Below are 71,818 nucleotides of genomic sequence, written 5' to 3'. Positions count from 1 at the left end.
TACTTTCATTCAACAATTTTACTTTTTTTTCATAACGTTTTCTCACGTTGTTTATTCAGTTACTTCCCTTAAACACCGGTGAGCTTATCGGAAATCAGCCACAAGGAAAATGTATCAGTGAAGGAATACATAAAGAAGAAAACATAAAGAAAAAAAAAATAAATGCAGATAAATACAACACTTGAGGCACTGAGACACCTGAAGTAAGAAGAGAATGTACTGAGAGACAGAAAAACAGAAACCACCAAGTAGACATTTCTCAGGGTGGAAAACTAACCTGCACAAGTAACTGAGGATAATGAAGTGACACACAAAAAGTGAATCTGTAGTAGTAACAGGTGAAGGCAAATGTACTGGTTTTAAAATGGGCCATATAATAGGAGATGCCACAGTTTCTTCCTACAACTTGCAGCATCCAGGTCCAATGAGACCAGAATTAACAACCGCATGATGAAATATGAGGTTTTCTCTACATTGTGTATACGTCAAAAGTGTCTTTTTTCATTTCAAAATGGTATTTAATTAAATATATTAATTAAAAAAAAAACAGTTCCTCCTTCTAAAGGTTCAGTTAATCGCTTGGTAAAACAGATTAAAAAAAATCCATCCTAATAAAAATGAAACAACGTCTCGTAACATATTCAGAATTTATTAAATTAGGTGACATTTCTAGTCAGTAATTTATAAATGTTATTCTTTATTTCATAACGTCCTATTCATTTATACAACATTGGTGAATTCAGTATTCAATACAATCAGGTCCAACTATTTCAAGTGAGTCAGACGGTGTAAATTGTGTTTTGCTCTCACATCCAACGTCCTCCTCCTCATGTGACAGCTTTGTTAATTTTTTTTTATTATTTTTTTTTAGTTGAAATACTTTAACAGAAATGAAGTAAAACATGCAGACGAATACCGAGCTGACAATAAAATAAAAAAAAAAAAATTTCTGGAAATTTGACCTGAGGCATTGAGACACCTGAAATAAGACGAGGATGTACTAACGGACACGTAGTGAGCCAGTAGTCTCTGTGTGGGCACATTTCCCATTTCCGAAGAAGGTACTGGCTCAGATGAAGGTCAAGAAAATCCAGATGTTTCTGAGGAAGAACATCCCCATCCTTAATACCTATAGACAGGAGTATAGGACAGTAACTAGGCTTTGCCAGGACTGGCTGCTAAAGTCATCACTGCATTTAATGTACTAGTAATATAAGTCAGCACTACAGATAGGTAAGCCGATCCTCAATCTGTGTCTAAAGGCAACTGCATTGACGAGAAAGGATTGGGCTCAGAGTTCTCTTTCTCTCGTTCTCTCTCTCTCAAGACCGCAGGCCGACGACGGTGTCTAACCACTTCTCGTACGCCAGGGCGAAGCGTCTCTGCTCGGGGTTACAGCAGCTGTCCAGAACACCGCTCACAAAGCTGTGCTCGGAGGAAAGGGTGGGGGGGCTGGGCAGCGGGGCGCCTCTTTTCAGGCGCTTGCTGTCTTGCGGGTCTGGTAGGGCCACCCCGTCCACCTCCATAGATTCTCTAGCGTGTCTCTGTCCGTTCAAACTCTCCCCCCAGCCCGCGCAGCTCTGAGGGCCGACGTCTGGGACGCTCGGGTTAGTGTCGTGCGGGCCGACCGACTCGCTTTCCCTCCTGCTGCTACAGTGATGCTGGTGCTCCCTCCTCCACTGGTTCCACAAGTAGAAGACGGACCGCCTGGGGGAGGGGGGGAGGAAACATAAATGTGTAGGTCGACACATCATAGTAATTGTTTGAACCGATTCTCTGCATTTAATGCATTTAAATGAGTCAAAATAAGTAGTAGTGAGCGGCTGCAAAAATGCTAAACAGAGCGGCTTCAATATTTATACACTGTATATTTACATTTACAGCACATTATCTCTTCTATTATGCTTCTGTTTATGAGATTCACCACGTGTTTTAAAGCTATTTTGAAGAAAAGCTTTACAAATCACTGCAGAATAAAAGCTTTGATGGCCTCCTCGGTCTCACCTGTGACACCATAGCGCTTCATGTCCGGGGAACGACTGAATCAGGTCCGAGCACAGATCCATCTCCCGGTGGAAGAGCTGCAGGACTGTGGTGAAGCTGAGCTGCCTCTCCTCCTCGAGCCCCGCCTCCGTTCCCGACAGCTCCCCGTTAGTCTGAGTGCAGATGTACTGGTGGGAATTGTTGCTGGGGGGCCAGTGCTGGGACGAACAAGTAGTGTTGGTGGTGGAAGCTGGAGTCTGGCAGAGCTCAGCGACCAGCTCCTTGAGCAGGAACTGGCGGTAGTGGAAGCCGCTGTGGTCGGACACGTGCATGGACACCCATAGGTGCATAGATGACAGCTCGTCATGGAAAACCTGCAGGAAACACAGTAGCACAGATGTTTATGGTCTCTCCTCGAGCAGAATTGAAATGAAACCTTCTTGAAACCTTACCTTGACGTTGCCCTTCGCCATGTGCTGCAACACCCAGATGCGGTGGGACCAGGCGTTGTAATTGCTAGGATAGCGACAGGCAGCGTCAGAGCACACCTTGATCTCCTGGTGGAGCGTCCTGGCCAGATGGTCGCAGAGCTCCTGACTCCTCTCTGCAGCAGCCGGCTCTGCTTCACTCTGCTGCTGCTGCTGCTGCATGTTTTTATTGTGGCCAACAGCAAAGAACGGGTGCAGAATCTGCTGCAGCACCCAGCGTCTGCAGGGACACATTGACCGCTGAGTTAGGAAACTTTATTCACTACTCGGTGAATTCACAACTATGCCAACTATGGTCATTTGCTTCTTTTTATGTGCGTCAATGTTAAGTCCTCAAAAGTCCTTATATTTACAAATGTTTCCAATTCTGAAGATTGAACTGTCACCTTGTGATTAGATAGATGATAATATAGATATAAAGCGTGAACAGGGCCAGCTTGCTCTCTCTCCTTTACTCAGTGCGTTTACATACACAGCTTAATCGAGCTATGCTTGAAATTCGACTTTCTGAACGCGGTCCTTGTCCCAGTTTACATGCGATGGAGAAAATCGAGTAACTGATTATCATGTGGCTTTTAAGCGGGTTAATACGGTCACCTTTCTGGTTGACCTATTGCGTCATATAAGAAACAACTGGAGTCGTTCATGCGGTAGACCAGCATTTCACACAATAACCAGATAGTTCAGCTTTTTTAATCTCGTACGTGTGTGTTATGTGCAAACTAGTTATGGTGCAGATAAGACGCACACTATCCCTCAGATGGTTCTTCTACCGACCCTGTTTACCTTATTCTTCCTTATCGCTACCTTATCGCTTTCCATTTGCATTATCTGGGCGCGTTTTAATTGGATAAGGAGAACTCAGATTTTAGTTGGAGTAACATGTTTACATGCATTTAAATTGTCCAGCTAAAGTCAGATTAAGGCAATAATTAGTTTTTGTCACGGGTATGTAAACATACTGTCATACACTAATTAGGAGTTGCTGGCTGCTGTGTTTATGTGTAATAAACAACACTTAGATGTAATTGGTTGTTATTGCACAGTATTATCTGAAGCCATCTTCTCCTGACAAGCAACTTTCCACTGCCTCTGTTAGACTGGTTTTTAGCCATCAAGATGCCGTAGTTTTATTTATAACAAGACACATAATAGTCGATGAACAGTCAAATTAACATTGTTGACATGTTTAAACTGTTACCATTAATGCTAACTGTGAGTAAAGTTGGTAGTGTCGACTTTAGAGGGTTTAGTTCACTTACATGTGATAGTTGTCTTTTTTTTTTTACAACTAGGCTGGATTCATGTGATTCATATCCCATAACTAAACACCACCTGTCACCTGTTGTTTTGGTCCCTGAACAAGCTGTACTTGTTGAAGAGAGAAATCTCACCGGTGTATCCATGTTTCTGGACTTTTGGGGAATTTGGTGAGGGCCAGTTTGCCCAGGTAGAGATCCTTCTCTGGGTTAAGAACTCCACACTGCAGCAACTCCTTCCTGCAACAACAATGAGTCATGCATTACAGTCACTGTAGGATAAAATAAAGGATTATCCACCTATCCATTCATCCATCCATCCTGTACCTGACATTCCATGCAGTGGTGAAGTCTGGGTTGAGCAGCAACAAGGTGCCAGTGATGTCCACTAAAGCTGGGGGACACAGAAACATATTTTTTTGTTAAAATCAGGGGAGTAACACAGTAATATAACATTATTACTCAGCCTCTTGCAGATAATATAATTGATTGGAAGTACCAGACCTATGACACATTTCTGACCTCAAAGTCAATAATCAGTTGCTGACTCAGTTAACCAACAGAAGTAATAGGAGGGTTAACAATGTTTAATTATTCAACACATGAAAAAAAGAAAAGAAAGGTGTCAGGCATTGTCAGCAGTCAGCGTGAAAAAGAAGAGTAATTATCATGAAAAAAAGCAATATATCACCAGATTCAATTGATTAAAGTTAAACACAAAAAATAAACTAAAATACCATGAATCAGTTCATTCTTGGGTCCATGTGGACATTTGTGCCAGATGTTATAAAATTCCTTGAATGAGTCCAGTTTGTGCTCAATTTGAGGAAGGAATTCCCTAAAAGTCTTCCTGAGATATCATGCTCACAAAAAAGGGGGTGAATGGATGGACAAACAATCATTCTATCAAAACTTTTGTTAACATCCACAGAGAGTGACTGACCTTCTCTGTCCAGCCAGAGTTTGCGCTGGCGGTAGAGCAGCAGCTTGTTGTGGACATATGGCAGCAGAAATTTGACACACCAGCTTTCAACGCCCAACTTGTTCTCCACCAACACGATGGGACTCCGGTTGTAACGAGCCTCTGGACACGGAATCACACCAATCTCATCACTGAGGGAGCAGACAGAAAGAAGTACAGAATGTGAGTTTTATTCTTTGCTTATCGTCACACTTTGTGACGTGGGTATATTAAACTCTCTCCTCCAACAGCACTAAACAATAATTACACCTCCACCTTGGAGGTAGATCTCAGTGTTCACGTGCTAAATTTGAAGACAATTTCTGAGGGAGTGGTGCGTTTTTTTCCACCTTTGACATCATCGCATCTGCTTAATTCAATTCAGTTCAATTATAGCTTACAATTCTTTCAATTGTTAAAACCAGACATTTGCAATAATACAAAGAAATTAGGAAAAAGGAATAATTACAAATCCTTTTTGAATAAATAACAGACATATCATCAAATATTTCAATATGGCTGTGCTCTTCCCTCATTGGTTGGTCCATACGCTCTTGTCTGACGACTGGTTGTACAATCATCAGTATATTAATGAGAGAACATTTTTACATCAATAGCCTTCCAGGATTAGTCCTTTGTTTTTGGAAGCAGTAGCTTGCATCTTCTGACTTATTTAATGTTTACATAGGCCATATCTCATATAGGATGCTGCGGGGTCGGCCCTGATCGTATCAACATGAAATAATTTGGTGAAAATTATTTTATATGCTGCAGATCTTCTTATCTTTATATATAATTAATGCTGCTGAAAGCTACTGCACACTGATGTCAAACTGTGCAAGGAGGCACGCTGTGACTAAATTATTAATGTTAAAGTGTATTTACACGTTACGAGCAACCATGTAGGTTTTTCTCTAAAGGAAATTATATTATTATTGTGCATGAAGCCTGAGCCAGAGCTATGGTTTCCGTAGAGGACGGTGAAGATTCAGAAGCAGAAGAAAGATAGCTGCTTGATGCTGCTGCAGAATCCTCTGACTTTTAACTGCACATTTAAGGAACAAACCAGTACATCAGTCAAAACCGTCCAAACACAGAGTTTCCATCCATAGCCCTCTAATAACTGAAGTGTTTTGTAAACTCGAGCTGAGTGTTTCAAATATGGCTTTGACGTTCGGTAACGGAAGATGGGACGTGATCCAGGAATTTTTTTTAAACGATGTGAAAAGTTTCCTGGAGATGACGCCAACTCGAAAAATATTCCAGAGAGGGTTACGGAGTTTATGGTGTTGGAGGACTAGAACATTTCTCCATCTGTTGGAGCTTCTGGGGCCAAGACACCAGCTACCATCTCCTCCCTGCTTTAACTTTGTCAGCCTTATTTTTAGGAATAAATGTGGTCACATGGTGCACATGAGATGAGAAAAGCCTGTTTATTTACAAGAAAACTTGATCTCTACTTTTAAAATCCCTCCATAACATAGTTAAGTAGAGTGGTGCTCTGCCAGTCATTATTTACATAATCTCTTACAAATACAGATGATGGTAGAAACCACAAAAAACATCCAATTTAATATTAAAGGTCCCATATTATGCAAAATTCACTTCACAAGTGAAGGTTTTCTTACAGTAATAGCCTGTGTATGAGGCCCCAGAAGTAAAAAGAAATTCTACCACTTCCCCCACTCGCTTGCTCCACTTTTTAACAGGCACCTTTTCCCTTCTTGACGTCATGTGGGGAAATAACCACTCCCTCCGGTAGTGGATGCTGCCTCCGACCCGCCCCCGGGATAGATGAGCCCACCCTCTAAAATAACGGAGCGGGCCTCATTTTTTCTCCTCGCAATCCCTCGCAAGTCATAAACACACATGGGCGGCTGTTGCTCTGTTATCGGCTGCATCATTTAACACAGAAGTCTATGTTTACTCCTTCCATCTGAAGAACCAGTGGATTGATTTTATTTTTGCTGGAAAAGTACCAACAAAATTTCCCAAAATTTTGCGTGTGTGCACCCAGCATTTAATGGAGGACCGCTCTCTAAACGTGGGTCCATACAAAGCAGGCTTTGCTAAACAGCTTAAGAACATATATATATATATGTATATATAAACCATACAATTTCTTAGTTTTTAAATTAATTTAAAAACTAAGAAATTGTATGGTTCATTCAAACTGTAATGATTTCCCTTACAGTCAGCGGAAGTTAGCATTAGCTACATTAGCTGTAGCAGCACATAGGGAAAAAAAACTAAGCAACATATTCCAACACACAGTATCTTTAAACATTCAGAAAAGTCCTGCTGCAGCCACAGAGTCTGAACTTCTTCAGGAACAACACTGTCTCTACCAGCCATAGTCATAAATCCACCGTAAACATCAGTGCATGGTAACACCAGCGAAAGCCGCATCCTTTCCCCAAGAGAGGCGTGGATAGACATAGCTTATCAGCATTTAAAGGTACAGCCTGTTCTTTTAAAGCCCAATGCTGAATTTGGAGTAATACACTTGGAAAACAACAACGTCCGACCTCTGACACCGATTTGAAATTGCTGAAAAAAATGCTGCTTATTTTATACCAAGGCGTTCCAGCATTATCAATATTAAGTGGACTCCTAACATTAACCCTTATTCCTTCCTCAAACCTTCTGGACACCTTTGTAGCAAAAATGCACAATGAAACAGCCATAAAAACCTCATACATCAATATTTATTTCTTCGATTTAATCGTTTTCAGGATTATAACCCTCTAAATGCCAGTCTAATGATTCGAAATATTCATTTATTTTGCCAAAACTGAATTATTTTCCATATGTCAAAGATTAGCAAGCAGTATTAGCAGTATTTTTTATGTGGTATCGGATTTAAAATTGTTCACCCTCAGGACACCTTCATGGCTAAAAATGCATGCATCCTAAAAACAGACATAAAGTCCTCATACATGAACATTTAATATTTATTTCATATTAAGGTGCCCAGACAAAATGTGCAAAATGCATCACAAGAGTATAAATGGCATGTGAGAGGAGAGTTCCTGCAGAAATTCATGCCACAGCCAAAATAACAAACAAATGAAAGAAAAAAAATAAATGCCCGAGGAGGAAATAAAGGTTAAGAGCAGGCAGATTTTGAAACTGATACGGGACTGAATAAATAGCGCCTTATGGTGATAAACACTAACTGCATTCATAAACGAGGACCATAACTCCACCTATATTTGGAGTTGGGTAGCAGACCACTCAAAAACAATTTACATGGGAACAGTTAAAGGCACAAATAGCTGCCTCAAACTTTTATTTATTTATTTATTTTATCTCTGGTAAAAAAGAGTGGAACAAACAATCGGCTGAGACATGATAAAGTGTAAATGTATCCAACAACATGCGTTTCAATATGGTTGATTTTGCGTTTATGCAGTTCAGACTGACTCATAATAAGGAGAAATAGTAGCTACTAAAACTGAACAAAGACAAATACCAATTTGTCAGAAAATTAACTGGACGTAGCAACCAAACGTTGTTGACCAATGCAAGGATGTGTCAGGGTTGACAGCTGCCCTTAGTTACCGCTTCGAAACGACTGGGAGAAACCTACACCAAATTACAAACTGCGTACCACGTTTAGGTTATTTAAAGGGGAATTACTGGCCCCACGCGTGTAAGAAGGACACCAATTCACCTCGATATCTACCAAAAACAAACAGCTAAATTGGCTCGCTAAGCTGCAAACTTTCTCCCCGGACCGCTCTAATTCCAGGTAATAGCCCAAGCCCGGCAGCAGAAATGGATCGGACTGTCGCTTGGATAGAGTGTCCAGTGGATGTGAGGGACGTCTGCGGGAGTCCGTGTCGTGTCTCCACGGTCAACTCTACTTACATGTTTGGGTTCCTTTTAAATGCGTTGGTGATATCTTTGACAACTCTCTGGACTAAGACGTCCACCTCCTCCTCCGACATTTTCACACACCGACTGACGTCACACGGGCGATGAACTATTTCCGGGTAAGGTATCAATATTACGGAAGCCCGGATAGACCAGTAGAGCACAGGTGTCAAAAAACTGTATTCCTAGGATTCACACAATTATAGTGAGAGTTGTGGACATAAGACAACATTGAGATCAAGAACTATAAGGAAATTGCACCTATTTTTCTGAAGAAACGTCTAGTTGTTCAAAAAATGTTTTGGAACAGTGCAGTTCATTAAATGTAAACGCTTTAATGATGCTTGCACTAATACAAACAGAAACATTTGGTGCAGTCATTATTTTTAGGTTAACACGCTGTTGTGTTACTGGTGTGGCCCACTTGAGGTTACACTGGGCTGAACGTGGTTCCTGCAGTGGAGAAATAGTGTCATTCACACAGTCAGTGTGGTCTCATTGAAAGCATCATTATACCAGCAGTGATGATAACATCTTTATTACTAATACTATGATTACTATGACTGTTACTATTACTATTATTAATTTACCACAGACATGGGGTCATTTCTGTTTTGATCCCCTGCACTGCTGAGATCAAAAAGTGTCTCACTGATGCTGTGACTATGCCACACTTGGGGATTTATCAGATCATGGGAAAACTTTATGGTCTGGGGTATTTTAAATATGAACAGGCATAATGCAATAACAAAAATATTATATAATGTCATATAAACACGACTATATGAATAAAGTGAATGAAGGAGATAAAGTGCAGACAGGGTGAGTGTAAGCAGGAGTTACAGTTATTGATAATAATCAATATTTACATGTTATTTCTGAGATAGTGTGGACAATAAATAATAATGCATAAATAACAACAGGAGACAGTTGCAATAAATATATATATTTCATCATCATGGATTAAATTCATGACTAAATTGCTGTGTTTATTTTGCATTTCTGAACAACCACCTCAATTTTTGTCGTCGTCATAATTCAGTAATGAATCAAAAAATAATGAAGAAAAAAAATACAACCTCCAGTAACCTTGGGCTCAACTGAAAACCTTTGAGATGGTTAGCACAAAAACTGGTTCAGTTTAGCGCAAGTGAGACCTAAACTTGCTTAATGACACCAACTCTGCATGTTTCTGTGCATTGAGACAACCAACAGGTGGCAGCATACACTACACAAGCAACCAGATAACAATAAGTGTGTCAGAGAGCAAAGATTCCCCCCTGCAGAAACAGGATGTGTCCAGACATGGAGGTTTATGCAGTCATGTGATCCCCCCTCTTCTCCTCGCCTCTTATGTAATCCACATCTCAGCCATGTGGCCCCCTCCGTTAACACTGACATGAACATTATGCTTTCAATCATTTATTCACAGCCATTAACTGCCTCTGGCAACAGATGTATAAAATGACATAATGACTTTAGGGGATGGTGCACAGGGATCCATGAGAACTGAAAGCCAGCAGAATTACGTGGTGGATTCTCCAGCCTACACACATGCCTTTGTTCAAGAGGCCTGCAGTTCACAGAAGCAGCTGTCACACCACTTCCTCAGTGGCAGTATCTAGTGAAAAAATACATTGTTTGTCTTTTCCACAGCAGATCATTTAAATATATAGAAGTGTCAAGAGATTAAATATACCCACACTGAGGAAGCAGCATGCCTTACAGAGCGATAAGGCTTTATGGGCAAGAGAAGTAGCAAAAGACAGATCTGAGTTTGCATTAGTATTTTTAACAGGATAATAAAATGGATCGGAATAACATTTGAGCGTAGCCTGTGGTGTCCTCGCAATGCATTCTTTCCAGCCTGTTTTATGGTCTTCTTCTTCCTCCACCAAAGTCTGTCGCTCATCCTGCCCAGTCATTGATGAGCATTTTCTCGGTGCTGCTTATGGAGGCCTAATGTTACCAAAAATAAAAAATCTATCTCATTCTAACAAAGCATTGGCCAGTTTGGATCAAGCAATATAAAAAATGCAATTTTGACTTATTAAGTCAATGGAAATGGAAGGCAGTTTTTTCTTTATTTATAAAGCTCAAGTTCTCAGGGGCCTGAGGGTCTCTTTTGATCCTGGTGTTACACAGTCCTGATAAATTTCTTATATGTTGTTCTTGGAATCTGCTGGAGTCACTGTCCAAGTTTTATTTGAATTACGCTCTCCGTCAGCTCGCTATCACTTTCTGTGTAACCATCCATTCGACACGTGCTAAAAAAAACAGGCTAGGAAGCTCTTGGAGTTCAGCAGTGTTTTTTCTAGAGCCTGCTAGTCCATAATTGGTCAATTCGTGCTGTAATTATATTCTCAAGAAAGCAGGGCACACACAGATGCAAGGCAGAATGAATAAAGTGAGTAAATTTAATTAAATTAACGATAACAACATACAATGCAGTCACCAGTGAGGATAAGCCAAACAGAGCCCAAACTAAGTTAATCAAACAAAAAACAGCCACAATTGAAAACAGGAATCACAAAAATAAATAATGAAATTCAAAAGGTCAAACAACGAAAGAGGAAACAAAAAGATGCATAGTGATCCAGGAACAAACAGATAAACTGAGTGACTGGCTGCTGGGAAAACAAGAGATGGAGGAAAGTAATCAAAACGCATGAAGATGAGGTAACTAGACAAGTGTGACGCTAATAGAATGGCGCAGGGACAAGAATCACATCAGCTTAAAACCAGACATAAACACAAACTGAATAAATGATAAGTTCTAAAACTCTTTCCCTTCTTCCTCGGGTTTCTACTGCCTGTTGCATTCAGCGAGCATTTGACCAGTGGGGGCCATCTTCCTCGTGTACTCATGGATGTTTGTTGTTTCATGTTGGATAGTAACTGTGATGCTCCCAAGTGTGCTGTCTCCTTCCTTCCATTTAGTGTGCAGCCTCAGCCCCCCACACTGAGCTTCAAAACTGGTCTTAAAAGAGGAACTTGTGGGTGATGTCATTGGTGGTGAGACTAAATTATGTGATGTAAAGCAATATTTTTAAAGGGGAAACATGGGTTGAAAGAGGAGTGAAGGCAGTCATCTGTGTCAAATTGGGAACTCCCCATCCAAACTGTTGAGGTGCACTGAGATATAATCTGCCATCAGTCTACAACACAATCTTAACGTCTGTCCCAAAGAAGTTTCACTCCCAATGACGTCTGGAGGATGTGATTAACAAGGTGTTGCTACAGCACCATTCACTGGAGAGAAAGGATATGGACAAACTGCCTTTAGAACTGAAGCAACTACTTCAGTGACACATCTTCAAGAAACTTTACATCCATTTGCCTGTCTGTTGCGTTTTCAGACATACCATGACCTGGTATAATAATAATAATTTTGACTAAACAGGAATATTTGTATTTTTCATCATGTGTAATTTCATCGTAATTTTTCTCTCCCCCTGCCATCATTGAGTTTCTATACATTGTCCATAAAAAAAGTATTTCTTTTGTAAATACACATTAGGGATTTTGTCAGTTTGGTCAATCAATAATATTGATTGACCAGGATTTTGTATTTTTTCTGTCATCCGCAATTACATTCATTCATTTTCTTCTCTTATCTTGCCATCATTGGGTTTCGTTACCTTTTCCATTTTTAAAAGTAGTATTTCTCTTGTAAATACACATTAAGGGAAAATAACAGATCAGATCAGATTTTGTCACCGTCATCGTTTGATTTCCATACTTTGTCAATTTTTAAAAAATAATGTAATTGTGAATATGTTATACTATTAGGTTAACGATTTCTATTATTTATCATGTGAAATTTCATTCATTTATTTTCTTCTCTCATCCTACCACCATTGGGTTTCCATACATTCTCCGCTTTTTTTAAAAAAAAAAATACTATTTACTTTGTACATGCATTATGCTATTAGGCTATTGATTTGTATTATTTTTCTATCATGCGCAATTTAATTCCTTTATTTTCTTATCTCGTCCTGCCATCATTGGGTTTCCATACAATCTCCATTTTTTTAAAAAAAATATAGCATTTATTTTGTACGTACATTATGCTATTAGGCTAACGATTTGTATTATTTTTCTATCATGCGTAATTTCATTCATTTATTCTGTTATCTCTTTTCTTATTCTACCTTTTTTTAAAAATAGCATTTATTTTGTACGTACATCATGCTATTAGGCTAACGATTTGTATTATATTTCTATCATGCGTAATTTCATTCATTTATTTTCTTATCTCGTCCTGCCATCGTTGGGCTTCCATACATTCTCCGTTTACACCAATCGTAACAATGAGAGTGGGCGGGGCCACGTCAGGTTAGGTTGTCACTTCTTCCATCGGGTAAATAACAAACCAGCAGCCACACTCATTCTGAAGCCCTGTCATCTGTGGAAGTCGCGACAAGTTTACCGACAGCAAACCTCAACATAAAAACGACACCGGCAGAACAGGAGGCGCGGGCGACTTCCCTTCAGGGTTTCTGACATGCTGCGGACGCCCACTCGAGTCTTCCCCGCTTCTGACTTTGTTAGCCCACCTGCACCTAGACGGGTATCTGGTCTGGTAGAGGAGGAGAAGGAGGAGGAGGAGGAGGAACCGCTGTGGCTGCTAACTAGCCGCTAAAGTGAAGCAAAGGCTACTCTGGGAGGACCGTCGCTTTGGATATATATTCCCGAGAGTGAGTCATTGCCACCCGCAGACGTGTTTGTCGACGACGGTGCTCATTTGTTGTGCTTCTCCCTCTATTTTTTTTTATTATTATTTTTTTTTTCATTGTTGCTGAGTCCATGCATGCTAACAACGGCTGCAGCCAGCTAGCGTGATGTGTCACGGTAGCTAACGCGAACACATTTTATTTTTTTATTTTTGTTTGTTTTGTTTTTTTTTTGTTGTTGTTGTTGTTCTACGCGAGTGGATGCTACGAGATTTGGGACGCCGACGTGGTGGAATCATATCGCCACGATGCCTGGATGTTAACTTTAATGTCGTTCACACGACGGCGAGTAGTCCCTCCAGAAGAACCGGACGCGGAGCATGCAGGAGAAGAAAAGGGTTCAGATAAGTAGATAGGAGACTTTGGACGCGAGCGACTACACTTCAAACTGTGTGTGTGTGTGTGGGTTAATTCACCACCGATTAGGGATTGCATTTTTTGGTTGGTGTGACAGAGAAAAGACAAAGTTAAAAGATGAAGAAGTTTTCCAGGATGCCCAAGTCCGAGAGCGGTGGGCTCGGAGGGGTGTCCGGGTCCAGCTCTGGAGTCAGCAGCTACTTGGGGAAAGTGTTTGCAGTGGGCCGATATCAAGTCACCGTGGAGGAGCTAATAGCAGAGGGTATGTACACTACATATGCATTAAGATTTGTTTTTTTGTCCTTTTTTTTTTTTTCCCCGAGACACACCCAACATCTCTTGTATGAAGAAAATCTCTCACCCGGACAACTCTAAAAACACACTCCTCCTGCTTTGTTCCCTTTACGAGTTACTAATTGGTTTACACATCACAGTAAAAGCCCAGTTTTTCCCCGAAACATCTGCTCCAGTTCCCAAGAAATCACACACAGCGTGATTGCGTAGTACAATCTAGCCATTTTAAACCCACTCTGTTGATGTTTTGAGGTTTTCGAGTATTACAAAATATTTTTGCTCTTTTACAGCTGTTGAAAATGATAAGTTAGTTTCTCCAAAGACTGAGACACTGCTTTTAGAAAATAGAATAGAAAATACTTTTTTTTATTCATCCCCGGGGGAGAAGGCGAGTGTCCAGTAGCTTGTACGCAAACATACACAGACATCAACATAACATAACAGCAAAATCAACACAAAGCACAGACCAAATAAACAAGTGAAGTTATAAAAAAGAAAGAAAAGGAAATCATAGAATCAATATATAACCCCAAAATATATTCTAAACTTTCAACTCATCTTTGGCTGATGTAACATGTGAACACACTTGTGATGTTCTTTCTTTCTTAAAATGGAAAGTAAATCATTTTCAGAGAGTTCTTCCTACTTTTGTTGCAGAAGTTTGCAGAAATGTGTGTCACTTTTAGGGTGTTTTGCTTTCACTTTTCTGTCCAGTTCATCACAAACCAGCTACATTGTGTTAAAGTCAAAAGTCTTGGTGGATTAGACACATTTAAATTTAGGGATTGCTTGATATTGGATGCAAAATAATAATGTTTACTTATAAATAGCACTAGGCTGAGTTTAATATAACACATTTAGTAGATAGGGGCTCCCTACTTAATCTCTCCATCAGTTTTGGGGTCGTTTCCATCTTGTTTTTGTCCTGAGGTAGTTCTGGTATTGCTTGTACTTAAGTTTTGGGTCATTATCTTGCTGTAGGATGAAGCCCTGACCAACTATACCAGAGGATACTGCGTGTTATTCTAAAACTTTTGACCTGTAGTGTATATAAGAATGTATTAATGTGCATGTCTGTGCACATTAACAACAAACAAAAAAATGGGAAAGAAATAGGTCTATGCAAAAGCCAGAGTGAGAAATAAAAGTGCAGGAAACGTAAAACATACCAGTGCAAAAAAAAGGTGTCTGAGTAGTGTTGGTTTCACGCTATGTACGAGTAACCGTGCATTTTTTAAAAGGTAACATTTAAAACAGTGGCGTTGTACAGTCTGATGGTTGAGGGGGACAAAGGACGTCCTGAATTTTATGTCAACTTGTGCTACTTGAATTAAGACGCACAACGACAGGGCTTCCTGGATGGCGACATGAAGGAAGGACCCGGGCTCGTTGAAAACTTTCCTCTTGGCTTAGCTAAGCTTTGCGTTCAGAGATGTTGAAATATCTCTTTTGCACAGTCTGACAGTCAGAAAATGAGGAAGTGTGGAAACAAAGATGTTTTGCAAACAAGCACGTGGTGCAGTGCTTATCACTTTTTTTTTTTTATTATTGGAAACATACACTCACTTGCCAGTTCGTCTGAACTTAATGTAGATGATGTTGTTAAGTATGTGTTTCAAAACCTGAGGCAGCTGTAGATTCAACTGAGGTTTTGATGTAGAGGGTGGGTTTGTGCTACTTTTGAATTTTATTGTGACCTTGACTAAATAACCCTTTGAGTTTAATTCAGTCCAGTGTAACTTTGTTTTGGTGAGTGTGTATTTGATGTACATATCTGCCTCAGCTAACCCAGCCAATTAAGACGACTAAATTGAGGTTTGTGTAGCAGGAGGTTTAAAATTTTCTCCCGTGAGCAATGATAGTTCTGGACAAAATCTCTTAATGTGGTGATCAGCTACGCCCAGTTCATTTTAAATGGAAAATCACATAAAACAAATTTGACAGACATTAACATATTTTGGCTGCTAGTTAATATCATTACCAAACTCATGATCAGTCTTTGTAAGCCACCGTAAACAACAAAATACTTTAGACGTGACAAGCACGTCTCTTCGAGTAATACTACACTGTAAACATGCTTGGTATAAACCTCTCCCCCCTTCACTCTTCCCCAAATGACAAAACAAAACAAACCCTTCCTGCAAGCAGTCATGAGTCTGTGTCATCATGTAATCATGTGGTTATGGCTGGCTGTGCTACCAGAAGCACAAGGTTACACTGTGACCTGTGCTTGTCAATCTGTTCCAAGGTGAGAGCTGCGCAGTTAATCAAACGACACGTCACTTCACTTGCAGTGTCTGTTGCATGTAAAAAGAAAGGAAATGCTGTAGGAAGTCTGAAAGCAGAGTGACATTTGATTTAACGTGGAAGGAGCGGTGTAACTTAACTGACGACATTGTGGAAGTAAATCTTTAGGTCTTAAATCTGTGTCAGGTTTTAGGGTTAACAGTCATTTCAGGGCTTATTGAAATGAACGAATCGTTTTACGCGTAAAAAAGAAAGACGTGTGATCCGCACGCTTCGAAAAAGGTTAAAGGATAGAGGTCAAACCTTATTTAGAGAAGAATAACTGCAGCAAGTTAAGTTTACCCCACATTTGTCCTCTAATGGGTAGAGAAGTACGGTATTTCAGTTTCAGTGTGTGCTTGAGCAGAAATAAAACGTGTGGCATTTGAAAATACCAAAGCACTCTAATAAAATAACCACAGCTAAGAGCTCATTTGTTTCCACCCTCCTGCTTCTCCACTTGCATTTGGGACGTGAATCAACTCTTAAGACATGGAATGAATGTTTTTTATATATATATATATATAAATATTGCACTTGACAGTGTCATGGGTGCATAGGGACCTGAACACGCGTACTGCCTCTAACCACCAACCAGTGGCTGCTGCATTTTGCATTGCTTTGAAGGTTTGTGGTTTGACGTCCCCCTGGCATTTCACCAGTGCTGGTATCTCTCTACTCACAGATTTACTAGGCTGGTAGAAATCAAAGTTAACATTTGAGGTTATGTTTACCTGGCATGGATACATGCTTGCTTCTTTAGAGCTTCTTTTTGAACAATGGTGCACGTTCACCAAGAACCATTGCAGGAATACACATTGCAGCTTTTTTGTTGCAGTGTGTTTAAAGTGAAAATGAAACTCAAATCAATTGATGAGTTTGCCATAAATTTAGTTTTTTTTTTGTGTGTGTGTGTGTGTGCAATTTGAGGCTTGTACAGTCATTATTGTAGGACTACTGCCCTCCTCAGAAAGTGTTCTCAAGGTCTGACGAGGCCAAACCACAGTGTAAACCAATGCTCATATTGATGTATTTCTTCACATATTTTTATTCTTGCCAGATAAGAGATATTTATTTTTCAGAAAAGACTTCTGGATAGGTTCAAAAGTCGTCTGATCAAATCTGTGTACTAGGGTCCGACCGATATGGATTTTTTTGGGGGCCGATACTAGGGTATAAAAAATTCTGATAACCGATATATCGGCCAGTTAATTTTTTTTTATGTATTTATTTTTTTTACATTTTTCACTTGTTACAAAGATATAAGTTGAAGGGAGATATTTACAAATACTTTCATTATCACTTGTGTAGAATAACCGACGTCATAAGTTAAAAAAAAAAACACAGTCTGTGCGCTCCTGAAAATAAATATAGCCCATAACGGGTTTTGCATAGCAGTGACTCGTTATGCTAATTTTCTCTGGGCTTATCTAGTCTGAGTGAGCGTAATATTACTTTGAGGTAATGTAACATTACAGTTCTGTTTATTGTGCCATAACTCACTCAGTTAAAGTGATTAGCAATTTTATTTTTAAACTAGGTTACCCTGGAATACACTGATGAAGGCCTAATGACCCCAAAACGTAAAACATTAAAGTGATACCATCGTACAGACTCAAGTGTGTGGAAGGTTCTTGACTTTTCCAGCACCAGGTGAGGCCTCCTACAGATAGAAGCTGGATTATCCTAACGTTAGCTTTCTAAAATATCAGTCAGGCATGACAGACACGATGAGGCATGTCATGGGAAATGGGATAGTTATTATTTAAACTAGTTCTAAACTTACTAATGATGCAAATAATGTGATCTTAGCTTCTGGCCGATTACCGATTATTCTCTAATGTCTATAATTGGGCCCTTACTGTTTACACAGGTTTGATCAAACCTACAAACCCGTGGCACTGGGTCACTGGTGTGATTGTGGTCGAAGAAGCGAATGGGTCATGTGATGCTTTTGAGTGGCTCATCTCCCTTTCCCTTATTCAGCCGTTATCCAGCGGCCGTATCACTTTAATGAAAAGCACGAGATTCTCTTAAAGCCGAGCAATTTGTGTTTTCTGGAGTAGACAAACGTATCATTTTGGTACGATCAGGTTCCTTCTCCCCCCCCACATACGCTCAAAAGGGGGACTTTTATCAGACTCTGAAGTTCTCTTGATACGATGCGGTTTTCCCATAATCTGTCAGTTCATACACTTAGTAGGAACGCAGTCATTTCCCTCTACTCAAGTTGAAGCCTCTGTGGTTTCTTTTGAGCTCTGTCAGCGCGCTCTCTTCAAGAGGAGCACAGCGGTGACGTGTAGAGACACTTTATCTCCATTAAACTCTTATCATGCAACCTCCGGCTTTTTCTTTTTTCTTTTTTCTTTTTCCAGAAATGCACAGAAAATTTATTTTGAGAAATCATGAATTTGACAAATGTAGTGTACTTGGCTTAGTATTTCACGCACTTCTAACTAAAGATTACACCATCAATCACTACTGCTCCTACTAGTGACGTTTAGTTTTTGCTGAAATAGTTGTGGACAGGTATCGAATGAGTTCGTCCCAGTTGGTGTCGTTTGCAGTATCGTTGACTTTCGTCAACCGTAATCCAGCATTTGTGTATATTGTGTTAGAATTCAGACAAAAAAAAAGAAAAAAAAGTTTGTTTCCACGTGATTGCAGCTTTATTTGATGCGTTAAACATACTTTTAAAGAAAAATGAACAAAGCCTGACAGGCTGCTTCCAAACTAATCACTTCTGTGCCTGCAGTCTGAATATTTCGCCAGACTATTTACAGAGCAGTTACAAAGCGTTTAACAGAACTGCCCCAGGAACATGTCTTGTTGTCAGCTTCGCTTGCATAATAGCCCTGCAGCGACTGATATTTTATCCTCGACCGACCATCAGTTTAAACGGCTGCTGTAGCTACCTCCCACTGTGCTGTAGGTGCAAGTCAAACGGTTCGTGCTTGCATGTGTTGGTAGATTCAGAAAATGTCACAGCTTCTTTATCATTAACAGGAAGACCTTGGCTCATGGTTTCACTTCCTATTTTTGCAGTTTTACGGGCAGATTAACAACAAGGCTCATCACCGTCTGCTCTAATTAGGGTCAACTCTTCACAGATTTGCAAACTTCATTGTTCTTTTGCGTTTTAAGTGACACGCGACAAAAAATAATGTATTTTTATGAACGTGCTGACTTCACGCGTGTGTGTGCTGTTTGCTTGTTGTCAGCAGGATGTTAAAACACGCACAGCAACGCTCGTGGGACTCGATGCGTGCCACAAGCTCAAGAGATCATGGCATTGTGAGCATGTACCCGGTCTTGGTGTCGGAGACTCCCTGACCACGACAAGCAACCGATCACGTAAACAAGAGAAATGCAAACACTGTTTCCATGCAAACAGCTGCTGTGTTCACAGTGAAACACGTGGCTTTTCACCTTGTCCTTTGCCACTCGTGAGCTGGGTAAACACTCTTTTAGCCTCTACACTTGGAGGAATTGGCAGGGCAGAGTTATGGATATTAGTTTATGGGATAATATTTTGTGAAATACTTTTTGAAGGCTGAAGTCGGATATGAAGTAAATATACTGTACACATCTGCTCTCTCTTTTGGGTCTCACACAGGAAGATGAAACGAAACCATTGTCATGGTATCAGAAATGGCAATATTTATCTGAGATGGAGAGAAGGATGTTGTTTCGACTGTGATGGTGGACTGCATCAAGTTACCGTGCTCTGTTCAGGCTGAAAGAGCACTACATTAAAACAAAGCAAGATCACATTGCAATGGAGGCCTTGCTCAGATTAAGCTGGAGGTTGCATCTATACAGTCAATGTCAATAATGGCAACAATTTAGTTGCTGTTAAGTGCAGAAACAGGGTTCCTTCAAGGTTTTATTGTAAATCTATTGTTTAAATGTCTCGCGCACAAACCAAAATCCTTTTGATTTGTTTATAATAAAATAAAATAAATGCAAGATGTATTTGCTTGTCTTCATAATGACTCAAAAAGGGACACCATCGGTCATTGCAATGCAGGTCACTGCGTCCCTTTTGATAATGTTTTTTGAATGACCCATTTGATCCTCCCTCTCCGCCAGGGGAGGGGTGGTGAGAATGCATCTCATCTACATTATTAGCATACTGTACTGGTGATGAATAGGCACATTGTACCCCCTTTGTTGCCTTATTCTAGCACCCTAGAAAGAATGCTGGTACGATGGCGCTCTCGGTCCCGTGATTGGTATCACTGCCTTTGTGCTTGCTCATTGAGGCCTTTCTGTGTCTGCGTCTCTGTGTTGCCGACCGCTCTCTCTCTCTCTCTCTCTGTGTGAAGCTACTAATGAATTATGTTCTGCCCGTTCTCGATCGTCCGATTTGAGGAAGGCACGAAGCCAAATGTGGGAGTGACCTAGAGTCATGTGGAGAGATGGCAAAGAGAAGGAACATTAATTTGAACGTCCACTTCAGTGTTTCGGTTTCTTTTACGTTTCTTTGGTTGGTATGTTGACAAATTGTGGAATTTTTGACTCCCTGAAAGCTGTATGTACCCTACCCTTCCTTTTATTACCAGGAATTGTGAAAAAGTGAGCTTTAATAAACATCTGAGTTCAGCTGCAGTGTGATGAAAGGTGTTCCTGACCTCGAATGACCACAGCTTTTATGAATGTGCTCCCGTGTTGGTCAGATGCGCTTGGTTCAGACGTCTTGTCGTAGAATGAGGACGGTAAAAGATGCTTTATAATAGAAGACAGTTGTAGTTAGAAAATATACTGATCCTGTCACACATTCCTCACAATGATGAACAATAGACTTCTTGTGGATAGTAATCTTGTAGTATCTATTCATGCTGCCAGTTTCGTCATAACTGCCACTTTGTAAGAAGACGTCTTCCAGCATCTGGCGAATGTGTCATTTTGATGTCAGCGCAGACATTAACATTTTTAGTGCGTGGACGCATTATTATTTGTCATAAATATTATGTTACACGTTAAATATATTCCTTAGATCAAATGAGCTGCTATCTGACCTGCTCCTACACATTTGTCAAACCTAAGTACATGCTGGAAACCGAATACAGGCTTATCTAAGTTCACTTGAATGCATGACTACGCTCCATGATGACTGACTGCCTCACTCTTAATGAGTAAGACTGTGACCAAGTTCAACTGACGTATCTCACCGTTCTGCAAAACTAACATTTATCACTTAATGAAAGTTAGTTTTTCTTCCTTTTTTTTTTTTTTTTTGTTTAACTTTCTTCTGGAAATTTACTGCACATAAGAGTTTGTGTTCATACTAAATTAAATGGGAAGAGAAACTTTTGAACTTGCTGGGTGGCACCCTGGAAGTATTATTGCTGATTCACCAGTGTTCAGCAGTCATTATTAGCTTAGAAGCAAAGCAGAGGTTACTGATATTTTTCTCTTTGTGGCCACCAACACACCTGTTGATGAGTTTGATGCCAAATGATGACAAGAAGTTGGTGAACGTCTGTGAGCACGCTTCAATTCAGTTAACAAGCCATTTACACACAGTTTGTTAGTGTTAATATCAACTGAGTCACGTTAGGTTAATGTTTTAATTATTATATCATATTTAAATTATATATTTATATATAATTCTATTCATATATTTAGATTTGTTATATTTAAATCTGAAAATAGACAGTGTAGCGCGTCTTACGAGGTGTGAAGATGGAAAGGTCCGAAAAATCAAGCAGCAGAACGAGAAGACTTGTGCCAAAATAAGGTGCCGTGTCAGTTTTGTTTTATGGTGACAAGACGTCCCCGATTTCTGGGGACAGCCCCCGTTTCGGATGACTTGTCCCCCGGGCTATATCTGTCCCCGAAAATGTCCCCAATTTTAGCTTTTTATGAATGAGGAAAAAAAGACTGCTATTATTACGGCAGCCGGTCGCGCTGCTATTGGCATCACAGACATTAAAATATCCTTAAATAGGAATAAATGTGTCGAAATAGATGAAACCGTAATTGTCCCCGTTTCTTCATTTCATGTTGATAACATCTCTGAGCTGTCCCCAGATTTTCACATCAGCAGGCAGCGCTAACATGGGGCCATGCAAACCTGTTTTGCAACTAGTGTGGGATTATTCTACAATATTTACTCATCATCACAGTAAAAAAGTCGATCCGTAGTCAATCTACTGCCTTAATTCCTCTCTCAACCAGTAGAAAATGTTGTGAACACGTGAAAAAAAAAATTACATGATATCATCAGAGTTTTGTAAAATACCGTGATAAACCACCGTCTCCTACCACTAACAATCAGTTAAGAGTTTCTTAAAGCTACTTTTGAGTTGTGTTTTTGGTGCAAACATGAAACTGCAGTTAAGCACTGGTACTTACTCGCAGGTGCTTCTGTTGTTGCAATGTATCACCCTCATCTGTCCACCCCCCCCTCTCCTTTCTGCCTTTCACAGTGTCAATATAAAACCTCCGAAGCAGAGCGACTTCTGTCTGCTGATGTAGTTGTGAACGTTGTTGAAGTAAAAAGTAGGAGAGCTTCTCAACCCGCTGTCATCTGCGCCTTTTGTCATTCACCTGAGTCGAAGGAATTCGGACCGATTGCCGCCGTCACGGCTCCTGGGCTTTAGGCATAAATTGAAGTGGAATAAATCGAATGGGACGGGGGAGTTGTAGTCCAGGTTGACAGTGTTATGAGGCATGCCGCAAACTGTAGCGGTGTTTGCAGTTCTCACAGACGGGAAAGGGGAGACTGTGTACGCCAAAACTGAGATGCAGCACAGTGAAGACGGTCCAGCTGTATTTGTGGTAATTAAAACAAACTCACGGATTTAAAACTGGACTTTGAGGTTGAGTTTTCTTCGAGACGTCTCACCATTCATCCAAGTAGCTTCAGTAGAATCAGATTGATCAGAATAAAACTAAACATATGTACAAAGCCCTCGCCACCTGGAGTGTTGAATACAGAACTAACTTGCTTAGTTTCATTATTTTTTTTTCAGTCGATGAAAGGTTACAAGAAAAAATGTTTATAAAAGAGTAATTCAAGAATTTACCAAGTAGCACTGGTATAATTCTTCAGTAGAATCAGATTGATCAGAATAAAACTAAACATATGTACAAAGCCCTCGCCACCTGGAGTGTTGAACACAGAACTAACTTACGTAGTTTCATTATAGGACTTTTTTCTTTTTTAGTCGATGAAATGTTACAAGAAAAAATGTTGATAAAAGAGCATTTCAAGGATTTACCAAGTAGCACTGGTATAATTCATGAAGCCTTTTGTGTGCGGGGTTCCCCTCAAAATGACCTTCAGTTCTTTGTTTATTTCCTTCAGTAAAGGTTTCAGATAAATCTCAGGGGGAATGCCTTTTTCCACTGCGGCATATTCATTTCCATCAGGCTTTATAAGGTGACAACAATACAAATATTATTGAATGTCATTTACGACGCATACCAGACTCTGGGTTTACAGTTTACAGTGTGTGTCCTCCACAGTGATAACTTCAAAATGCAATCAGCGCACAGGATATAACAAAGTTATGAGGTTTGAGTCGTGAGGTTTTTGGCTGTTTGCGTTGGCAGAAGGAAAAGGAAAATTAAATCTTGGTCTATAGACTTTACAGTTTGGTTAGATTAACTCTAGTGATGGAACAGGTGCTCATAATGAGGAATGCAATGCTATCTTGTTTTGTTTCCTCTTGGAGGGTTGCTGAAAATGCGCGAGCTGAACTTTTCCACTTTTGATATAGTAAATTTGATTTTTAGTCTTCGAAGTGTCCAGAGAAAACATGCAAGGTGGTGTGGTGTTCTGTCAGGAAAATGCTTAACAGCTGCAGAATCTCTCAGCGACTCTCTAAAAGCAAGTTTGTGTCTATTTTTAGGTGCAAGCGTTGCTTCAGTGTGACTTTTGGTGACTTAAAAAAAAAAAGAAAAGGGAAAAAAGCAGATTATCAGATTGTCATTAGCCTGAAGTGGGTTATAAGGGCTTGATGTTTGCAAACTGATAATGTCTAGAGAGCATCGAAAAGCATCGAAAAATCTCCCTTTGGGGGCCCTGAATATGTGCTTCCTTTAATAAAACCGACATATTGTATGTTTTTTGCACATATACAGTATGTGGCAGGCTTAATTTTATTGCATGAGTTTCAGTTACCAAATAGTATTTTGACCACTATGGTCACTAGCCCAAGAACAATAGCCTTTCCTCCATTTAATCTTTAAAATACCAAATCTCAGAGGATTTGCTTAAACCCACGGGGATCAAGTAAAATCAAGTCGGTTTCGGTAATTAGCAGGGGCAACTAGCTGGCAGTTATGCAAACTGTCAGAAGCCTAAATGTTTGGTAATGGAAACTAATTTCCTACTTTAACTGTGAAAAAAATGCTGCTCGTCCACACGAGGAGTTCAGCCAAGTCGGCGTGTTTTGTTTAGATGAGTCACTTAATTTGTATTGATCAGTTCAAGTTAAGCAAAGCGTCGGGAGTTTCCAAACGAATGGGTCCAGTCAGAGTTCAGTGCTAAATGTCTTCTTTTAACTTCCTTTGAGAAACATCTGAAAACATCATTATTGGACAACGTGGACCTTTAGCTTCTGTTTTGCTGATTTGCAGACTTTTTCAATCAGAACTCTACATTGCTGCAGAACTTCATAATAATATTTCTAATGTTGTCTGGAACATGTAACTTCTCATCACTGGAAATGGCAACACTCACTCGTACGTCTTAGATGCTGCAGAAGTATTGTACACTATTCGTGTTCGAGTTTAGCTGTTGCCTTTTTAGGGTTTGTGTTTCTTTTGAAAGTTTGCCCAGATGAGACCTCTCTTTCCAAATTTTATTGTTATGAAATTACGCATGAAGGGAAAACAGATGAGATTTGTAGGTGAAAGGGGGACAGAGAGCAGTGACTACTACAGTTTCATCATTCGAGAAAAGAAAAAAGCCACTGCATTTAGAAAACCACTCAGCTTTTTGTTGCAAGTTCTAATATTCTTACCTCCTGCTGTAATACTGTGCCACCACTGGCCAGTTTAAGTCTTTTACAGCTTGTGACTCCTGTCTTCTAGTCTTACAACTGTGGAGATTTTAGGTGAATTGTTGTGAGTTCGTCTTAGGGAATAGGGGCCTCAAGCAGGAAATACTTGAGCCCATTCTAAAGGTTCTCTCAAAAGAAATACCCCCCCTCTTAAAAGTAAGTCTAGAGCTGAACGCATGGCATTGAGTTCTTTATAACGAGTCACATTTATAGCGTTCACATCCATAACACATTAAATACAGTGTTATGGATTTAAAAGTGAGAGACATAGAAATCTGGAGAGATAAAACCCAGTCGGGTCATTGAGTGGTTTGTTATTAAAGATGACGTCAGACTTCAGAGGGAGAACATCTGTGCCTTGAGCTTGAGCAGAGACTATAAATGTAACACTGCAGCATGTTACTAAATAGGGCGGGGGTGTCGCTACAGATATTCGTTGAACGATTCGATTTGGATTCACAAGTCTCTTATTTCGTCAAATATGCACTCCTTTAGGCCCTGTTCAGACCATGTGTTCAGCAATTCGATCACAAGTGAGCAACTTTTAGCACCTGTGTTCACACCTAGCGTCAAAATGCATCTCCACATGCGTCCTCAACCAGCACTTCAGATACAGTCTTAGTTTTCTGCTCTGTGTGCAAGTAAACACTGACATCATTCGTCATAAAATCATTTGTTGTTCAGTTATGGTGGACACTGATAAGATTTTATTGATATCAATGCAATAATAATTTCTGCTTATCAATCAGCTTCTTTTAGAAAAAGCAGGCGTTCGTGGTTTAGTGTAAACAACAGAAATTTTATTGAGTTTCTAAGAGATAAGAGCTTGGAAAAATAGGAAATCGGTCACTGGATCCTCACTAGCTCTGCTGAGACTCAGCAGCAGCTGCACTTGTTGACCAGAGATTGTCGAACACGCGGCACTCTCGGTATTTAATGCCACGCATCGCCGACAAATGTTTCAGCGTGTTGGTGGCGTTGCCGCCCTTGCTTGAAATTACGGTGCCGTATAAATTGCTCGTTGTGCTGCTGCAGTCCCTTCCACACTTTCGACCATTTCAGTCTCCTTTCCTTGTCGTCACGTGATGTGAATGACGTACTTTGACGTAAAGATTCAGCACAAAAGTAATTGAGGAGAATCTATAAGCATGAAGGCTAATGAAATCGCTGAATTGAACCAGTTGGAACTGGTTCTTCTAAAGAAATCGCTTCTCAACACCCATCGCTATTGTTCAGTGAGTTGAAGATTTCTCAAAGCGAAACTATGTGATTTTTTTTGTTGGACGGCGGCCGGTTGTCAGAGAAGCCAGACAGACAGCGTCCTGTACAGTGCGAGAGCATTTGGGATGTTTTTTGGCGTCCCTCGTTTTTGTCCTGAAAGTTTGTATGCTGAGCACAAAAGCCCCTGGAAAACAAATCATTCCATCTAAAGCCACTCAGCAGAATAATGCACTCAATAGCGTAGCACTTCCGTGGCTGGCATAGTCATGGGAGTCGACAAAAGCCCCAGGATGGTGATGTAGTAAGAACCTGATCCTGGAGAATGCAACCTCATCAGCAGGCACACATGAAGTAGCCTGGTAGGCTACCACGGTGAAATATTACGTTTCTGGCGACAGAGCCAGAATTCCTCTTGGTTTTACCATCCGGTGTGTAGATACAAAAGCTACATATCCCCATTAATTTATGCAGCATTGTTCTTTTCTGATCCTTTCTCATTTCCCTGACAGGTTTGTGTTCCCCTATTTTAAAATTTTGCAAACGAGGTATCATTTAAAGCAGCAGATTTTAACAGCTTCCACTTGATGTTCTATAAATTGCTTGTTTGTCTCACCAAAAGTACTGGTGTTTTTATAATTTATCTATATTCGGCTGACCCTCGCCATCACTTTGCGATTCATGGTAGTTTCTCCTTATCACCTGCAGCTCTGCAATAGCAGGTTTTTTCCGATGTCTCATTAGCTGCCTGTTTTGTGCAGTAAAATGGAACCAGCCACCCTTTCTAATCTGATAATGTCTGCTACAGTAACTCTCACTGTTGTGAATACACACAAGTAAAACTTCAAATTGTTTGTTTGCTTTGCCGTGACTTTCAGTTCCACCGTCCTCGCAGAGGTTCGCGAATTCTTTGTACTCGTTTATGCTACGACATCCTCAAACAGCAGAATATGGAAGGGCTGTTTAAATGTGGTGTGGACTAGCTCTTCAGTGAAGGGTTGTGCTCATTCGCTCGGCTGTTGTGAGGTAACCTTTAAAGCGACAAGCACGCTATTATAGATCTTTCTGTCTGTGGACTGGCCAGCGAACTAGCCAGCGATGCCCATCACTCAATGACCCAGTGAACCAATCCTAATCAGACCAGGAAGCGTCCCATCACATGTGCAGAACGGGGACGATACCTTCTGGTTAAACATTCACGTTTCTGTTGACCCTTGACTTCCTTTAAAGTAAATATTTCACTACTGCCAAAAATCAGCTGACTCAATGCAACTCCTGCTTCTTATGTGTTTTTCTTGTAAAACATCATATGTACTATATATTGGTGTCCACATTCACACCCAGTCCAACCTCATGTGGTGAGATCTAAGCATGCCAATGTAATGCTGACTCTTTTACCTTTTCCAGGAGGCTTCTCGGTGGTGTTCCTGGCTCGTACGCACAGCGGCGTCCGCTGTGCCCTCAAAAGGATGTATGTCAACAACGTCCCAGACCTGAATGTCTACAAGAGAGAGATCACTATCATGGTGAGCGAAGAATAACTGTGTCATTTGCTGTACTTAGATACGTTATCATCCAGCGAAGCCAAAGTCTTCCTGCTTGACTTTATTGTGAGAGCTTTGTCATTGACCTGCATTAACATCAGATGGGTTACATTTGCCTTAGTGACATGAGGCTTATCAGAGATGCAAATGAAGATTTCCTCGTAATCATATCCCATATTTTGATTGTGGTGTTCTTGTTATTTTGTATTTATTTTTTCGTTGAATTGGGACAATGTACGTTAATCAACGTTGATGTATTAGTCATCAGTGTAAATGTGCTGAACTTCGCACAAATGCTAATTTTCAGCTGTAGTTCTAAGGAAGGAAGCTACACAACACAAACGCAGAAGACAGTCATACAATACTTACAGAACCAGACGCAGATAGACAATGTCAGGACACAGTATCGAAAGTCAGATGGTATCGAAACAGACAATATTATGACAAAGCGTTTGACTCACAGTTATTAAAAAAAAAAAACATTAATGGAGTATGCATCAGATTAAGAAAACTATATAGGCTACGTGAGTACACATAGCATCTGATTTATTTTTAACCGGTGTTTGAGGTTCTTTTTAAAAAAGTAAGTAGTTGTCACAGTTTCCGATGTGCGTTGGTAACTTGTTCCAGGAATGTCTTCCCCTTACAGATAAGACCATTTAGGAGAATTTAGTCCTACACCTCGGTACATTACTGTCACTACTAGTTACAGCTCTGGTTCTTTGTCCTTCAGTGTTTTTTCTCCGGGTGAATTCATTCGGTGGTTGGGGGACAAAACCATTGAAAACTTTGAAAATGAGATAAATGATACATAAAGGTTTCATAGCAGTCTAAAGAGAGATTTGATGGGTTTTACTGTACTTTCTTTTGCATGTGTCCAGGTTGAGAAACAATCATTTATGTGTGAAAATATCATGGCATGCATATAGACTTGATGGTCCTATATGATAGAAGTTTAGATAGATTGAATTTAATGGTGTTTGCGTTTTTTTTAAGATGTTCTTTAAATGATAATTTGTATCAAAAAACGATTTAGACTCTTGCATCAAGTCTGTTTCCATTGACTGCTACAGATGGTTACTAATTCTGGATTTAAGCTGTATTTCCTCCACACCCTTCCCTGGCTGAAAAAAAAAACACATTTGTCCAACTTTTTATGCAGAGACGGCTTCATTTGCACTTTAAGGCACTGTACTCATGATATGAAAGTTTCTTGAGGGCGTTTTCAGTTTTCTAATTTAAGCGCAGTGTTCTTTGAATGAAATGGGACACAAGCGCCATAAAGACACATTCTCTCATAAAACAAGACGCATATAATGGCTTTATTTCATCTCATTACTCATCCAGGTAGCTGGCATTTCCAGTCTGCTAAGAGCAAAGGGCCTCTGGCTGTGGACTGGATAGCATTGTGTTAATGCACCTGGTCTATTGATAAATACTTGGCGCTTGTATGATTACAGTCGATGTCTAATACTCTCTATTATTCTGTAAACTCACAGACGCGTACGAGTTGGCCAGAAGCAGATGTTTTGAACGTTCTCCCTCCTATGTTGGCGAACGACCGAGCCGTTGAGGCAGCTTTGTGCGTTTTGTTCACTGGCTCATCATCTGGAACAATGTGCAACACCCATCCACACGGGCCCGTGGGCTGACCTTAAACACCGACACAGTTCTGGCCTGTTGCGACGTAGCCTTAGGTGTGTCGGTTTCCACAGCACGCAGCCGTCCCTCGACTGTAATGCGTTTAACCGCCAATAAACAAACACGGTGCCGCTTGAGTCCGGCGAGCGGATCAGGTTAAGAAAGATTAGCAAAGTTAAGAGATCAGCAGAGAGTCTAAGAACATGAGCGAATACAAAAACATTCTTGACACACACACACACACACAGTAGCTTGACTGCAGCTGGGTTGTTTTGTTTTGGATGAGCTCTGCATGGGTCTGGTCACGGTTTTGGTCTGTTACAGTCTTAAATTAGCTTTTCCCAGATTTATACTTCTCATAGGTATAAACATTTTGCAGCAAATGGACTGTTATTGGACGTAATTACATATTTTTTATTATTATATGAGGTTATACGTGTTCTTTTTATTCTTAAACGCATCTGATTCCAGTGTAGTACTGTGCTGCATACACAACTGAGCAGAGCAAGATTTCAGACTGTGTTTTTCTTGTTTTATTTCATTTTTTTTCTTCTTTTTTTGATTGTATATCAAGAAGCTGCGTCCCAGTGCCAAACAAACACAGCAGAAGCACTCGACATGTCCAAACATGAATGCACATATGCTGAAAGGAGCAAAACAGTGTGTGCCCAGTCCAATAAATCCTTTCCCGGTCCATCAATCACAATCTATCACCAGTAGTTGCTCTGTTTTTTTTTATATAGTTTCTTTGTGTTGACGGTTTATTCAAATGTTTTATTTCTAAAGATGTACAGCTTCCATATTTCTTCCTTTGTTGTCAATGTCTCCGTCTTTCTGTCCTGATCACACCCATGTTTTCATTCCATCTGCAGAAAGAGCTGTCGGGCCATAAGAACATTGTTGGATACCTGGACTCCACAATCAATGCAGTATCAGATAGTGTATGGGAGGTCCTTATCCTCATGGAGTACTGTAAAGGTAAAGCCTCTCTATTTGTTTTGACTTTAAAAAAATAAATAAATAAATAAAACCACTGTATTTTTTGTGTTTTATACTTTTATTCCCAGTTACTGAGTAAATAATCCATTTATTGTTTTATTTTACTAGATAATCCTTTTTTTATTTTCTATTTTAATCTAATCTTATTTTATTGTATCTTTATTTCTGCTTGTGGTTTTTAAGTGTGTTTCTTTTATGTGCAACTAAGCTACTGTGACCAAGTAATTCCCCTCGTGGATCATTAAAGTCTGTCTGAGTCTGGCTTTATGGGTTTGTTGCCTCTGTCTTTGTCCAGCGTCCGTATCGATCATGCCGGTTCAGTGGCTCAGCGTGTCTGTTTAAAAGGCTGTTTTAAGCAGTTTTGCCCTCAGTGGGCAGCTTTACATGTAAATAACACTCGGGTTACTGAGACTTAACAAGTTGTTGGGCCGCTCTGTTTGCCAAACACGCTGACTGGTTTTGGTTTCCCAGTCTGAAATGATGACCCGTGTTGAATCCTAAAGCTGCCCCTGAACGTGTTTTTTTCCACAGCTGGTCAGGTGGTGAAGCAGATGAACCAGCGGTTAAACGTGGGCTTCAGCGAGGCCGAGGTCCTCCACATTTTCTGCGACACCTGCGAGGCTGTGGCCCGCCTGCACCAATGCAAGACCCCCGTCATCCACAGAGACCTTAAGGTGAACACACGATTCAGCCTTCTCTCTCTCAATTTCTTCCACCAATAAAATCTCTCTCGCAACTGTTTTCTTAATTTAACTATATAAATTAAAGTAGAAAACTTGTTTCTCCTCCACCTGCAGTGTTTTCTAATATTTCTGCTTCTTCTTCTTGCTCATCTTCCACTTGCAGTCTGCAGCAGTTGTCCACTTCGACTTTTAATTGAAGGGACTTTAAGAACAGATTTTAAAATCTGGGGCCAGATTTACGCTCATTCTGCTGATGTTTAGAGGCTCCCCGCCCGGGTTGAATTCTCCTCCGTGTCCCGTCAGTGGGCCGCTGTCCTCTGTCCAGTTGGACAAGCCTCTAAACAGTGCGGTCCCTTCAGCTCCACAGACCTGTCCTCTGTTTGCTGACTATCTGTTCAAGCCTACGCTGCTTACATAACATTGCAAGGACACAAAAGACCATGGAGGCCCAGTCACGCATCGCCAGGGGAAGTGAGAGTGCAAAAAAGACCCTTAACCCTGAACTGTGAACAGATTGAGACTCTCTCTGTCCCGCTTTCATTCGCTCGGTTTTCCCTAGGACAGTTTTTAAGCCTCTTTACAGTCTCCTCATCTTGTGTCACATCGCACAAGATGAGGAGAGAATCACCTTAATCGCTTTCTCTTTTCTTGTTTTAATGTCTTGTGCATTTATTTTTTCTTTCAACCTCTCACATTCTTGTCTCCCTGTTTCTTTCTGCCTTCTCTAACACCTCCAGGTGCATGCACGTCTTTCTAGTATGTACCCAAACATTCTTCCTACCCATCTTTGATGATTTTGTGTTGTTAGTCAAACTTGGTGTATTTTTTTCATAAATGTCCATCATCCACACTGTAGCAGCCTGCGTGCCTTTTATGTTGATTGGTATTATATTCGTAAAAATGTATAGGGATTATATACAGACATACATTGCAGGTGTTTGTTTTGGCCTCTTTAACCCACCCCTCAAGTCCCAAGCATTTCTTTTGTTTGGACAAGAAAAAGGACACTCACGGAGGACAGAGGACACACATTGACTCTGAGCAGGTTCACAATGTAAAATATTAAACCTCGCTCACACAGTTGCACAAAAACAAAAGCTCCGGTTGTGACGCTGTAAAAAGAGTAGACGTGTACTTTCCTTTTCAGTAAGAGCTAACATGTTAGTTGAAAACTTTTGCCGGTATTATTTTACTTTGTTACAAGGTTCTTGGCCTGCAGCTATATTATTGGCTTAATAATGTTGACGTTATTTTTTTCATTATTAAAAAGTCTAATATCTCTGCTTCTTCTTTTACCAGGTTGAAAACATCCTACTGAACGACCAGGGAAATTACGTGCTGTGCGACTTCGGCAGTGCCACTCACAAAGTTTTGCTGCCACATAAAGACGGAGTGACGGCTGTGGAGGACGAGATTAAGAAGTAATATTCTGCATTGGACTGAGTAAAAGTTCAAGTTCGGGTGTTGTGTGCGGTGGAACACGGTTACTCCGGGTGCTCGAGATACATGAGACACGCATAAGAATTTGCAGCATTTCTTTCATTGCATGGTTAAAATTGAGCCTTGGGATTGTTTACCCTTGGACTGGATGGAAATTCCTCAACAGCTTGTAGTTTCCAATGTGGTTTCTGATTCTTCTCAGTTCCTGAAGTTAGTTTGTTGAAACTGGCCCTTATACTAAGCCAGAATTCACAACAGTGGGACTTCCCCAAAATGGAGAGCGGCCATCATTGATGCACCTGTGTTTCTGATACTAGCTCAAACCAAAATGTGCGTCTGGTTGTTGTCAGATACAAAGTTACACTCAACGTCTGGCTCCGTTTGTTGGTTTAGTCTGTGTGTCTCGCATGCAAAATATCAGAACAGCTCAGTTACACAAAAAATACCTCAGCATCACTTCATCCAAAAATACACACGCTGCTGCGAACGCATCACAGTGCACTCGGTTTTAGTAACCGCTTTAGCTTCCCTGCGTCTTATTCAGCTGTAAGCGTATGTATCTCATTTGTGTCTAGTCAAATCACAGCCGCCCAGTCAGCTCAGGCCTGTTAACTTTCCCACATTTACAACGGCAATAAAGTGCAGCGTTTGGTGCTATTATCAGATTATATGACCGTGTGTAAACTTCTTCATGACAACGGCCATTAAAAGCAACACATCAGGCCTTTGAACTATTGTGACTCATGAGGCTTTTGCGTTTTCATAAATCAGCTGTGTTGATTCCAAACAAGGACAGCTGGTTTGGATATTATAAGAATGATTTAGATTTATTTATTTATTTTATTTTTTTTTTAAAGGGGGGCTGAACTAGGATAACCTTTGTCAGCAGTTTCTGGTTCTTTTTTTTCTGTCCATCAGTCAACAGAAACACACACGAGTTATTAAAGTAAAATGTGCACCCTTAATTAAGCAAACAGCAGTGACGTACGCTTATCCAGGTCTGGGTTGCAGGGACGGCCCTCTCCCCGGCCACTTCCACCTGCTCCTCCGAAAGAACCCCCAGGTGCTCCTAGGCCAGACGGGAGATATAATCCCACCATCGTGTCCTGGTCTGCCCTCGGGGCCTCCTTCAGGTGGGACATGCCTGGAACATCTCAAATGGGAGGCGTCCCTGTTAGATGCCTGGACCACCTCAACTGACTCCTCTGGACGTGGAGGAGTAGTGGTTTTACTCTGAGCTCCTCCCGTGTGTCCGAGCTCCTTACTCTACTTCTAAGGCTGACCCGGCCACCCTGCCGAGGAAACTCTTTTTCGGCCGCTTGTATCCGCCATCTTCATGGCCATAGGTGAGGGCTGGAACATAGATTCACCGGTAAATTGAGAGCTTCGCCTTTCGTCTTAGCTCTCACCGGCTCAGACCGGTTAAGCGCCTGCATCACTGCAGAAGTCGCTCCAATCCGTCCGTCGATCTCCATCTCCGTCCTGCCCTCACTCGTGAACGAGATCCCGAGATACTAGAACTCCTCCGCTTGAGGTAGGGCCACCTCGCCAACCTGGAGTGGGCAATCCATCCTTTTCCAACTGAGGACCACTGGTCTCAGACTTGGAGGTGCTGATCTTCATCTCAGTCGCTTCACACTCAGCTGCCAGCCTCCCCGGTAAGAGCTGGAGGTCGTAGCTCGATGAAGCTGAAGGGACCACATCATCCTCAAAAAGCAGGGAGGAGATCGTCCGATCACCGAACTCGACGCTGAAGACTAAAGAATCATGCTGTTGCAAAAGTTACAGAAGTAATTGCAGGAAAAAAAAAAAAAAGAATAATAGCCCAATCACAATAAAATCCCTTTTATAACCACCTCAATCAGGACAGACTGGCCTCATCAGAAGGGATCATAAATCAATTTAAATCAAATTGATAGGGAGGCATTAAATGATTTATAGGCCCTGTTCAGACCTTGCTCTAACATCTGTCCTGGACAGTCTGGTCCCAAGTGACTAGCTTTTGCTATGCATGTTTTAATATGTTTCTTTAAATACGTCTCCAGCCAACTCTCTAGAACCGATCTCAGTTTTACACTCTGTATAAAAATAAACACGACATCATTTGGTTCACAGGAGAATCTATTAACACCGTCCGTCTTCTTCTGTCGCTGCATCAGAACCATTAAATCGGCTGTTTTTGATGCACACGTTAAGCTATTATTTATTGATCACCACCCTCATGTTAGGAATTTTAGTGACCTTACAAAAGTCTGATTATGACTCCAACCCTGGACGTCTCCGTAGGCGCTGTAATCTCTGGCAATAAGGGCGAATAAAGACATCTGTTATTGAGGGAATATGTAGCTTTCTCATACGTCAACATGCATGCTGTCCGCACAACCCTACGCACTTGTCAACAGGTTCACTTCTGATTGATGACTCTTGGTTACGTCACCCCATGTCTTGTCAGATTATTAAATTTAGTGTTCCAGTAGGCCGCTCAGTTGGAATTTATTATCTGCTTGACATCAGTGACGTTGAACACACACTGTCCACTGATATAGCCAGTGTGAAAGGATCTGATTTTAGGGAACAACCAACAAAGAGTTACGACTTGAATCTGCAGTTCCTCTCAGTTTACGAAGTTAAAAGCCACTGTGGGGCTTTTCGGCTACAACATTTGGTTTGACCCAGATATCAGCCAAAAAAAAAAGATGTACCTATTCAGCACCAAAGAACAGGACAGTGGCCGAACCAGATAAAGGTTTGTGCATATAGCACCTAATGAGCCATCTGATCCAAAACACCTTAAAATCTTCACCAGGTGATAAGAAGCACGGCTCAACACTATTTTCTCAGTGTGTTGTGCTCACAACAACATTTTATATAGTTGCCAAAGAATCTACCATCAGACACTGAATGAGAAACAAGTGCCTTCCTCTTTCCTGTCATTGACCAATTCCTCTTGTCCTTTTTCACAGGTACACAACTCTTTCATACCGGGCTCCGGAGATGATTAATCTGTATGCAGGAAAAGCCATCACCACTAAGGCTGATATATGGGTAAGGGCTTACTTCGTACCTTGTGAGTGTGCACAGAATATGGGTGTTTGCTATGCATCCTGCAGGGCTGGTTTGTCCCGGCAGTACGCTGTGCGTCACTCTGCCCCGACAGGTTCCTCCTCTAGCCGTCATCTCTCTCCTGGCTCACTTCAGGCTGTTTGCCTTCCCCAGGGCTGCAGCAGTATTTCTTTCCGTCATAAAACATTAAGTAACACGATTCCCAACAAAGCCAGGACTCCTTCTCGTTTATTCCTCCCTTCCCGCTGCCTTCCCCCTTCTATCTTCCTCTTATTTGAGGTAATTAGGCCCAGTCGACGACCTTGATAAGCTTCTGTGAAATTGGCCTCTGCTGTTGTGAAGGTGTGAAACAGAGACGCAGGAACAAATGCTTGGACGGCGGCCACTTTGAGGAGCAGTGTAAATTATGATGGGGCACTTAGTGCTTGTTAAACCCTGTACTTGTACGTGGGCATTTTCATGTTCTCGGAGTCTAACCGTCAGCATTCATACAAGTTATACAAGTGTGTACATTGAGGAGGAATAGACTAAATGTGGTTTTGGTACTAGGAAGACTACTTTTGTGGGACTTAATCAGCATCAGACTGTAAACGCTTGTGGAGTAGAAGACGGTAAAAAATATCTATCTTCAGATCTGGTCAGTTTCAGAGTCTGAATGGTTTGGGGAACAACAACAAGTCGTGATGACTCCGAATTCCACAGATCTCAGTCCAGTTGAACATCTGTCCTGGACAATCAGGCCGATCCAGAGAGGCCCCACTTTGCAACTTGCAGGGCTTGATTTTTCTGTTGCCAGATACCACAGAACAGCTTCAGAGGTCTAGTGGAATCCCATGTCTTGAATAGTCGGAGATCTACACAATATTAAACTGAGAGTTTTCGCTGACCCACTCATTTAGGTCCAACGATTGGACACTCCAATCCTGCTATCAGCATAGAAACCAGAGTCATGGGTGGTGTTTCCTTACAGTAAATCTATGACATACTCTTTTTTTTTTTTTTGCACAATATGTCAGTCTGTAAAAGGAAGCAGTCACTCCCATCGCTCGTCACATTAATCCCAAAGTTGAGCTGAGTTCAACCTTGTCACTAAAGCCCCTGTCACATCGCACCTAAAACCCAGCAATCGACCTGGGATTTTATCAGCTTGGCTCAGCTCGACTCGGCTGCAATGTGAACAGGAATGCTGCGCCGACCCGCTGGTTTACACAGTTACGTTGATGTACCTGCCTGTCGCGTTCTGATTTTGTCACTGTCAGACTGTGTCATTGTAGAAGCTCCAGGGCTGCGAGCAGCTCGAAGACAGAGCAAAGTTTTGGTCTACTCCCATAAGAGACCGAGATTTTTGTCCATTTTTTCAATCAAAGAAACCAAACGTGTTGTTACACAATCGTCGTTTGGGAAATCACACTGGGGAGCACAACAAAGGCGGGTCGACCGGGTCTGAAAATCCTGTATCGTGTTTTCAATTTGAAAGGGGTATGAAAGATTTTTCACTCATCATCTCTACATCTAGTTGAATTTCCCACGTGTACACTCTCTTAATTTGTTTTTTGATTTAATATATTTTACTAATTGAGTGTCTTTGAGTTGCAGACACAATGTTTTTTCTTTTTTTAAACTATAATGTTGTAAGGATGTGAAAGTTCATGCTGAGAATATAAACAGTACCAAAAAGTTGAGTATCATGTTGGCACCAGCGTTGAACATTTCAAGCCCGACCCGCCACTGAAAGCGACTGGATTCAAGTGTCATTTACCAGATTGTGTGTGTTTTTCTCCACAGGCACTTGGATGCTTGTTGTACAAGCTATGTTTCTTCGCACTTCCATTTGGGGAGAGTCAAGTTGCCATATGTGACGGAACCTTGACTGTTCCAGATAACTCAAAATTCTCCTTCAAGTTGCACTGCTTAATCAGTAAGTTGTTTAGTGGTTTAACACGCTCAGATTGTGTATTGATTTTGGTGGAATCATGACATGAGAAACACTTATCATCAGTGCTCGGCAATGAGTTGATTCACAATGAAAATGATACGACAAACATGTTGTATTGTGACTTACTGTTCACCAAAAGGTCTACGTATTTATGTAGCAGTGCACCACCTTTAAGTGCTTGCATGCTTCTGCAACACAGTTGCTGTGTTTCCATTACACCTAAAAAAAAAATGTGCAAAACCTAAATATCGCAATACAAAACTGGTAATGCAAAGGCCTACATTTTGAAACAACTATTTCCAAAACAAGATATCTCCTTGGACACCTTGTTTTGCCAACTACCTTTGTATATTTGTTCATAATGCAAAGTTTTGTTTATTTTATTTTATTAGATAATGTTTATTTTCATTTCATTTTGTCTTTATTTTTACTTGTGGTTTTTAAGAAATGAGACTTTAAGAGAGTTACAGCTCATTCACCTTTCAATGGAAACGCGTACAAAGCACAATTGTACTACATCGAAATTTCAGAAATATCACTTTTAATTTGAGAAAAACGGAAACGCAGCTACTGATGCTACTGAGCTGAACAATAACAGGAGTAACACCAGAAGAAGAGCATCACTTGTCAGTAGAAATGAACAGTCAGGCTCGTGTCACGCTGTGTGGTACTGGTCCAGAGATCTGTTCTGGTTGAGGAGAGCAGCCTGTTCTCCAGCTGTCCAGTCGAATTTCATGTATCATTGTAGTAATGTTAACCCCTGATAAATATTTGCGGTTTAATGTTTCATTCTTGTGACTGATTGTTCTCGACATCATAACAAACCCAGGCTTCCTTCCATCTGTGCCCTGTCTTGTCAAACAGTGTGACTCTGGAAAAAGAGCAGCTGATGTTTTCTAATAATTAGTTGTGTTTTGTAGTTGGGTTACGAGCTAGCGCTGTTTTTACTGTATGATTCGTTTCCTGCTGTCACTACAGATTTCAAGAGCAGTTTTAATAACCATTTTACTGACAGCCAGGGAAGTAACGTGACTACATTCATTTGGTGTTATTTCCTTGTTGTGTAGTTACTGGCAAAACTTTGACATGTTGCTGAATCAAGAGAAACATCCACAGGAGAAGTGGTTTTATACATATTTTTAAAAAACAAGAAGTCTAATAACTCAAATAGACTAATTTTAGTTGGATTTCTTTTTAAAAGGCATGTTTAAAGTCCGTATTATACAGCTTAACTGTGGGCTTGACTGTGCTGAAATGTTGTTACTAAAACACTTACACATAAAGTTTGAGAGTTTGTGGTGTTTTTCAGATACTTCTCATCAGCTACATTGTGATTTCCAGTTAATTTACCAATGTTTTGTTAACACTCTGGAGTTTTTCTGAGATACATTCACACAACCTGAGCCTGTTTAAACCAGTCAAGGGCAGCGAGTAATGACAGCCTTGTTTGCTGTCAAGTCTTTTTTTTTTTTTTTACTTCCCTAAATATCCGGCTGTTGCTGCTTCCTTTTGTAAAATACTGGTCTAACTGCTCCCTCAAGTGGCCAAAGAGAGAAGCTGCACACATTAAATTGGACCATGTTTTTCTAATCAACATAACAACATCATCTCTGTCTGTTCCAGGATATATGCTTGAACCGGACCAGGAGAAGAGACCAGACATTTACCAAGTGTCCTACTTTGCCTTCAAATTGGCTGGAAAAGACTGTCCAGTGCCTAATCTCTTTGTAAGTGACCGGAATAACGATGCCATCAGCTGGTCTTCAGCCTTCACACACGTACTTAAATAATGTTTTTGTGCCACTAAAAATTACCTACATTTCTGCATATAAATGACTCAAAACATCAGAGGATTTTCAATCAAATCAAACAAATGAAACAGAAATATTATGACTTTGTACATATCTGTGAGTTACAAAAGTAAGTGAACTCTTGCTTTCTACAAAGTTTAACCCATTCCTCAGTATAAAACTCTGGATTTTCTGTTGGATTATGGTCAGGATTTTGACTTGGCCATTAAATAAACATTCATTTTGTTTTTCTTTTTTCATCTTTTGTGAACTTCTTTTGTTTTCAAGCCCTAGTTTCTTCTACAAATACTAGTATAATTTAGAATTCATGAAGGCAAGCCGTCCAGACCCAGGTGCGGCAAAAGAGGCCCAAATAAGGGCATTAATATCCCCCATGTTTCATGGACTGGGTTAAGGTCCTAATGCGTAAACATTTTCCCAGTAGTCTCCTGGCTTGTCCACATGATGTTTAGCAAATCTGCAGACGGGCAGAAATGTTCTTTTTGGAGAGTAGTCTCTTTGTTCTTGTCACTCTGCTATGAACACCGTGGTTGTTTCAGTGTTTTCCTCTCGGTGGATTCATGAACATTGACATTAGCCATCACGAGAGGGGTTTTTACTTGTAATTTAATATTGTCTCAACATAATAGTTTTGTAATTGGGTTTTCTGTGTCTACTTTCAGGACTTACAGGATTAAAATCTGCTGATGTTTTTTGTCATTGTTTGGGAGAAATTTAGAACATTGTGACGGTTGCAAACACATGTATTTAGATTAATGTGATTCTCCTGCTGTTTTTCCAGAACTCTCCGATCCCTACGTCGCTGCCAGAGCCTCAAACAGCCAGTGAGGCTGCTGCTAAGAAGAGCATGACAAAAGCCAGGTACTGCTCACTGATGGGGAGTCTTTTATGGGATATAAACCAGCACTGGCACTGACTAATCATTTTAAAATAAAGCAGTGTCGTTCATTTTCTTCAGGCTGATGAAACAGAGCGAACGAAGATTAATTAGCATAACAGTTGGCTAATTAACAGTGTTAGACATCCTGATGACATAATGAAGTCCTTGCTGTGTATAAACCAAACATGAGGGGACATTTTTCAAAGAAAATCAAACCACATCTTTTGATTCCTCTCTCCAGGATAACAGACTCCGTGGGCCCAACAGAAACGTCGATAGCTCCCAGACAGAGGCCAAAAGCTGCAAACAGTAACGTCCTGCCTCTTGCCAACACTGTCACCCCTGTTAAAATGACCATGCCTTCAGCACCCGTCAGCAATGGACAGAAAGGTTAGTACGATATTTATATGTACAAAATACTCCAGGAAGTGAAAGGTATATTCTCACTAGAGACGACTGATATATTGGGCGGATATTTGCATTTACTTACTGCCATTGGCATTGGTAAATAAACATATAAAAGAAACAAGCTCCTCCACCAGAGGCCTGGGAGTTTGAGGGTTCTGCTGGTTCAGTATCTCAGCTGTTCCTGGGACTGGGCTCAGCTGGACTAAGGCTTCAGGTGTTGGAACCACTTTCCCAGTTTGGGGGTCACTGCCCCGAGTGCTCCTTCTACCACAGCTCGCCTTAACCTTCCACGTCCGTTCCAGCTGCCCCTTCAGCCCTTGGTACTTCTCAACCTCTTCATGTTCCTTCTTTCTAATGTTGTCGTCAGCTGGTATCACCACATCTATCACCACCGCCCTCTTCTGCTCTTTGTCCACCACCACCACTGTGTCCAGGTTAATTAGCCAGGACTTGTTTGTCACTGTGGAAGCTGAAGTCCCACAGAACCTTGGCCCTATTGTTCTCCGCTACCTTCTGTGGTGTGGCCCATTAGGACTTGGGTACAGATGTTCCTGTACACTATCCCGCCCACTTGGTTGTGCCTCTACTACTACTACTGAGCTACTAAGTGTTGGACTGTCTCAGGGGGAACTTGGTTCTGATCTACTCTGGTAGATCTTGGCCTCTATGGCCCTTGTGCTTGGAGGCGTCTTCTTGTGCTGCCATGATTAGTTCCTATGTGCTCTCTGTCAATCCAGTGTTTTCCAGCCATTGGTAGGATTTCTCAATATCAGCCACTTCTTCAACTTGACAGTGGTACATGCCGTCTTCCTCTGCACCTTCTCTGAGCAGTTCATCTTTTGGGGCCATTTTCTTGACGTACTCCTGGATTTCCACGCATGGAGCACTGCTGGAGACGCTGCCGACCCGTGCAGCCCATACATTCATTCCCTTTCCCCCTCTAGCAGAGTCTGTGCAGCTGAAAGCTGGAAAATGCTTGTGTTCTACCTATTTCTACCTGTATTATTTTGTATGCATTAGAGCGTCAAATGTTCTTTGCGTTCAATAAATGTTTGTTTTTGGTTAAGCAGTTATAAAAATTAAGTTTTAGTTAAATTAAGACTTGTAACATTTGTTATCAATGTGCCATTTTTATGCCATTTTTTATCTGCCAAATATTGGCTCGAAAAAATCGGCTGCACATATCAGCCAAAAAAAACTGTAAAAAACAACTTTACCATATCGGTCGATCTCTAATTCTCACCTCACATTATTTCGGAATAAATCTTTTGTTTTCTCAAACTTTCAGTTGTGCATTTTACATGTGTTGACATTTGTGTGGTGACATTTGCCCCCCTTAGCCACCACTCCTGGCTCAGGGCAGGCCGCCATGCAGCCCCAGCCACAGCCACAGCCACAGCCACAGCCCAGTCAGCAGCACAGAGTCCTGCAGCAGCTACAGCCCGGTGACCTGCGTCTACAGCAGCTGCAACATCATCACCAACAACAACAACAACAACAAGCAGTGCAACAACAGCAACTCCAATACCTCCAGGTATGTTCACCGTGAAGTTGATATAAATGACAATGAATTTTTCGTACTTGGTGTAGATCTTAATCTTGAATTTCACTTGTTCAAACCTGCAGAAACCCTGTAGTAGTCGTCAGTTTCTTTGGTAATTATGTAATTATCCCTATGGATTTTTTTTTAATGTCTTTATGACAGTACCAACAGGCTGTGCAGCAGTCCCTGCAGCTCCAGCAGCAGCAGCAGGCCATGCTCCAGCACCAACATCAGCAGATGATGATGCAGCCGATGTATCAGCAGCAGGTTGCTCAGGCCCAGGCCCAAGCTCATGCTCAAGCTCAAGCCCAAGCTCATGCTCAAGCTCAAGCTCAAGCTCAAGCTCAGTATGCAGCCATGGTGAGTTCTATACTGTAGACGCTGTCCTGTGCCACTAAAATGGACATCCGTCCAATTTAGCACCAGTCACATTCAGACCTTTGAAGATGCATCTAATTCGGAATCAAAAAAACGGAAACGCAGAGCAGAATATTTTATTTGAACTGCAGTAAATACTTTGAGCACATGACAGCGAAACACATGGAGACGCAGCAGGAAATAACACAGAATATTTCGTTTAATGTCAGAATAGTCTAAATTTGCTCTCTGTGTTCCAAACACTGGCAGCTAGTCCTCTCCGCTCAGATCTCGTCACGTCTGTGCCAAGCAGCATTGGAAGCAGACGCTCAGAAATCCTGCTGAATCTGTCCAAACATTCTGAAAACTAGTATTTACGCAGATACTGAATCAAACGCAGGTCCTCCAAATGTGCACTTGAAGCGCGGTGCAATTTTTAGTCTGTTTCCCACCGATTGCATACCATCTGTTTTATTTCAGAGGCAATCTGGTCTGAGCGAAGCCATGAGGGGATCGAACGCAGGGTGAAATCGAGCAGTTTCCTCTCCTGTTGCATCCAGACATATGAAGTAGTTCACAAGCAGGGGAAGAGTGGACCTCTCAGAATTACTGCTCTTATTCCCTAGATACCTGCTGAAGGCTTGAAAGCAGCATGACGTCTCCGATCTTAGACCTGCCACTCGTTGCGATGAAGATACTTTGCTGATAAACTGCGTATTTGTGACCTTGGATCGGCTTCATTCGAATGTTACTTTAAAAGCACAACAGCGATGTGAAGAAAGGGCATTCGCAAATATGGAGGGTTTAGACGACGTGAAACTGGTGAATAGCTGAGCTTTATTCTTAGAACATTACTTCCATATGCTCTCAGTGGCATCCAAGTTCAAATGGATATTTTAGCAGATTCATAAATGTTCATTGTGCATTTTGAAGTAAGAAGAACATTTAGTAGAGACAAGTGAAAACTTTTGATTGTTTTCTGCCTCTAATTCAGCAGAACCATAACTTTAAACTTCAGCCAATGTTTGAGAAGCTCACTTTCATTCCTTCACCCTCCCCTCAACCTCCACCGTGTCCCCGGCTTTCCAACTCCAGAACCGGTTTCTAACGGCATTTCATCATCATTATGCACCATGAAATCAATGGTCCGTCCCTCATCCCGTTCCCCCCTCTTCTCCCTGTCTTCCTTCCCTAACAGCTGCACCAATACCACCAGGCTTTTGGCCAACAACAGCAGCAGCAACAACAACAACAGCAGCAGCAGCAACAGCATCAGCAACATCAACAACATCATCCCGCTCAGCAGCCTCTTCCCTACATGTCTTCCCCTCTTGAGTTCCAGACTCCTCTGGGTTCTTACAATGCCACCACACCGACTGCCGGAGCCGGAGCTGGCCAGATGGGGGGGCCCTCCCCTGTAGATCCCTCATACACTAACCCTAGGTAATTTTTATTTTTTGCAATTCCTCAACCCAACCAAAACATAAATTAGACATTGTCAGTAAAAAGGTGTTTGTCGTCCTCTCTCTGCAGTAGAAACCCTCTGCTCGATGGCATCGGCCTGCCCTCTCAGAGCTGCAGCAGCACAGTCAGTAACCCCCCTGACATGTCGCGCTGGAATCCTTTTGGAGAGGACAACTTTTCTAAACTGACCGAGGAGGAGCTCCTCGACCGGGAGTTTGACATGCTCAGAGCAAGCAAGTGACAATTCCAATAATGTTCACGGTTATTTCAAATGAAAACACAGTGAAAATCTTTTTTTTTTTTCTCATGAACCCCTCGCTACGTTTTCTAGGAGGAAAATATCCTTGGATTGTTTATCGGTGTGTTTATTTTGCTTCAGATAGAAATAGCAGGTTCTGAGTGCACGTACAGAGCCACTTGAAAGTGTTGCACCCCTCAGAGTTTCAAAACATCCACAGACTGAAAGCAGACACAGAACCCAGTCAAACAAATTTAAGTCTAAAACAGAAATGTTATACTTTGGGATTTGTTTATTCAAGAAAATGATCCAATTATACGTATCTGTGAGAACCTCGTCTCGTCCGTGAAACATGGAGGCGGTGATGTTCTTGTCCTGTTTTGCTGCATCTGGGCCAGGGCAACTCGACATGACTGATGGACTAATTCTGAATTATACCAACAGATGTCTGAAAGAAAATGTCTGTGAGCTGAATCTGGGAGAAACTGGGTCACGCAGCAAAACAAAGAGTCGTACCATAAAAGCTGTTACACAACCGAACGGTTAAAGAAGAACTAAATTCATATTTTGAAACGGCCAAGTCAGAGTTCTGACCTTAATCTAATAGAAATATTGTGGAAACCCACCAACACCTCAGAACTGAAGTGGTTCTGTCCTGAGGAACGGGCTAAAATTCTTCCAAGCTGCTGAAGACGACTGATCTAAAGTTAATGATATTTAGATGCTTAGTTGCTGTTCACATACTGAAAACGGGTTCACTTACTTTTGAACCTCAGATACGAACAAATGGTAAATTGTCTTAGACAAACAAATACAAAAGCATAATATTTCACTTGTATAATTGTATAATTGTGTTCTACTGGTAGTACATCAGCAAACTTTCAAACAAGTCTTGAGTCATTTTGATACTTTCAGGCGGCCCTGTACAGAGGATATGGATTCACGTCACTTCTGCTTATGGTGAAATGTATCGGTAAATACAGTGAGACCAAGAAAAATGTGGATTATCAGATCAAATTAAGGACAATTGGACTTGACAATGATCCAAACAAACTAGTATGGATTTGGAAAAGTGGATTAGCCTCAGTTTAAGTTAGTTTTAGGTCATTTCAGTTATGATAAATGTAGCTAAATAAAAGATGCTAACGCTCAGAGCTTTACTGAGAAGTAACGTTAGCCATATAATACTGTAGCGTCTGACAGGACGTTAAAAGGACGATGAGGAGTGAAAGAAATATTCCGTTTATTATTTTATTGTTATTTATTGTTGGAACTGAAATAGTTACTGTCGATCGTAACTACGTCAAAACAACAACATAACAAACTTATCTGACAGCCTTAACAAGTAATTTAAGGTTTGACTTCATCAAAAAATACAGCATAAATTAATATTAATTCCTGATACTAAATGAGAACCACAACACCAGGTTTCTGTGCCTGGACACCAGTTGTTTCTTAGCGATCCATTTACTTCTCTTTTCTTTGGCTGATACCTTTAAAAGTATCTGACTGCTTTTCAAATCTATTGGTTCAGTGAATCGCACAACCGCTCTTCACCTTTTTATTAAAAATAATTTTACAGTTTAGACTCTATTAAAGCCAATGATTCAAACTAATGCTGCTAATCTCCATGTTCAACTGTCACCTTTTGCCGCTCAGTGGCCGTAACCATGGAGACTTCACTGGCTGTAAACCCTCTATTAAATTCTGGTTTTAAAGGGAATTCATCAGTTAGACTCTAATCATCCTTCCCTCTCTCTCTCTGACCTTTTTACCAGCAGAAAAGCCAGTGGAGAGAACAGCGAGCGTGGAAACGGACCGAGCGCTGCCCGCTGCCTCCTCCTCTAAGCCCCTCCCACCGGAGGATCTGTTCGGCTCGGTGCCGTTTGTGGCCAACGCAGGCAAGTCTTAGAGGCGTCTCTACCGTGAGGACCCAACACTGTGGAGCAACCCGCCCCCCATTCCCCTCTCCCCCTTTCTGCCCTCTACTGACCCCCCGGTCAGGAGCACCTATGCCACATTAATAATCAGTGACCCGTCAGATCTTTGTTGTTTCCCCGACGACGCTTAACAGATTAAATGCGCTTCTTCCGTCAACATAGAATAGAATGAAACGAGTGAGCTGAGTGATAGTAGCAGGAGTGTCACTTTAATAGTGGGCTTATTAGTGATCATTTTCTACTGCACTGCTGTAACACAATCTTTATGCAAGTCGGCCTGAAGTCTCCTCATCGATTGGAACTAAATCTGCCGGGGTTTCGCGGTTACGTTCCTCGTCTCAGTCGAGCACTAAGAGCAAAGTACACGAACGAGGGCTGAGAGTGAACGATCATAGTTCTTTTTTTTTGTTTTTTTTGACGATGTAAAGCAAAACTTTACATTGCATAAACAAAACATAACCTTTCCACACACATGGCCGGTACGTCACAGGTCTGATTGAAACTTTCACTGTAAAGTACGGTTAAAAAAAAAAAATCCTCATGGTTTAAAAAAAGGGGCAGATTGAAAACACTTTGAGTTCTAAGAATAGCTTGTTTGTTCCATGCTGCTGAGTTTGAGGACGTGTTATGGCACCGTACAGTCCAGTTCTTTTAGTGCCACCACTTTATTTTCTAAGAGTTTGTTTTTACTTCAGACAAGGTGTCAGTCGGCCTGTGCATCTCATTCCATTATAAACTAGCTGATGTAGATCTTTGTGCTCAGTAACTAGGTTAATTCTTGCAGTTCTTTTTTAGCCGTTCCACCTCCGGATTAATCTACCTAATAATCCAGCTCGTATCTGTTTAGTTTTTTTGTTCATGCATCTCACTGAGATGATTTTCCTGTATCTGCTACGGGGCCAATCCAACGACCCTGCCAGACCCATTCCTGCCTATCGAGGCTCATTTTGGTAGAGTTTTCCTCTCACAGCTCCGTGTGACTAGCAGAATTCAGCCCTGGTACTAATACAGAAAAAGGACACACTTGAACTTGAAAGTCTGTTTACATTAAAATACCTTTTGCTCCTCAGCAGCCATTAAAAAATTGCAAAGAATATTTGAAGCCTCAAATGTTCCTAGTGTGGACTGTGCACTTTACTTTACCGTGGAGGCCGACGCTAAAATCCACCTCGATCGTTTGCGCTGACGACGGTTTTAACTCTCGGTTGGCTTCACTAACCAGTTAGATTGCATGTGGTTCATAGCCTTGGTATGACAAATGTGAATATCAAAGTGCAGTATTTCTTCATATGTTACATCAGCGGCAGCAATAAGCTTCTGTGCCTCTGTGCTCTTCCTGCTCGTTAAATGTGAATCGGTTACTGTTTTGATAGGCGATTTAGGAAAACGCTGTTTGTAAGTCGTAGAATATATTTAATGACGAGGAACATCAGCGCTACGACGCTTATTTTGTAGGGGAGAGCGAGAGAAGATTTTTTTTGTTTGTTTTTTTTTCTACAGTAAATACATCTCGTGTCCTTTTTTAATATGCAGGTATAATGCAAATCCAGTGGCTACAGCGCAGAGTATAATTAAGGCAAGGTAACGATGCAATATAACCCTATAAGCACTTGAATGTAAGTGTGGAAATATTTTATTGTCTTCACTTGTTGCTTAATGAATATAATCGATTTGAGTTCAGATTGGCTCATAGGAAGAAAAAAAAAAGAAGAAACCAAAAAAAATAAAAAAAAATACAAAGGGATTTTTTTTTGTACTGAATATAAAACAGATCAAATAGAATCTTAAATCCAGAGCTGGCATGAAAAAATTTGCACCAAATTTTTGATCAGCTTTTTAGCTTCCTGTGTTTTTGCCATTTACAGTGCATCAGTTATTTTTTCTTTTTATGCAAACACACAGCAGCCAACTTTTTAACCACGCCTTCAGTTAGAGTTTATCATCTGTGCTTCATGTTTCTTTCTTTTTTATTTTTATTTTTTTGTGGTTGACATCTTTAGTGTTTTGATCTGCTGCTGATCAAAAGGCAGAGCTGCTTTAACACCATCCTGCCTCTGTCCATAAAGTACAAAAGGGACCTAATTCGAAAGAAAAAAACACGAGGACTTCCAGGTCGAACGGGGGAAAAAAAGTCGGAGTCTGTACACTACTATTAGTGCTCTTTAAAAAAAAAAAAAAAGGAGTAAATCACCAGATCTGTGTCGGTAAATCCTCTTAAACGTGGAGCTTTGGCGACCAAAGAGAAGCTGCTTCTGTTTTAAAAAAATTTAGGACCAAAGAAAGACGACAAAACAGTCACACGGATGCATTTTCTTCTAACGAGGCTGCGATTATTTAAAGAGTGCAGCGCAGATAGAGGAGCCGTAGTTGTTTTTTTGTTTTTTTATTATTATCGTTATTTAGCTACTAGACATGTTATGTCGTTGTATCAGGATGTTTTTAGAACCGATGTCACAATCTGAGCCTGCAAAGACATGAATCTGTGTCTGTACCCGTTTGTCTGGTGCAGCTCTGCCTTTGAGCAACAAGATCCAGCAGGTACATTTGAAATAAGTTTTCATGTCAGACGGCAAAGGAGAACATAACAATTTGGAAGCTGATGTAAACTGAAATAATTATATATAAAAAAAAAGTGAAATAGTTAAAATAAGATAAATGTGAAGCAGCTCGTATGCAAGTCCTGTTTTCTTTTATTGTGGAAGTCTTTAAAATTCCATTTTTAAATACAAAATATATATATATATATTTACAATAAAGCTGCTGCAGCTTTTTTTATTATTATTATTTGACGTTTATTTAAAGAATTGACGTTAATTAATGGAACTGAGTGAGAGAAGAGCTCAGTGTCCAGCTCAACAATCACAAGTTATTAGATTAAAACGTTTCTCCCTGAGAACTGACACAGCTCCACTATAAACCTGTTATCGTGACATCGGACGCAGCCGTCGTGATTGTTTTCTTTAATCCATACAATCCTAAAGGGCTGTGTGTTTAATCCACATCGTGCTGCTGTTATCTCGCCTTAGTTTCCCATCGTAATCCGTGACAGGAACCGTGCACATTTTGTACAAACTCATTATTAACTGGTTAAAAAAAAAAAAATAGAGTTCATGTGCGTAGCTGAAGGTAAGTTTAGAGAAGCTGCTTCTGTTTCCGCTTTGTGTTTCCACTCATATCGCCGCCTGCTTTTATTGGGCCTCAACTTCAGTCGAGTGTTTTTGTTTTATTTTTATTTTTTTTTATATATATATATAATTTGCTTAATTGTTTTGTTCATTGTTCATTTTAGTTAAGACAGCCATGCTCAGAAACATCTTGTTCGTGTGTATTGGTGGATGGACAGGCGAACCATAAAAGCTAAAAATAATAATAATAAAAAAAGAGAGAGTGAGGGAGAAGGGGGCAACCAGAGCCATTAGATGCATCTTATTTTAATTTTAATTTTGTCTTGAAATATTGAAATACAAGTTACTGCCACAGGCTTTGTGGCGCGAACGAGCAAACATAGACATTTATAATGCTGTTATATATTGTTTACATTTGCAGGTTTTACTGTGTTTCTTCCTCTGTGTCTCGGGGTGTGGTTTCACCCTCTGTAACTTTTTTATTTTTTTATTTTTTTTTCTGGTCAGCTTTACATACTTGCAGGCTTGTTAGAAGCCTCGGATTGCTAAGACTTTGGGACTTTTTAATTTTTTTATTATCATTTTTTTTACATTAATTCTCATTAGAAGTGTTGAAAATGATATCAGCAGCTCCTGGTACCTCTCCCACAGAAAACAACACCACCCATAGGTCACTAATTTGTCTTATACATATCTTGTTTTTTGCAGCAGACTATGTAAAAGGCCCTGTATCATACTGTGAGTGTGAATGTATTTCTTTATAGAATGTTACTGATAAATAAAAAAAACTTCAAAATCAATATGCCCTTTGGTTCCTTTTGTATAGCAAGTCTCTTAAACGAGTTTTTTAGAGTCTCTCCACCACTACGCCACAAGCAAGATGTACCTGATGGTTGATATGGCTGTCTTTGTCTGAGCTCCCTCTGACTTTAATAACACTGGGCAGAGCAAACACTGATGCACTATTATGTCAACTACGTTTTGTCTTGGTCGACACGTGTGTGAACGTTTTTTATCTGTTTGTTTACATATTTTATTGCGTAGTTTCGGACAGATTTACTTAATGTACGCTACCGGTCACAAGTTTGGAGACGACTTCTCATTGAATTGAATGAGAAGCTGTCTCCAAACTTTTTTTTTTTTTTTTGGTAGCATATATGGCGTCATTTTACACTTTCGTTTCTGTTTGTAGTGTTAATTTGACTTAATATGTAATACTCCATCAGGTACCGATGACTTTTTGAAGCATCAATGAAAGTATCAGATCAGCCACAACATTAAAACCACTGACGGGAGAAGTAAATGACATCGAGCATCTTGTGTCGTTCAGTGTTCTGCTGGGAAACTTTTGGACCTGGCATTCATTCATTCATTCATGTGGATGTTACTTAGACATTTAACACCCACTTAGACCAGAACAGGCAGCAGGATGCAGCGTGACACACAAACGGTTTAGGAACAACTAAAAAACATGAAGAAAACAACACAAGATGCTGACCTGTCCTCTAAATTTACTGGATCCCAAACTGATCCTCCCCTCAACACACAGGACTCAAAGCCCCCCACTAACAACATCCTGTTTCCAGACACCACAGGACACCCTCAGAAGACCCATGTCCATTCCCACAACAGTTTAGGAGGCACAAGGGAGACCTACATAATATTAGGAGGGTGGTCATAATGTTACGCCTGATTGGTGAATACTGCAAAAATATGGAAAAACGGGACTGATGCAATTACAATTTCTCAAAATTCTAAATTGACTTGTTTATATCGGCAGCAAAAACTATCTACTTAATACTTCCTTGATTTCTTTATTTGTTCACAGACATTCACAAATACACTCAAATCAAAATCATTTTAATTAAAAAACTATGCACTATGCTCAAATCTAGTTATGAAGGTATTAAAAACACGGTGGACGAGAATGGTGGAGACGTAACTGACTGATCTTTGGGTCCAAAACCAAACACTGCACTGGTTTATCTCATCTGATCTGACTGGGTCCAGTTATTAGAATAAAATAAATAAATTTTAATTTTTGACCTATTTAACTATGAATTTGACTATTTAAATGTAACGCTCAGTAACTTTTTTCTAACTCTGGGTCTGCGTTCGGCTCTACAGACTTATTTAAGCTCCAGCTGCTGCGGGACATTTCTAACAGATTTCTTAAATAATCTTCCATCGGGCGAGACAACAATCACAGGAGTGCTTTCACTGTCTATTTGTATCTTTTAAGAGATCACCCCCGTCTCGTAATCCTCTAAATCTCTCTTGATTAAAGATGTTTCTATTGTTCGGTGAGGTGAGAACGATTGCGAGTTATAATCCGCGAACGCATCCGATGGGCCGAACAGATGCAGAGCGGCTCGTAACTCCGGCATTAATACATTTTATTCCTGCTGCCTTGTTTCATTTACCAACAACAAAGCTTTTGGCTAATCTGTCGTCACGTGCTGCCAGATTGGACGGTTGAAGACGTGGAGAGCTTTCCATTTTCGTGTTCACAGCAGGGGGTCCTTTCTCTGCTTTCCGATGGAGAGCCTCCTCCTATTAGGGAACAATAAATTGGCTCATTGTATACGGCAAAATTTATTTTCAATACAATTGGAGGCCGTCCACTCGCTAATTAGGCTAATTTCTAAGTTGCCATTATGCAAATCTCTTGGAAATAAATTTACACAAGGCAAAATTTTTTTTTTTTCACCAAATGCCAAATACGCGCAAGAATTTATAGAAATGCAGAAGCGAGGCGAGGAAATTACAAAACCGCTCTATTCTTTACAGTCGGGAGGGAGCAGCTGACTTAAAGCTTAAACCTTTTCATGGAGAGATTTGAATTTAAAAAGCAATTCCGTAAATCTTGAAAAGCTGCGCGTCTTATTCTTCGACCTCTAAGCCCGTATTTCTTATTGCAGGATCAGCGTTAAGAAGTCAGAGTATCTTTTGAACCATATTGAGTTTTGTGATTCTCCTCTGCTGCTCCTTCTGCTTCGACATTAGACACACTGCGGGCATTGTTCTTTCTGGGGATATTCTGTGTGAGTCGAGTGATTGTGATTTTAGTTATGCCTCGTATTATGGAGGTCAGAGGGGGTATTGTAGGGAAATGAAAACTTCTATTCCTGGTTTAAACGTTCTCCTTCTGTCACTCATCGTATTACTTGAGAACTTTTGATTGTGAGACATCTGGAGGGACGGGGTAACATCTGTTGTTTGTGCGTTGTTCCTGCAGGTGCCAGTGTTGTAAAGACGGAACAGACCACTGAGGAAGCGAGCGTCCCTAGCCCCGTCTCGGCGTCCACGGAGGCCCTGCAGCTGTCCACGGCCAAGGAGCACAAACCGGGCAAGAAGAGCCACTGCAGGCCGGGCGACGAGTCCGACAGCGACTTCGAGTCGGACCCTTCTTCGCCGAAAAGCAGCGAGGATGAAGAGCCGGAGGAGGAGGAAGCCTTGAACAGCGAGCACGGCGAAGACACCGAGCCCGAGAACTTAGGACAGAGGCCTCTGTTGATGGACTCCGAGGAAGAGGGCGAGGAGGACGAAGACAAACGAAGCTCCGATTCGGACTTCGGCCCCAGCAGAGTGAAGAGCCGCCCCAAGAAAGCTGCAGGTTGCAAAGGCCCCAGGAGTCCTCAGAGGGGATCTGGCAATCTGACCACCCCTCCCGAGTTGCCCGGTGCAGAAAGAGCCGTGGACGTTTTCGGCGCCGTTCCCTTCTTCAGAGAAGCTTCGCCCGTCGGGCCTTCGGAGACCACCGACATCTTTGCCAAAGCGCCTTTCAGGCAAGTCAGCCACGAGCAGCAAGCTCTGGACGAATTTGATGTTTTCACCAAAGCGCCGTTCAACCGGAACCTCTCGAAGTCGGGCAAGAGCGGGAGCGACATCCCCATGGGCCAGATGTCGCCAGTATCCCCAGATGGCATCGACGTGTTTGGGTTCTCTCCCTTCCAGCCGGGCCCAGACGCGCCGCCCCCCACCACCTCGAGAAGCGCCGAAGACATCTTCCGCACGCCTTTCGAGGGCTCGACGAGCCCTCAGCAGCAGAGGCTGAAGCAGCGCAGCCTTCAGAAGCTCTCGTCGCGCCAGAGGAAGACGAAGCAGGAGGCCACGCCCGGGAGCGGCAACGGGAAGCGGCACCACGGCACGCCGACCGGCGGGCGCAAGGGCAACAAGCCGACGTACCGCACGCCCGAACGCGTCCGCAGGCACAAGAAGGGCGGCCGCAGAGACTCGCAGAGCAGCAACGAGTTCCTCAGCACCTCTGACTCGAAGGAGAACATCAGCGTTGATATAACCATGGCCGAAGGCAAAGACAAGGCGGCGTCTTTGCCGGTAGACGATGCCCTTTTAGACCCGTTCGGGGCCAAACCCTTCCACCCTCCGGACAACGCCCGGCACGGCCAGTATCAAGGCCTCGGCGACGGTAAGGCCGACATGAGCGCTGCCAATGGAAAGTCCTGGCCGGTTTCGGTTCACGGCGCCCTCGGAGAAAGCAAAATTATGGATGATTTCGGGGCAGTGCCCTTCACAGAACTGGTCATCCACAGTGGACCTCAGCAGCATCCGCAACAGCAGCAGCAGCAGCAGCAGCAGCAGCAGCCGCCGCCCTCCTCCGCCTCACAGCCCGGGGACCTCGACCCTTTCGGAGCCGCACCTTTTCCCTCGAAGCAGTAAACTCTTCTTGCGTCTTCCCGCTTGAATAACCCCTGAGCTTTTATGAGGTTTGGGATCATTTTTAACCAGGCACAGTGCCCCTCCGAGTAACACTTCTTTTTTTTTTTTTTTTAAGAACATTTTTAATACGTCTCTAACTTTAAATGACACCTAAACCCTGTGGAGTGAGTGGTGTTTCCACATATCTTTCAGCTGTAGCCATTTGCTGACGAGCCTTTCATGCTGCAACTAAATGCTCATAAAAAAAAAACATTCGGCCGAGAGAAACTGAAAACCCCTCTAAAGAAAAACAAAAACTGTGATTATTAGCGTAATATTTGACCGCTTGACTTCTCAATGGCCTGCCTTCTGTCCTTACCGACATGTTATTAAAGCACCACGAAGCCTTATACCTGAGCTTGGCTCCGCCTCGCTTCACAGTACCTCGGAAACCTCGACGCAGTCAGCCTGCGCTGGCCTTTCTTTGCATCGTTTTGAGATCATTTGGGAGACCTTAACCACTTTGTTTTATCTTTACTAGACCTTTTTTTTTTTTTTTTTCTTCTCTGTATGCACAATTTCACCAGTAGTCTTTTACGCAGCCAACTGTGGAAGTGTTCTGTGTTACTCTGTGTTATTTACACTTACGAGGGATTTTACTGTGCTCCTTAAAACGTTGGAGCTGTTCGTTGGGTCCGGTTTAAGTTTTTAGGCTCTTAACTTTGTTCTTTATTTTATGAGCTGTAAGTACTGTTAAGTTTCTTTCTTTTCTTTCTTTTTTTTTTTAATGAAGTTAAAAGTCAACACGTTAGAAATAAGGAAAAGAAAAAAAAACACAAGGACGCGTTAGATCTCTAGTCTAGACCTACAGATACAAGCTTATAGTCTATTCAGTGATCTGGACCATAGGTTTTATGTCCTCTCCAGAATCCTCTGTCTGACTTTACCATCAGTTACAATATAAGGTGGCATCATATTTATATTGTAAACAAATCCCATGAAAAGACCAATTAGTTTCTGACTGAATCCAGTTTGCGTACTCAACCCCACATCCTCTGTCTCCCACTTAGGATCTTTAAACGTACAGATAGGTATGTCTTTAAGTAGTGAAACCTCATATTTGATCCAATCCAGCCTCATTCATGTCTGATGTTTCACTCCATACAGGGCACACGTGTGCAGAAAGAACCGAGTTATTCTGAGCAGAGAGAAATGAATCAGTGCTGCAAGTGATGACGGTGCTTCAGGAAGTTAATAGTTTGGTGAACAGCTCCTGCCAGATGGATTCAGTTACCATCAGAGGCTCTTAGACCCTCTGGTGGGCTTGTTTTGGTGCGTGGGCCATCAGTCTTCTCAAAGTTTGCAAGAAGAAGAGAAATGACGTTTTCCCCCCACAAAAAATGTCAAACCCTTCATTTTAAAATAGGCTCCAGAAACATAGTTTAATCTTTAAAAAGTGAACAGTGCCATTCTTCCTGTTGTGTCAGTATCAGCTTTGGTCTTTTTTTTGGAATTTGTTAACAACAATGTATGTTATAAAAAGAAAAAAAAATCATCCTTTATTCTTCAACACAGGCATTTCCACTGCAGCGTGAGGTGAACTCATAAAGTACGTTCATAAAGGGAAAAACGTTTCAAACGAACACTTGAAAATCTACGATGTGAATTCAGCTCATTCGTCTTCATGAACACACTTCAGCGCTGAATTCTTCCTCCAACTCGTTGCTGTTCCACATCGGCGGCCTTAAGCACTGCATTAGTTAGTAGCTCCACAGCCACTGGTACATTCGCTCGACTTAAAAGCCAGTGGAAACCACTTTCCTTCTTTTTTTTTTTTTGTTTTTTTAATCACCAGGGTAAATCTTATCTTGTATTTATCTGCTCTATAACGCTGTTTGACACAATAAAAAAACAAAAACACGTTTCATCTCAGAGCAATTTGAGGCGGGGTTCTTTTCTTTCATGTTCGTTTTATTTCACAATAGAAAAAGGTTCTGCTGCTACAAAAATGAACGTTGGACACAGTTGATGTGGTTTTGGAGCGACAGAGTAAAACATGACATCATTTAAATACTGGATGACCGAAACATGTCCGAACGTTAAATAATCGCTACGAAAGACAAAAAAATAAAATAAAATAAAGATGGCTGTCATTCCAAAACGAAACTAAAATCTTTCGCACTCATGTTAAGACTGTTTCTATCGGGAATGTCGCCATTAAAATACTAGACACTGGTCGGCGTTCAACATTGCACGTTACCCTAACGGAGCTGGATAGAGTTTATTACGTCTAAAAACACTGGCCGAGTTTTTAACCTAGGCAGAAAATGCAACATCTAGTGTAGCTGAAGGTATTTTATCAAAAGAAAAGTGAAACTAATGCAAAAAATTAAATAATTCAGTGCTTTAATTAAGAAAAACAAAACTGCATCCCAATGTCTAGTTGACAGTAACTGCAGTACAGTTTTAACTGGGATGTAGAAAAATGTTCTAATTACTTTTTTTGCTTATTTTTTGCTTTAACAAAATAAATTAGTGAACACACTTAAAATACACAATCATTTGTCTGCCTAAATGTCTCCTATATAACATATATTTTAGTGTTTCTACTGTTTACATTAAAGAGACGTCAGTTTTTTGAAAATGGGACCCAGTTTCCGTCTCGCTAGCGCCCCCTACAGGCCGAGCAGCTCATCGACGCCAGCGAAGACGTCAACGAGAGGACGTCCTCTGTTCCAGTAGTGAACACTTTTTTTTTTTTTTTGAGAACTTTCTCCTCAAACACTGTCGTAAAAAATTAGTTTGAACACAGACGCAGCACAGAAAGAAAAAAAAAAGATCATTTTGTCTTACATTAGAAAATACATTTCACCAACTTGGGCCCTTTAAAACAACCGTCTTTGGTTTTTGTTAATGTCTAAACATTTGTGCTTGATGATACTTCAACAACAACAACAAATGATGTGGGTGGAGTTTAGTTCACCTGTAAAAACAGATGTTTTCTCGTGAGGAATATGTCACTAAGTTGATTTTCCCTTTTAAAGGACATTTAAAGAAGCCGTGTTTTAAAACTGTATATAAAAATTAAAAACTGTTCTTTTAGGGGGAAACGTTCCTCGAATTAAGAAAGAATGGGTTTAAACCTTAAAAGGAAAAAAAACAAAAAAAAACTAAACCAATTAATTTACCAAGAAGCTACTGTTTGATTTACAGGCACTTACAGAAATACGTGGGATTTCATAAAGAAGATGCTACTTGACTGAACCGACTAAATGTTCCAGTTATCGGGTCTAAAGCCGAACACGGAAATTGTGTTTTTGTTGGTGACATTCGGGTAAAATATGCGTCAGCTGCTGCGACAGTTTCCCTACAATCGTTGGGATGTCGAAAACATTCACATGTGCCACGTCACGTCCTGCGTTGACTCCTGCAGCTACCGAACGTTTTCTGCCTCATCGCAGACTCACAGGCGAAAGGGACCGAAGACACTCAGAGGTCAGTGTGTGTCTGTCTGCGAGGACACCGAGATGGACTGAAGGCCTGGGACAGAGTCTGTCTGCTGCTGTCCACCGAGCTGGAATACGCCGCGGCCAACCTGGAGACGGGAACGATAAAAAATGGTTGCCATCGAATGTTGAACAGCGTTTATATACACAGAAAACTTCTCATTTTTTATTTTTTGTATCAACTTTAATTATTAATTAGCTACTTCAGTGAGCTAGCACCTAAACAGAAATAAAAATAAAATATCTTTATTTAACCATAGTGTGTAGGATTTACTGACATCTAATGGTAAAATAGGAAACTGCAACCAACTAAAAAAAGTCCAGTAATGGAGCAGCCACTTACAGATGAACAGCTGAGTTGAGTTCCCAGCATGCTTAGCGGCGTATACTATGCGTGCTGGGGGGCGTCGGGACAGGGATGGCTGTGTCTGTACGCCATGATGAAGCCTGACGACTGGTGCCACCAGTAGAACAGGACGACCAGCAGTATGTGCCACACCTGGTGGCTGGAGCCCAGGTAGTTCAGCTGACCTGGAAAACAGGAGCCAGAGCTTAGTTTTGAGACGGTTGTTAAATAGTATTTGCAGCGCTTAAATGAATTAATATCAGCTAAAAGGTTTATAAATAAACATCAAAGTTTTATTAGTTCAAATAGTTTGTGTCACATCGAGTTGTCAGTATTGACATGTATTATACAAATAATTAAATATCGAGCCAAACAAATTGTGTTCATCATATTTAGAGACGTTAAATATTGAATTGTTCCCAAAGATAAGTAGAGGTGTGTGTTGTCACACCTCAATATGTCTCTTGCTGCCATAACATTGCTCTTTATTATATCATTCTAAACATTAACAATCTTAAATTATAGGTGAAAAAAAAAAAGCAGAGATCTGATGGTAAATCAAAGAAGTGGTCTCACCTGGGAAATAGCGTTCAGGAACTTTTGAAACATAGAAAATAAGGGCTAATGCTGCGATGAAGTACATCCCCAGGACTCGAGGAACAAAAACCTGAAGAAAGGAAGGAATGGAAGATGAAACACACAAAGAAAACCCTCGAAGCAGCAGGCAAACTGGTTTATTGATGCTTGTCCTTAATCCACCGTTTAAAAAAAAAAAAAGCCACTTTGAAAACTCAGTTCTTAGTTCATATAAACAGCATCAAAATATCACCAAACCGCGTCCGTTTTTCTTACTTCCTGTTACCCATCAACCTAACAAGGCACTTTCAAAATAAAATACCACTACAACTAAATAAAGCAGGGCATGAGAATAAATGTAACTTTTATACATTCTCAACTACATGAGAAACAAATTGAATAAATTATCTAAAAATACAACTGCAACAACAGTTACAAGCAGTGATTCAGACCCAGTCAGAGTCGACTGCGGTGACACGTTCTCACCTGGACGAGTTCAGAGGAGAAGCCTCCCGTCAGGAAGATCCAGTGGACGGTGGGGATGAGGCCGTAACCGGCCACCGAGCAGAAGATGAGCGAGCGCAGCTGCTTCCACTGCTTGCTGAGGTACTGAGGGTGGATCTGAGCGAAGAAGACGGCCAGGATCATGGCCAGGACCGTCACCAGGTAAACCTGCCGCCAGTACTGCAGAGACAGAGAGAGGACGCGCAGCAGTTAATCCCTGCTCTTCATTTCTTTTTACTTTACTATGGGTTCGGCCTGATTTGTGCAGCAGGCCGCGTTTAATTTATTCAATTCTTCTTAATCCTCGAGAAAGCAGACGACGAAACTAATAAGTCTCCCACTGTTTCACTTGTTATCGCGAATATAAAGCGCACTTGGTATTTAAACCGTGTAAAGTCTGAACAGCCTCGTCTCGGTCCCTTCTGTCCGGCCTCCGTCCAGTCACACGTCCTCATGTGATGAATCCTGCTGTACTTCACAGTGAATAAATTTGCACCAAGGAACAAGGCCTCACTCTGCTTCAGCCAAATTTTTTAAAGCTCTCCTCCGAAAACAGACTCGCTCGTTGATCTCCTCCAAATCTACAATTTCTAAAAACCCTCTGACGAGACGAGAGTTTGACTGGCTAAATATATACATATATATATATCTTAAAAAAAACCTTCTTTAGGGACTTGGCTTGCGTGAAGAGAGGAGCCACCCAGAAGCGGAGCCCCAGTCTTGGCAGGGACGCCCGGGGAGGGGGCCCTTCGCTGAGACGGCTCCCGGACTTGCAAACGTCATATGGTGGGGAACAGGAGTGACGGACCGCTCCGTGAACGCAGCCATCTGGTTTGGGCTGGAGCAGATTTCAGCTGTGTTCTGGGGGCAAAATAACCCGGCGCTTCCAACATGCGGGGGAAAGCGAACGGCAAGGAGCACGGCCAAACGCAGAGAGAAAGAAGAGCCCACGGTAGGAAAGAAGAAGAAGAAAAAAGAAAAACACTGACGTGGGCGGCTGGAATGAGGAACTGAAATTGGCTTGTGTCATCAGAGGCTGTTTTCCAAGTGGCGAACGCGGCGAAGGTGTCGTTCTGCTTATTCACCGGGAACAATGAGTCAATCAGTGGATCCAGACTCCAGAACCTCCACTGCAGCTTTATTCAATTACTGCTTCTCAGGCTGAGGATGTGGAGCTAATAAGTCTCCGGAGACGTTAACGTGATGATCTATGCAGAAACATTCACGCATGAGCATATTATGCATTATTACGCGCAGTGAAACGAACCTGGATTCAAATCAGGTTTGAATGTCTCTTAACAACTTTGGCAGTTTGTTAATTTAAATTCAGTCTCGATGAAGTAGAATCACAAGGTAAAAACTTTTAGCCATATAACATGCAGCAGCCTGATTCCAGACCTCAAACTAGGGCTGGGAGTATCAATCTAAATATCGTTGGTATCAACACTGAGGCTAGTATCGGCTTCAAGTCTGTCTCTAAGTCAGGAGCTTCTCCACCTTCACCTGTAGCAAACGGTGGATGCAGACACAGACAGAGTTTGAAGCTCAGATCTTAGCATCACAGCAGCATCACACAGCTGGAACGGACGCCGCTACTGAAAGGCGTCGGTCCTTTGAAGAGAAGACAGTTACACCGGACGCAGACCCACTAGTTTGGTGGAAAATGAATGAGCCAAATCTCTGAGCAGTTTTTATACTTATTATTACATTGTTGCTTTTGTTTAGTTATTCGGTCAACTGACTTTGTTACTGATTTTATACGTCACTATTAATATTTGTCGTTAACATTGTTATATTTAAAGTTTTGTTACATTGTTCCCTTTTCTTATTTAACACCGATGATTTCTTTTTTTTCTAAAAAATCGTGTGTAGTAAAAGGAGAATTATTTAACTTTTATACTGTTAAACTGTTTTATATTGTAATTAGTTGATGGATTGTTGGTTATTTGATTAAAATATTCGTCCTGGGTTTTATCATAATCAACTAAGTAAAGGTGAAGTTACTAAGTCATTCAATGATCGTGACATTTCAAGTAAAAAAGTGTCAGTATCGGCGATACTTGCACTGTATTTACTTGGTATTGGATCGATATTGGATTCTGGGTACAACCGATATTGCTGACGATAAACCAGTCAGAGCTCACTACAAAGGAAGGACTTGATCATTTCACCTCATACATGTTGTACAACTTCTTGCATAATTTACTAGCTACATCCAAATACAAAGTCTTTCATCTATTGCATCTGATAGTATCGTGTATTCTAGTTTGTATGTCTATATGCTGCATATATGTTTTCTCTAGTTGCATGTAAAATTTGCCTTGATTTCAAAATGGCTCTAAGATTGATATCTGGTCTCAGGGAGGACGGTGGAGGAGAGAGGAAATGATGTGGCTCAAAACAGAGATGAGAAGAGCTGCACATTAGGGCGTTTTCATTATTATGATCAGTTTAAATAAGGGTTTAGTTCTACAGCTGCTTAAAATAAATAAATAAGTAAACAAAGCTCACAGTCACAGGAGCCTAAAAGTTCTTTGTAAATTTGGAAGAGTTTGGGAAACAGCCCAGAGGAGAAGCACATAAAAACTAAAGCGGTTTTCTTGTCTTCTGCTGCGACGAACTAGACTCCACAAGGACAAACGATAATCTGTTTACAATGAAACTGAAGCGGAGCATTGCAGAGTCACAGAGGACTGTCTGGAGGGCAGCGTTTTTAAGGATTTATGTTTGGGATGCAGCTCCAGGGGGAGAGATGTGGCGTACAGCCGTCAGAGATAAGGGTTCATGTGACAAAGCTGGAGAACAATCCGTAAAGGATGTTCTAACGTCGACCTTGCTCATGAATGTAAAAGCCTCGTACTTTTTTTTTTTTTTTCCTGTTGAATCCCTGAGTAAATGTAATCATTTTTTTGGAAATGTGTTGGCAGCAAGAAGCGGCGATAGCACAACTTCTGTAAGGTCGGGAAAGTCACATCGAAGCTAAACTGCAGTTCTTCCTCACATAAATCTGACATTAACGTTGAACTGATAGGAAACTAAATAGAGCCGATGAACTTACATTGTTGCAGTAGAAGGTGTAGAAGACTCCAGGGACGTAGCAGCCGAGGATACCGATGGAAATGCCGGCATAATCCAGCGCCATCCAGCGGCGGCTGGTTTTCTCTGAACGGTGGCAGCAGAACAGGTGGTAACCGACCGAGCACAGCATGCACAGCTGAGGGCAGAAAAAAAAATACAGTCAGGGACCACGACAACAAAGAACATTTTTAAACATGTTACAATGACATATTAATACTGACAAGGAGTGGGACCAGATAAGTGTGTTGCTTCCCCTCCACTGCTTTTCGATCATTACCAGTAATTTAAGTTACTTATTGGAGATATTTTTATTTTTCTGCCTTTTGTGTATTTTCGGTTGTATGTGCATTTGATGCATTTCTTTTCTTTTGAGTGTTCGAAATAAATAAAACTAAACTAAAATCAGTAAAATTTTGTATTTCTACCAAATTGTATTTGAATGTGTGGATTGACGAATCACGTGCAGATTGCTAAACTTATCATCTTTAATTTGTTAGAATATCCTCCAACAGTTTGCAAAAGTAACATATGAGCAATTTCACCTCGAGACATTGGGCTAATCTGAAGTCATTACTTATTAATGAGGCTAAAATAATCTTCATAATAACCCTGCTCATATCTCATTTGTGTTTTATTTATGGTTCTTTTTTGCCTTTTTAGTTGTATTTTATTTATTTTATTTTTTTTTATGTTCTGTGCCTGCTCCCTGTTTTTTCTATCGCTGTTGTTTTTTTTGTTTTTTTAAACTAGTTATTTCTTCTTCGTATTATTCGTATAGCACTTCACTCCTTTGTATGTCCTGTTAAATGTTTGGCAAATAAATAAATAAACAAATAATCCTCATCTGGGTAAACCTGACAAAAAAAGTAACAGTGACAGAAAGAACTGAAATATTTTTATACAATTAATCCTTATTCAATCTTTTAATAATTTAACTGGTTCATACTGTGTAATTTTTTATACGTCAACCTGGAATCTGGAAAAGTGAATTAAAATAATGGGTAGCATGTAATTTCTCACATGAAAAGCAGGAAAAGCTCAACTATTACATGACGATATAGCAAATTCAATAAAACACTTTTATCATTTATTGGAATGATACGAGCACAGAAGTGGACAAACAACATGTCTTTCACTGTTTGAGTAATAATAATAATAATAACCTGTAAACACCTATAAGGGTCGGTATAGTTGGTGAAATTCAGATAGATATGATGGAAAAGTCAGTAGCAGGATCTTGTGTTGAATGAGATTTTATTTGAAGCCAGTTGAAGTTTGTGGAGACACTGGAGTATATCAGACTACAGGCGTAATATCAATACACCTAATCAATATTACCTGATCAAACTCTGAGTTTGACTTCAATCTACTGACATTATCCTGTGATATGATGGGCGAAACTTACTATTATTCTACTTTTCTTAAAGAAACCACAACACCCACCAGCAACGTCATTATTCACTAACACCCACATTCCTAACTACTGTCATGTCAGAAGTCGAACACACAAACTCGTCACTGTACCTGGAAGCAGAAGAGTCCGATGGAGTAGATGACGAAATCCTCTCTGGAGGCGCCGACGGCCGGCAGCACTGACGCCATGTTGTACACCCCGAGACAGAAGAAGAGCAAGAAGCCGAGCAGATGACTCCAGATATTCACCGTCTCATTGGACAGAATGAAGAGGCTGCGCAGAAGATTTGCAAACGTTAAATGGTCACTGGGATAAAAAATTGTTGCATAATTAGAACCGACTGACAGAAACGTCCACTGCTTCACAGAATCAAAAATAATCCAATAATCTAAACCGTGTCTACACAATAAAGAAGCTACTGTGACCATGAAGAAAAGACAATGTTATTTCTGTTAATGCCTGTTAGCCAACTTCCTACTGTTGAAATGTGCTATTGTAGAAATCGTCATGTTTTTTGGACTAAGACAAATGTTCAAGGTGTCCAACAAGGTACTGACATATTTTGGTGATGCCAAAAAAAAATAACATGCTTTTTGAGAAACCAATCAATGCAGCCCAATGTTTACATCCATCCTTAATGATGGTGTTTCCTGCAGCTCATTTATGCTGGAAAACATCTCCAACTACCTACTAATCACATGTGCAGCCGGTACTAGTCCCCCAACAAAACACAGCTACAGTTTCCTCAGACTTTACCCCCAAAAGCCAAACAGAGATACACACTTTATAAAAAATAAAATAAAAATAACAAAATTCTAATTTGAACGAGGATCTCAACTGAGAAGATGCAGGTTTCCAGTCTCAAAACAACAAAACAGCAGCCTCAGTTCTTGGACTGTTACTGTTACAGTGAGATCTATCTGATTCTCAATTGTTGGTTTTGTGTATCTGAGAGTGATCGTTGTGTCCTCACCTGCTGACTAAACATCAACTATACACACATTCAGGCCTATAAATGTAAACAACTGGTATCTTCATTCAAATATGTTACTATGCAGCCTGGCGTGAATCAAATCAGAGAAACAAACACCTCTAGACGCAATCAGATAGTGCTACAACCAATCACCAACCATTTTACTGTAAACAAATTCAACTCCTTAGCGCTCAGATGATTTGTACGACTATGTTATTACTTTTTCTCTGTCCATCACCTCATAAAACCCGCTTAACGGTTGGGCTGGTGAACAAAACTTTTGGAATCACAAACTAGTTATTATGAGAAAATGATTGAATACAAGGTTGAAAGATTACAAATAAGTAATCAATACGACAAAACCGGTCTATGACAAAAAAATAAAATAACTATATATTAATGTACTGATAATAATCTGAGCATTATTCTCTGCTTCTCACCTTTTGATGCACAGTCTGGAGGGGAGGTAGGCTCTGTATCCGTCAGTAATGTAGGGGTTCTCCCTCAGAAACAGTGGGATCTGTTCGTAGGTGTACAACCTGATACCTCTGGGCACCAGTACGGGCCAGTACTGGTAAGCTCCCAGCTCGATGTAGTGCGCAGTCTGAGCGTTTTTCTGGGGTTTCTGAGGCATAGCTGAGCCAGCAAAGTCTGCTTTACTGTGACCTGTAGCGGAGAACGAGAAGTTAGATCCAATTAGGGCTGAATCTCATACAGCAAACATTAAAGCCACGTTTATACAAGCTGATTATGTTTGTGTGTGGTTTGTATGAGTTTTTGTTGCCAGTTTGAGTATAACTGGTTAAGTATGTTGAAGAATTTAACAAGTAAAGACCTAAATACATCTGGGATAAGAGGGGTCACCGTCTTGTTTTCCCACATAGTATTAGATTACGTGTCTCTTTTCCAGCTTATCCGCTCCGATCTTTGACTTGTGTGGAGCAAACTACCACCAAACTATGTTCAGTAATAAGGCAATTAACTTTTTTAAGGGCTACAAACTGTAAACACTTCAACCATGAGAATTAAATACTGATTATATTGGTAGATTGAGTAATGTTAAACTTAGTCAATATTGCTCTGTGTAGAGAATAACAAGCCTGATTTGAAACTTTTCTAATCCCAACTACGTCTAGGACAACAACTGAACCGTAAATATGTTTGAATGTTAGTGTTATTATTTTGATATAACGACCGTTAAACAAGCGGATCTTTAAATGAGCTAATTTCTAAAGCTAGTCTAACAAGCTACGCACATGCTAACTAACATGTAGCTTCGTTTAGCGGCAATAAATTACCAACAGACTCACCGTTTAATTTGGAGTATGTGCATTTGGTCGCATTTGAGTTTTTATAATACGTGCTACGCATTTGTAAGCATAGGTTAATACTAACTTTAAAAAACAACGCAATTTTTATCAAGTTTCACCGACAACATCTTCCGGGTCATCGGAAACGTCATCGATAACGGACCCAATGCGACGCGCCCGAAGGACTGCCTGAGTAAAAATAATTAAATAAAAGAGAGGGGAAGAAATAAATCACGTTGGTAAGCATAATTATTGATATTTCAGGATAAACTAATAAATTTAATTTTCCTTATGAGATTTATATTAAAAAAAGATGTCTAGAAAAATATACAAATGTTCCTTACCTGTATAACAGCTCATCTTTTTGTAACAATTAAGCTACTGTGACCAATTAATTCCCCTTGTGGATCATTCAAGTCTGTCTAAGTCTAAGTCTATATACACATTATTGTCATTCTGGTATACACTGTGTGTACATAGAACAAAGTTTGGCTCAGCACAGTATTAATATACACACACCAGTAGACTACATATGTATAATAGCAGATATGGTGATTGCAAATACTTTTTTAGAAAACCAAATACCTTATAGTATTAGTCATAGTGCAAATAAAGTAATCTGTAGTTTTTATTAGTAGTACAAATTGGCTGGAAATTGTAAATGTTGTTAGTAAATCAGGACATGAGAATGCATGCATTCAAATGTTTTATATAACTTCCTATGTTACATGCACTTAGAAACTTTCTTGGTTATATACGTAAATTAATATATAAGTTTGCATTACACAGCAGAATGAAGGTAATGAAGGTAAGATAATGTAAATATTTGTAGCCAGCTACACTGAAGGCAGAGACAATGGGATTAGGTAGTGAGCATCTTAAAGCACATGATCTATAAATAAGAGTATATTATAATTTGTTCATAATTAAATCTTTAAAGGGGTGCTTCACCAGTTTTACAATTCAAATTCAATTTACACTTTGAGACGGCTAAATAATGGCGTAGGCTACTTGCACGGGCAGATAAATAAAACTACACGCTTGAGCACGCAGGCGTGGCCCCTGTTAAATGTGAGCTACTCACTGCACTCATCCTCCTCACCGTCATCCTGCCTCACTACGTGACTGTGTTACATCCTCCTGTCGCTAACTGTCATCAAGAATCCTCATCAGACCGAGTGCTCTCCACAGACCTCTCAGGTGTGAGAGATGTTGGTGGATTCCCTCAGGAGTGGAGTCACACTCGGTTCTCCCTCTCCCGTTTACACCCCCACTTTAATTGCCTCGTTCTCAAGTGGAAGTGTGTTCTTCATTATCACTTCTAATACACCTCTCAGCACATCGACTCCAGCAAAGTGTCAGCTGCCATGCCAAGTTAAGACAGTAGCTCGTGCACGCAAGGGCAAACAATAATAATCTCCTGCTGCTGCTGTCGCTGCCTCCGTTATTAATTGATTTCAAGGCCTTACACTTGGCAGTGACTTGCTACAAATAATTTTTGTCAGAAAAGTGGTTAAACAGAGACTATATTTCAGGAAATGTACAATAAATTTACAAGTTGTCCCTTTATTAAGGAATTATGAACTGTTATTTCCATCTTTTCCATTAACCAGAGTCCATAAAAACCGACTATTTTCAATTAAATAAGGAAGCATCAACCATGAAGATGGTAGATGTGCCACTGTGATTTCTGTAGTTTGCCTTTTTTGTTCTTGTTGTTGTTAATATTTTGCTTTTTTCTGTACGAACAAGAAATATGGGGAATTCAAACAATCATTATACTCGAACAGACAAACCACAATTTTGCCAGATTTGTTGCTTAATATATCCCTGCACAGAAAAACTTTTTCTCACGTTCAACCAAAGTTGGGTAGTGGAAGTGGCTAGTGTGCGATAAAACTTCAAGTTTTTGCTTTTTCGGTTTTGGCCTCCAAAAAAACAGTAAGACAACTTTGACAAGCTTCCCTCTCTTTTGCCTCCAGTTAACATCGTGACGTCACAATTACGTAGGGCATGAACAGGTCTACTGAGGCAGCATCTAGTGGCCGTGAACGGTACTGCAGCGCCTACATCACTGTCACAGTTCAACATTCAAATCTGCAGACAACACCTTGGATAAGAGATTATTAATTATTTTAAATTTAACTCATATTAAATAAGAATGCAACTGAACCAAAATCATGAAAATTATCAGGACATTTAGCTGGTGTTCAGAAAGACCAGAAATACTTGATTTGACGGGAGCTGCTGTTTCTTTAAGAAAGCAGACAATTGTAAGCATCTCTCCAGCCATTCATCTAAAAGGATTAAAGATCAAACTGTTGTACTTTGCTGACAGAGGACACGAGACTCCTAAGGTTTCAGTCGGACGTCCTCCTTCTCTCCTGCCTCCTCCCTGCTTGACTGAGGCATTCAGTCCTTAGACCCCTTTCCTGCGTCTTATGTCCTCTACCTTTCTGTCAGTCCTCTCAGCATTTCTTATGAAAGAGTATAAGCTTTTCATTAGAGCCCAAGGGTTCCATGCTATGGCCAACTTGGGATATTGTCTTTCACAAAGCATTGACTGTGGATGGGTCCTTCAATGAAACAGTCCCGCATTACATCTTAAAAGTGAAAAGCTTCACTGCCCTGGCATGTGGAAGTCTCTCCTTTCCAAACAAGGCGCCGTTAGACTGGTTCAAATAGAGACAGACAGGCCCTCAGGCTGCCATTGTCCTTTGGGATTCTCAGGGTCATCAATGAAACACAAGGCAACACTGGTCCCCAGTGACTCTTGCCCAGCATTTAACTGCAAACCACCTTATGCCAAATACATTAAACCTTATAGACAAAATAAGTGCAAAGTTTGAGATGAGATGTTTTCCCACTACATCCGTGCCTTTGCTTCCTCAGGTGCCTCTCTCACAATTGTCTTTTTGTGCAGCTCACCTTCTACCATTGTCTCCACCACCTGCCCCTGGATTGAAAACAGCTTTGATGAAACTTCAAATGTCGGCACTGCAATCTCCATTCTCCTCTCAAACCCGCGAACACAAAGCTTACAGGCATCACAGGCTTCAACGCTGGCCCACCAAATGTTAGTCCGCCTGCCATGCCAAGAGTAGACAGGCCCTTTGCGAAGCTAACACGGCCTCGCGGCGGCTTGAGCTCGTCAGCGGCCGGCTGGTCTCATTGGCTTTATTTATAGTCGCCGCCACAAGACATCTGCTGGAGACGAGACTCTGTCCTCTGTGGCCACACAGCACTGCACAGAGGGAGCTTGTCAACGTTTTTTTTTTTTTTTGTCGAAGGCAAAGTGTTTGTGAGGACCTCGATCCGAAGTGGGGGGGAGAGGAGCGAGAGGAGCCGCAGCCTCCTTTTAATAGGATGGGTGTCCCCTCCGATCGCTCTCTCCACAGCTCTGATTAATGAGACCGGAAGACAGAGGGAGGCTTCACAGTTTGTTGTGTCTCGTGCGTTAGCCGATGTTTACTTGATCTGAGAGCTGTTGTTTGTTTGGTGTGTTCAGTCTGGTCCTTGCTCGCCACTATTTTGGGACACTGACACTTGGATGCAGCTCGGCAGTTGTCTGATGCAGCCTCGCCTTGCTCCACCCCCCCACCACCATCCACCCACACCCACTATCCACCCACCCTACCCACCCCCCCAGTGTCACACAGTGTTTCTCTTCTTCTCCCGCTCTCTTCAGTTCACATTGAGGACGTCTGGATCTCTCAGTCTGACCGAGCTTCAGGCCTTGATGCAAAGCGCCGGGGACAGCTCTCCGCTCTCCCCAATGGAGCGGGGGTTGGCTGAAGAGTCTGAGGTAGGAATGTGAAAAATACTCTGTGTGCTCACGTGTTCCTGAAAAGATCCAAACCTGAGAGAGAAAGCGTTAAAGCAGCCAGCTGAGTAAATAATACCACAGATCACAACTCGCTTTTAGCCCCGCTTCAAATGTCTGCACACAACAACTAATTACGCAGTTTTAAATGAACCAGTGAACAAATATTTAGAATTAAGTCTAAACAGTTGAGATAAAAAGACCTAAATGTGGTCGATGGTCATTCTTGAACACAATGTGGCACCATGCAACAACTCCTTAATGAACCAAGAAGGTGAAAGGAAATTATATATACTTATATATCTCACTATACATCTATTTTACCATTCTCATATCCATATGACATTGCATTAGATAGATTAGCAGTAGCTACATCACATAGAAACATATACTATAGATATTTAAGTTACTGTATTATACTACAGGCCAAAAGTTTGGAAATAACTTCAAGTTTCTGTGTTTATATACTGTAGATACTTTGTATTCTGTATTTATAGTTTGTGTATTGCTTTCATGCACCTTTGTATATTTTATACATTTTCTTTATATATACTTGTACTTTTATAGATGCTTCTTATACATTCTACCTCCCTTCAATTTTATTTTTTGACCTTTTTTTGCTGGTTGTAATTCTTCCTGTCCCTGCGTAACGATGCCACTGTACACCGACGGGATAAATAAAGTAGCTGTGTAATGTAACGTAATGTAATCTGACCTAATCTGAATTCACTGGTCCATCAGCTTTGAACAAAAACATTGAAAAGAAGAGTCAAATGTTTGTCCGACTTATGAAACTCATGCACTGAGATCTGGACAAATGTTAAATGTAAACTTGCACAGATCTCTCAGTTTCTACAAGATGATTTTTTATATTTATCATATTTACTACTATATATCTCAACTCTTCATATATACATATACTTCTGACTTATTACCTCTGCAGCGACCACTCAAACTGTTACTGGCAGCAGGTCACGTGCTGCTTTTGCCCAACTACCTTTATGTGTTTCTTCTTTTGCTCTTTAATTTAATGTGCCACTCTTTGCCCTCTTAATTGTCCCTCGGGGATAAATAAAGTTTTTTTTGATTCTGAGTCTCAAGGGGAAAAAAGACATATATACAAGTTTTGCAGCTGCATGCCATTACTGCGTGACCCTTATTCATTTAGAATAACACAGTAAAGCTTATTTATCACACTTATCCTATTTCAGACATGCTTTTAAAGAACATCTAAACAAAAGCAGAAAGAATATACAAACTTAAACATGCTAACATAATACAATTGCTTATTTCATGTCTGTTTTTTTTAGTTGTGCTGTGACCATGGGGACAAATTGCCTGCTGAGCTAACGCTGAAATATTTACTCTGATATTTACTGTAAATGTTCATGTCAAAAAAAAAAAAAAAAAGGATGAAATATAAACCAAGCTGCTGCTGTGAGTTTAAAAGTATCTCACAAAAACAGACAGTTTCATTTTTCAGCTTGGAGCACCATATGCAGAGCTGTACTAAAAAAAAAGAAAAGAAAAGAAAGAAAAGAAAATGAAATGTTGCATCAATGAATTTTCCTGCACTAATGTCAGGATCCGTCCTCACAGCATCTGGGCTACCGGGCTCTTTCTGAGGATGAAATGGGATTGTTGCTTCGTGTCCTTATACAGTTTCATCCGTATAACAATATTGCAAGGTATTAGTCTTAATCTCTGAGCATCCTTTTACTTTTTTCTTTTTTTTTTAGTCTTAGAAGATACATCTGGTCTCTGACTTGTAATTCCTGGTAGGATTCAAAAGAAGAAAAAAAAAACATTTTTTTTTTTTTTACAAGAGTTGAAGGATTAGGGGGGAGGAGGGCAGAGTGGTTGTTTGAGGACATTTAGCTGCTGGGAATGAGATTAATGCACTTTTCGCAGCTGGACAAAAACTTGCCAGTAATCCTTAATGGATCAGAAATGGTAAGCTCATCCTCGCCGCTAAGGCAAACTCTTCAAGCTTTGTGACATGTATGCAGGGTTTTCACTTTCAGAACAATGCCGAAATAAGCCCTTTATTAGAAAACGGACTGCGGGCTGGACGTGCAT

General features: G+C 40.9%; 3 protein-coding genes across 3 annotated transcripts; 1 reads left to right on the top strand and 2 right to left on the bottom strand.

The window, feature by feature from the left end:
* Window positions 1-633: 633 nt before the first annotated feature.
* ptar1 (protein prenyltransferase alpha subunit repeat containing 1) lies at window positions 634-10,827 on the bottom strand. Its single transcript, XM_047591621.1, has 8 exons — window positions 10,786-10,827; window positions 8,565-8,755; window positions 4,674-4,843; window positions 4,058-4,124; window positions 3,866-3,970; window positions 2,436-2,691; window positions 2,005-2,357; window positions 634-1,707 (listed from the first exon to the last, which is right to left on the bottom strand). Exons 1-8 carry the CDS (start codon window positions 10,825-10,827, stop codon window positions 1,323-1,325), a joined length of 1,569 nt encoding a protein of 522 aa, XP_047447577.1. The 3' UTR covers window positions 634-1,322.
* A 2,073-nt stretch (window positions 10,828-12,900) lies between these two features.
* On the top strand, window positions 12,901-56,141 carry bmp2k (BMP2 inducible kinase). The gene is made up of 16 exons (XM_047592282.1): window positions 12,901-13,925; window positions 27,886-28,004; window positions 30,536-30,641; window positions 31,194-31,336; window positions 32,645-32,766; window positions 35,749-35,830; window positions 37,634-37,766; window positions 39,408-39,511; window positions 40,377-40,456; window positions 40,717-40,865; window positions 42,224-42,417; window positions 42,589-42,786; window positions 43,982-44,226; window positions 44,317-44,480; window positions 46,267-46,386; window positions 52,789-56,141. The coding sequence occupies exons 1-16, from the start codon at window positions 13,781-13,783 to the stop codon at window positions 54,228-54,230; spliced, it is 3,546 nt and encodes a 1,181-aa protein (XP_047448238.1). The 5' UTR covers window positions 12,901-13,780; the 3' UTR covers window positions 54,231-56,141.
* An 18-nt stretch (window positions 56,142-56,159) lies between these two features.
* On the bottom strand, window positions 56,160-66,066 carry paqr3a (progestin and adipoQ receptor family member IIIa). Its single transcript, XM_047592285.1, has 8 exons — window positions 65,917-66,066; window positions 65,047-65,272; window positions 63,744-63,906; window positions 62,200-62,355; window positions 59,124-59,321; window positions 58,638-58,728; window positions 58,059-58,246; window positions 56,160-57,804 (listed from the first exon to the last, which is right to left on the bottom strand). Exons 1-7 carry the CDS (start codon window positions 65,975-65,977, stop codon window positions 58,104-58,106), a joined length of 1,038 nt encoding a protein of 345 aa, XP_047448241.1. The 5' UTR covers window positions 65,978-66,066; the 3' UTR covers window positions 56,160-57,804; window positions 58,059-58,103.
* Between the last annotated feature and the right edge of the window lie 5,752 nt (window positions 66,067-71,818).

The sequence above is a fragment of the Mugil cephalus genome, chromosome 8, assembly GCF_022458985.1.
Source record: "Mugil cephalus isolate CIBA_MC_2020 chromosome 8, CIBA_Mcephalus_1.1, whole genome shotgun sequence".
Lineage (NCBI taxonomy): Eukaryota > Metazoa > Chordata > Actinopteri > Mugiliformes > Mugilidae > Mugil > Mugil cephalus.
Note: the sequence above shows the minus strand (reverse complement) of the source record. Positions and strands in the feature narration are given on the sequence as shown.

Excerpts from the sequence above, each read along its gene's own strand:
- ptar1 (XM_047591621.1), bottom strand. The coding sequence starts at position 10,827 with ATGGATGGTTACACAGAAAGTGATAGCGAGCTGACGGAGAGC. Across the intron at positions 4,125-4,673 it reads ACTCTGGCTGGACAGAGAAG|CTTTAGTGGACATCACTGGC; the intron begins GTCAGTCACTCT and ends TGTGTCCCCCAG. Across the intron at positions 3,971-4,057 it reads ACCACTGCATGGAATGTCAG|GAAGGAGTTGCTGCAGTGTG; the intron begins GTACAGGATGGA and ends TTGTTGTTGCAG.
- bmp2k (XM_047592282.1), top strand. The coding sequence starts at position 13,781 with ATGAAGAAGTTTTCCAGGATGCCCAAGTCCGAGAGCGGTGGGCTCGGA. Across the intron at positions 13,926-27,885 it reads GGAGGAGCTAATAGCAGAGG|GAGGCTTCTCGGTGGTGTTC; the intron begins GTATGTACACTA and ends TACCTTTTCCAG. Across the intron at positions 31,337-32,644 it reads TCATCCACAGAGACCTTAAG|GTTGAAAACATCCTACTGAA; the intron begins GTGAACACACGA and ends TTCTTTTACCAG.
- paqr3a (XM_047592285.1), bottom strand. The coding sequence starts at position 65,977 with ATGCGTAGCACGTATTATAAAAACTCAAATGCGACCAAATGCACATAC. Across the intron at positions 63,907-65,046 it reads TCCAGACTGTGCATCAAAAG|CCTCTTCATTCTGTCCAATG; the intron begins GTGAGAAGCAGA and ends TCTTCTGCGCAG. Across the intron at positions 59,322-62,199 it reads ACACCTTCTACTGCAACAAT|TACTGGCGGCAGGTTTACCT; the intron begins GTAAGTTCATCG and ends CTGTCTCTGCAG.